Raw genomic sequence first — 72,089 nt, 5'->3', positions numbered from 1 at the left:
GTAAGTAAATATATATTGATGTGCGTTAGGCCCGGATGGTGCGCTAAAGGACACAAGATTTATACTGGTTTGGGCTGAATGTCCCTATGTCCAGTTTGTTGCTGCTCGTGTTATTAGCACCAAAAAATGGTTTGTAGTAGGGGGTACAAATGGTCGAGAGAGGGACTAGTACCAAGTCTCTAATGGAAGGGTCAAAAGGATGCCAAGAGTCTGGTAGCCGCTTGACAGTGTGTGATGTGTGTTGTGTTGTCCATCAAAAGTCGGTCCCTTTGTTGGAGGAAGCACCTCCCCTTTTATAGATGAAGGGGATGGTTTTACAAGTGAGAGGGAAAGGATACATATGCTACTGAGCCTTATTGTTCATGTCTACCCAGCCTTGTTGTCCATTCTGGAAGATATCAGATAATGGTAGGCGCCTACAATACTGTCGATGCCACTATAGAATGTTAGGAAGGCTTCAGAGTACTGCTCTGCATAGGGTATGGACTCTGGTATAGTGGTTTTGACTTATGAGCCTTGCCTAGCCTTGCTCCACAAGCCTTCTGGTTCTTATGAATCCTCATCAGAGGGATGTGAGGTCGAAGTCTGAAGTAGCGCTATAGGCAAGGCCTTTCGATCAGAGAGGGCATCCGGAGGCCGAAGTGAGTGCTCTGATCTGGTGGGCCCGAGGGATCAGGGAGCGGGCGCCACTCCCTTGAGACTACAGTGCAGAGATAGTACATCCGTCATTGGTGGAGGGCGTGAGCCCTTTCCTGGACTGTAGTGGTTGTCGTATGTCTACGTTGGGTTCCATGTCCGAGGACTAAAGATGGCACCTACAACTCTGTAGGGTGAAGAGCACATGCCCGCAACACTATTTAGGCTCTGCCATGCCTAGAGGGGTCTAAAGCACCCATCCTGTCGTTCCATAGTAGTACTTTTCCTACCGGGGTGTAGGGTATGGTCCTCGAAGCCATGGTTGACCCAAATGTCTTGTCCTACCCTATACCTATCATCATGAGGGAGCGAGGAGAGGTTGTCAGGTGAGACGAAACCAGCCATCGGACATCGGGCGAGGTGAGGTCCGTCCTCGGATGTTGGGCAAGGCTAAGTCTAGCCCTTAGCCCTTAGGCAAGGCAGAGCTAGCCCAAGGGTGTCGGGCAAGGCGGCCTTAGCCCTCGGGTGAGGCGGAGCTGGCCCAAGGGTGTCGAGCGAGGTGGCCTTAGCCCTCGGGTGAGGTGGAACTGGCCCAAGGGCGTCGGGCGAGGCGGAACCAAACTCCCATCATACAGGCAAGAAGCACAGTAGCGCCCTTGTCCTTCCGAGAGTTTTTAATGTTTGATGGTTATTGGTTCCACCTTCTGGGGTACCCCGGTATTTGGTCCTCGATAGTAGCCCCCATGCCCCTAGGTGATTCGGACAGAATCGCCCGGGGGGTGTTTCCAATTTCGTCGGAGTTAATTTGCCAAAAGGTGCGCACGAGCGCACCCAATGGGTGTAGCCCCAAGCCCCTAAGTGATTTGAGTAGAGTTGCCCGGGGGGTGTTTTCGATTTCGTTAGAGTTAATTTGCCAGAGGGTGCGCAGTGAGCGCACCCTATGGGTGTAGCCCCCGAGCCCCCGGGTGATTTGAGTAGAGTCACCCGAGGGGTAGTATCGGACCCTTCACGGTAAGGCTGAAAGACTTGGTTTTTCATTCAACTGGATATTTTTAAGGGAATCATGGTATTCCTGTTCATAGGAATTTTATTCAGCGCTGGCCCAGCTAGGACCCAACTATGGATCGAGGCCCTAGTGATGCTTGCAGTCCTTGAGTCCTGGTAGTTTGTGGGCCTATCCCTCGTTGGGATGGCCTTTTGGCTCTGGAACCCTAGGTGGGCCAGAGGGAAAAGCTCTCTAACCCATGTCCCTTCAATGGAGAGAGAGTCCTGGTCCGCCTAGGGAAGGTGAACCATCTGGCACGATTTTTTCGGGAAAGGATAGGGATCGTGTGTGTGTATCACGCGAGGTGACGTGGTGGTGCACGTGGTAGGCTCGAAGATCGAGGCGGATGGTTGCCCTTCTCGCTTCCATCGCCCATATAAAACCATGGGGTTCTCCCCTAGGAATCTGCATTTTTGCCTCCTCACCTTCGCATCCTCAGCCTCCACCACCAATTGCCTACACCACTTGCACCCATACTGCTTCCGCCATCAAACTCACTGCTGCCTCTTCTCCATGCTGCTCCTACCATCACAATGGACCTAGGGTGCAAATCTAATAGCTCTCCTCAGCACTTAGAGGGCCTCATCTACTGAGGCCTCCTTCGCCCATTGACCGCCACTGAGGAGTGGCGGCTGCCCAGTGAAGAGGAGGAACCGGTGCCTCCCAAAGGGTACGTCGTTTCTTTCACCCACTTCCACGAGTGAGGATTCACCACGCCCACCCATTAGTTCCTTCGAGGACTGATGGACTACTACCAAGTGGAGCTTCAACACCTTACCCACAACGGGATCCAGCACATTGCGGCATTTGTCGCCCTGTGCGAGGGGTTCTTGGGGATCAATCCCCACTTTGACCTATGGTGGTATCTCTTTGCCAGTCAATCTGGTGAAGAGGCTGGGTAGGAAGCAAGATCTGCATGCACCAGTAGGGGTGTGCCAGTATCCACCTCCACAACACCCGGGCGGGGGCATATTCGCTAATGCGTCTGACCACCTCCAACAAGGGGTGGCATTCGTACTGGTTTTATGTCAAGAATGACGCCACCGCTCCCTTGCCGGCATTCACTGGGCGTTACAGTCTTGGAGGCCTCGGAGTCAGTGGGGGTGGGGTGTTTAGGCCAAGAATAAGAAGCATCTCAATGGCCTTCTCGCTGCCCTCCGAACTATGAAGGAGAGGGGCATGAAGGGGTCAGGGATTATTGGTTCCTACCATGCGAGGAGGGTTGTGCCGCTGATGGCGCATGCGCTTCCCCTATATCAGATGGTGCCTGAAGCATCAGTTCGAAGGGACTGACGCTCACCGACGAAAGCGCTCCCTCCTTCTGAGGTGGCACAGCAGCATTAAGGAGGCGATGGAGCCCACGAAGGACTCCATTAGCGCCGTCCTTGACTTTGTGTACCCGGTGCTGGGGCATCCCCTAATGTGGCCGGAGCTAGGGTTTGTTGATTTCATAAGTTTTCTTTTCCCTTGCTCCTCTTTTCGCTTGAAATTTCCAATCCCCTGATGCTAACCATGGGATAGCAGGATTAGCCAGGAGGACTGCTCTTCAAGGATAGCTCAGCTCCACTACCGAAGGACCCAACTCGAGTGGTAGCAAACCATGCCCTAGCCGGTTGGGACAAGAAGATGAGGGAGCTCATGAAGAAGAAGGTGATATAGAAGTAGCAAGCTCATGATTAAGGAGAGGAGACTAGTAGTGACGATGACGACAATGATGAGGTGGTAGCCAGTGTGGATTGGGGTAACCTGGTGAACGAGGACTCGCTATCCATGCAGGGACCCCTTCCATTCCATGTGGAAGGAAGTGAGTCCATGGGGACAGTGGAGCCGGGCCTGCCTCTAGGTCCGGCAGGGAGCCGAAGGATCTGCCGTCACCCATGGGGTGCCGGTAGAGGATCGGTGGACGAGAGGGGACGGATCTGAGGACATCTCTGAAGGTACTAGCAGAGGGGGGCGGTTCCAACACCATGCCCCATGAGCTAATGGAGGGGGGCGACTCTAGCACCACGCCCCATGAGCCGATGGAGGGGAGCGGCTCTGGTGTCGCACCCCTAGAGACAAGAGAGACGAGCCTCCCTGCCTCGGAGCAAGGGGGTAGGCTTGAAACGGTCCTGCCCTCATGAGTTGGAGTAGGGCTCCAGGGTTTGTCCCCGAAACGTACCCACCGCTCGAAGGTGTCAGAGTATGTCATCGATTCCCCTCATTTTTCCCCTTATCTTTCCGCTCTGACCTTACGTCTTTTTTCCTTTTCGCAGATTCTTGCAATGGGGCCACCCTTTGGGGCTAGCACCCAAGAAGAGCCTTGCCCTTCAGGAGGGATGGATGGTGCTACCTGACATCGCCCCTATTTCGGGCAGGAGTAGGGCTGACGCTAGGGCCTCGTTGGTTGGTCCAGCGGCGTCCGCGGTGGTGCCTATGCCCTTAGTGGTTGTCAAGCAGGCAGTCGCGACCGCGATGAGCTAGGAGCAGTCGGACGTAGCCACGGTGGCATCTGAGGGGGTGGCACATTCCGTGCCCTTGGTGGCCCAAGTGACGGCACCTGATGTGGGCCGGGTGGAGTTGGATGTAGCCACAGTGGCGTTCGATGGAGCAGCGTAGTTCGCACCACCGGTGGCCTAGACAGAGGGGGCTGTGACCACGACAAGCCCGGTGGTCTAGGTCGTGGCACCTAGGGCTGGCCAGATGGAGGAGGACATGACTGGAAGGTCTCCAGGCATCATGGCAGTGGTGGGAAGGACCAGAAGGGAGCCGCCTTTGGCCTTGTTGTTGTGGGGGCAACCGCTCTCCCATGAGGGGGGAGCCACCGCTCTAGTGGATGGCTGCCGAGGACCCAACATCGGCTTTGTTCTTGCTTGACGATGCTGCTGAGAGCCTAGGAGCGGGAAAATCTAGACATCGGGTTCTCGGCTGTGTTGAATGCCTTGAATGAGGCCAGTGGTGCCTTGCACAAAATCCTCGTTCCTTCTAGCCGAGTATCCACTTAATCTTCTCGCTCGTTCTCTTCTTTCTTTACACATTTCTGTGTTTTCAGTGTTTTCATAGCTGGGACAAGTCCTGGTTCCTTCGTGAGCAAAAGGTGGAATGGGACCGCCTTATCGAGGAGGCCATGCTACGAGGAGATGTGGGTGCGCAACTCGCTGTCGCCCAGCAGCAGGGAGGCCAAGGCAGCATCGGGACATGGAGGAGGCTCATGGAATGTTTGAGGACCTATCGATAAGGGTGAAGCTAGGACGAGGAGGATGCCGCCAGGCTTCGAAAGGAGCAGGACGAGCTGCTACAGAAGGACACCACGACCAATGAGTGGGCCGGTGAGCTCCTAGTAGATCTAGAGATGGAGCAAGACCGCAAGCTGAAGGCTAAGGAGAGGTTCACTGGTGTTGCAGCAGAGGGTGGACCGGGACACCAAGACGATCACCTGGTTGTGCGAGGAGCGGGACGAGCTACGCCAGACCAAGGAAAGACTTCACTTGGAGCATAGTGCAGCCCATGAGGATCGTAACCGAGCCATCTGGGAGTGCGACAAGGCACGTGGGGTGGCGACTCCCTCTAGGCGGATCTTGGAGACGTGGTGAACCAAAGGTTGGACATTGAGAATGTTGTTGCCAGGCTAGAGAAGGAGCTTACCGAAGTGTGAGGGATCCTCCAGGTCGAGAGCAATGAGCATGACCTTCTGCAAGCCGCTGTCGGAGTGGTCACTGATGCCCTGAGGGTGGCGTAGCCAGAAGGATCCAGCTTGCTTGCAGATCATGCTGCAGGAATCATGGCGCGGGTAGGCCAACTTGAGGAGGACGCCTTTCATGCCATGATCACCCAAGCCTTTGCTATCGCCCATTCCCATTATGATCAGGAGATCAACCTAGAGGTAATGAGCCATGGCTTCACAGCCTATCTATGATGACGATGAGCTAGACGAGATGGAAAAGGAGTGGCTCCCCTTGCGCGGAACCTGGTGGACAAGCTGAAACAAGAGGTTCTCCCTTCGCTGAAAGTAGTTAGCTTGATAAACACTTATTTGTAATATGTGAACAAGTGTCAGTACTTTTGTGTCCTAGGAAACTAGTTTTGTAATTTTTCATTTCATTTGTTTGATTTTACCTTCTTCCCTCTAGTAATGTTCTTTTGAAAAAAGAAAGGAGGTACCCATACCTTTATCAACCCTCGAGTGACATCTGACCCCTTGCTGGTTGCTGGGGTCAGATGTGACTAGAGACCAGAGCGAGGGAGGTGAACCTACATTTTGTATTTAATCCATCCTATTTGCTTTGCGATAGGGTCAGCGAAGGCCTCAGGTGGCAGTTCCAGTTACTCCTTGGCCTGCCTTCCAATAGATTCCCCCTCAATGGGGTTTCTATAGGCTCAGCTAGAGGCTGGATTGAACAAGAAAGTTGAGATGACCCTATTCGCCTTAATGCGGGTCAGGCAAAGGCCATTGAGGCTCATCTGTGTTTTCTCCCCTGGCTCTTGTTTGACACTGAGGCGGCCCTAGGCCCTTCGCTGGTCAGCCTTCGAACCTCGGTCTCTCGGTCTTGGATTGAGCGGCTCGAACCCCAAGCCCTTTAGGGTCTGCTAGGGGTCGGCCATGTTTTCGCGTGCTACCCCATCCTCGGTTTCCGCTGACCGGAGGGGCTGAGTTGACGACACTTGTCTTGATGGCTCGAGTGTCACGCTCAATGAGCTCGCTAACGGGTATGTTCAGTGTGGAATCCGGATCCATCATTTGCTGATAGGGTCGGTAGAGCCCTCATGTGGCATTCCACTAGTTCTTAACCTACCTCCTGGTAGATGCCCGAGCCGTTCGCTAGGCTTAGGTGGCCCGTTGGCCTCTCCCCGATGGAGATTTTGTGGGTCTGGCTCGAGGTTAGAATCGAACGAGAAAGGTCAGAATGTCCTTGTCCATTTCTGAACGGGGTCAGGCGAGGCCGCTGGGGCTCATTTTGGTTTTCCTCCCCTGGCTCTGTTTGACACGAGGCGGCCTCGAGCCCTTCGTGGGCTGGCCTTCGAACCCCGGTCAGGCATCGCTCATATAGAATGAGGCGGCTACCGCTTCGTGACGCAACATGAAGCATTGGGATGCAAGAATTTACATATGCAACCTTTGGATGTATGGATTTAGCATTTAATTTAATCGAAATGAAAGCGGAGGTCGGTAACATTACCTTAGTGGTATGAGCCATGGGAAGCTCCTACCAGACATGTCCATGCCAGGTTCGGGTCCGACGTTTTCGACGAGGCCGGCATAACCTGCATAAGTATCGCTACTTTTGTTTTTGTCTCTTGGCGGCGATTCGAGCCGCTCGATTGATTTTTAAGCGATCTGTCAGCTTCCCCCTGAAGGGGGGCTCTATAGGTGGACCCCTCCAAACTCCTTGCAGGAAGGCTGGAGCTAAGGCTAGTAATGTGAGGAACTATGAATGTGATTATGCTGGTGAACAAAAAACACAGTAGCCGTCGGGGCGTAGGGTCTATTGGTTCGTCCAGTTGTATTCATCGTTTTATTCCCACACGCCATGCTTCCGGTTTTTTAAACATAAGGAGGGGTCAAGCTAAGAGGGTGTTTAAACAAATAGGCACCCTCGGTAGCCCCCCGAGTGATGTTCGCACCCCTGCCATTGCTGGGGTTGGAGGCTCGATAAAGAATTCAACACTTAAAGTAAGTAAACAGGGGTGCTTATCTTTCAATCGATCATTCGTTCGTTGTTTTGCCTGGGCCGCCCGATCAACCCAGGAGGTCCGCTAGGCTCCCCCTAGAGGGAGGTTCCATCGTTGGGTCGTTCCATGGTCCTTCCTGGGGAAGCGGAGAGTCGCCTGCAGGTGAGCGTGCCCCAGTTCTCACGTCTGGGGTGCATTAGTGGCGGGCCATGCCCAAGTGACATTCTAGCTTACCAGGCAGCGTCCCGTCGACCAGAGCGCGCCTTGTCATTTCTAGCACGTCCCCCTCAGATTTCTATCAGCATTGATTTCATATTTATATTGAATAGGGGAAGGCAGAGAGTTTTTTGTCCGAACCTTTTGCCTTTCCTTAGCTGCTAAGCCCCCTCTTTAAATAGGGGGCAAGAGTTCTCACCCCACCTCCCCGCCAGCCTCTGAGTCGCCACCTCTTCTCCTTTCTTTTCACCGAATGCATCGGCCCCTAAGTAAGAGAGGGTAATGCTAGGGAGAGAAGAACTCACAGATCCGCTCGTGAATTTGGAGCGCGATGTCGAGCTAGAGGTCATCCAACATAGATGAGATGGTGGGGTTCGCCTATGCTAAGGAGGGGTCGCCACTGCCGAAGGAGGAAAGGCGTCGGAGGGTGCTGAGCGTTGTCGATTTTGCCATTGTTGGTTGCGACCTTCCTTCAGCGGGAGGCGCTTCCTGCCCTGATGCCGTTGTTAGGGTGCGGCCAATGATGATGGTGTAGTCCCCGAGCATCCCAGTAGAGGTGCCATTGTTGGGGTTACGGTTGATGACGATGGCATAGTCCATGGGCACCCCGGTAGAGGGACACCGTAGTCGCCTGTGTGGCGCTTGTCATTGCAGATGACGGCGCCTTTGAGGATCCCATGAAGCGATAGGACATCGCCGATGGGGAGCAGTACGCAGCGGACGTAGTAGATGAACTAGGCTGTGTACATGCCCGGACATTGCCAATGGAGAGCATGGTGCAGCGGCCATAGTAGATGAACTGGGCCATGTACGTGCCCGGACGTTGCCGATGGAGAGCTTGGCGCGGCGATTGCAGTAGTACTTGTAGTAAAGCTAAGCAGAGACTGTAATTGAATAAGTTTGGGGGAGCCCCCGAGTTAGTAGTCCTTTGAATTTTAGGAGTACATTAGTCCTTTGCGTGATAAGATCACTTTGTGAGTGGTGAATTTGTGCAAAAATGAACAAATTTTCCATCTTTTGTTATGGCAAATAGTTTTTCAGTTTCCTCTTTTTGTGAAGAGGTTTTGATGCCTTCCCATGGCCCAAGTTGCAAAAAACTAGGGATGTGGGTGAATTAGTTCTGATTATGCTGGAGAGCAAAGAGGTTGTAGCCGCTGGGGCGTGGGTCTCCCATAGTCCTACCAGTTGTACTTAGAACTTGTTCTCGAAATCTTAGTTTTTAGGACTTGTTATGAGAACCAAAAAACTTAGATAAAGTTTGCAAAGATAATCACAGGAAGTGTTTACAAAATGTACTTGTATTATTCATATCAGCCCCCAATTGAGGTTTGGCCCCTCGCGATTTGCAGGGGTTGGATGTCACTAAAGATCAGGGATTTGTAAAGACAAAAACTGATAAGAAAAAACATACATTTATTTAAGGGTAAAAACAATGTAGTTGCTCAATGTTCTAGACATTGGTGAAGACCTCGCTGTTGATGGTTTTCAACTTGTAGTCGCCTGGGCGGAATACTTCCATGATGACGTACGACCCCTCCTAGGATGGGGAGAGCTTATGGTGGTCCTTGTTGCTCTGCACAAGGCAGAGGACGAGGTCCCTGATGTTGAAGGCTTGGTCCCACACCCATCGGCTGTGGTACCATCGCAACACCTGCTAGTACTTAGCCGAATGGAGGAGGGCGATGTCACGGGCTTTGTCTAGCTGGTCCATGGCATCTTGGTGGGATGCCTTGGCCCCCTGTTCGTCGTATGCTCTAATTCTTGGTGCTCCATAGTCAAGGTCTGTTGGGAGAACGGCCTCAGAACCATAGACCATGAAGAAGGGTGTGTAGCCAATGGCCTAGCTAGGAGTTGTCCTTAGGCTCCAGAGCACCACCGGGAGCTCAACGAGCCAGCGCGCGCTGAGCTTGTTCAACTGGTTGAAGATCCTAGGCTTAAGGCCTTATAGGAGCATGCCATTTGTGTGCTCAACCTGCTTGTTCATCCGAGGGGTGCGCGATGGCTGCCAATCGATCCGGATGTGATGTTTATCACATAATCGAATGAATTTCCTACTGGTGAACTACGTGCCATTGTATGTGATGATGGAGTTCGGTACTCCAAAGCGATGGATGATGTTGAGGAAGAACATCACAGCTTGCTCAGATTTGATTGTGGAGATCGGTCGAGCTTCGATCCATTTTGTAAACTTGTCTATGGTGACAAGTAGGTGGGTGAAGCCCCCAGGTGCCTTTTTGAGTGACCCAACTAGGTCGAGCCCCCAGACCACGTAGGGCCACGTGATGGGGATCATCTGGAGCGCCTGGGCCGGGAGGTGAATCTACCGAGTGTAGTACTAACACCCTTCGTAGGTGCGTACAATTTGCTCAGCGTTGGCTACTGCGGTGGGCCAGTAGAAGCCCTATCAAAATGCGTTTCCAACCAAGGTCCTCGATGCAGCATGGTGACTATAGACCCCACCGTGGATGTCGCTCAGCAGAAGTCCTCCCTGTTCGCTGGGGATGTAGAGCTACAGGGTCCCGATGTGGCTTTGTTTGTAGAGTTTGCCTTCTACAAGAACGAAGGACTTAGCATAATGTGCGAGCCGTCGGGCTTTAGTCTTGTCCACCGGTAGTGTGTCGTGGAGGACGTAGTCGAGGTAAAGCGTTCTCCAGTCGTTGAGAGGGTCGGGCTTTGCTGCTGGATCTTCTTCAAGCTTGATGACCTCAGGGTTGGGCAGAGGAGTTGGTGGGTTGGCCCCCAGGGCCAGATCAGATGGGCCATCGTTGGCCCATTCTGACCCCTCGTAGCGCACCAAGGGCTTATGTTGATCGCTGGTGAAGACACCCGTTGGTATTGGCTCTCGGCTGGATGCTGCTTTCACGAGCGCATCGGCTGCTTCATTGAGGTGCCTTGGGATGTGATTGAGTTTGAGGCCATTGAATCTATCCTCTAGCCATCAGACTTCTTGGTAGTATGCCGCCATCTTGGTGTTGTGGTAGCTCGACTTCCTTCATGACCTGATCGATGATCAGCTAGGAGTCACCCCTAATGTCAAGGCGTTGGATGCCTAGCTCGATGGCGATTCGTAGGCCATTGATGAGCACTTCATATTCGGTGATATTGTTTGATGAGCAGAAATGGAGCCAAACCATGTACCTCATGTGGACCCCAAGGGGTGATACGAAGACTAGTCCCGTGTCGGTGCCCTTTTTCATCAGCGATCTGTCGAAGTACATCATCTAGTACTCATGATCGACGATTGCTGGTGGCATCTAGACCTCGGTTTACTCCGTGATGAAGTCAGCCAGCACCTAGGATTTGATCACTGTTTGGGGGCCTAAGTAATGTCTTGATCCATCAGCTTGAGTGCCCACTTTGCGGTTCTTCCTATGGCGTCCTGGCTATGGATGACCTCGCTGAGGGGGAATGACGTCATGATTGTCATAGGGTGTGACTCAAAGTAGTGGCATAGCTTCCTCTTGGTGATAAGGACGGTGTAGAGGAGTTTCTAGATTTGGGAGTAGCGGGTTTTGGAGTCGGATAGTACCTCACTATTGAAATATACAGGGCGCTACACCTTGAAGGCGTGCCCCTCTTCTTCCCGCTCTACCACTAAGGCGACGCTGACCACTTGCATGGTGGCCGCTATGTACAATAGGAGGGATTCTCTGTTGCTCGGAGGAATCAAGACCGGGGGTTTTGTCATAAGCAGCTTGACCATGTCAAGTGCCTCCTGGGCCTCGACTATCCACTCAAAGCGGTCAGCTTTCTTTAGAAGTCGGTAAAGGGGGAGTCCTCGTTCGTCGAGGCACAAAATGAATCGACTGAGGGCGGCGAGGCACCCTATAATCCGCTGAACCCCCTTTATGTTCTGGATCGGGCCCATCCTTATGATGGCTGAGATTTTCTCTGGGTTGGCTTTGATGCCATGCTCAGAGACAATGAAGCCGAGCAGCATGCCCCTTAGGACCTCAAAAACACACTTTTCGAGGTTGAGTTTGATGCTATTTGCCTAGAGTCTCACAATGGTTTGTTCAAGATTGGCGACAAGGTGGTCAGCCCATTTGGACTTAACTACTATGTCATCAACGTAGGCCTCAACGGTCTGCCCGATGAGGTCCCTAAAGCAGTTGAGCATACAGCGCTAGTAAGTTGCCCTAGCATTCTTCAGACCAAAAGGCATTGAAATGTAGCAGAACGATCCAAAGGGGGTGATAAAAGACATCGCAAGCTAGTTGGATTCTTTCATTATGATCTAGTGGTAGCCAGAGTATGCGTCAAGGAAGCAGAGAGTTTCACACCCTGAGGTAGAATCAACTATTTGGTCTATGTGTGGCAAAGAAAACAGATCCTTTGGGCACGCCTTGTTGAGGCCCATGTAGTCGACACACATCCTCCATTTCCTGCTCTTCTTTTGCATAAGAACAGGATTTGCTAACCACTCTGGGTGGTGTACTTCCCTGATGAACCCAGTGGCCAATAGTTTTGCTATCTCTTCACCGATGGCCCTGCGCTTTTCTTCGTCGAAGCGGCACAGGCGTTGCTTTACCGGCTTGGAGCTTGGGTGGATTTTCAAGGTGTGCTCGGCGACCTCCCTCCGGATGCCTGGCATATCTGAGGGTTTCCATGCAAAGATGTCTTTGTTATCACGGAGGAAGTCGACAAGCGCGCTTTCCTATTTGGAGGAGAGCGTGGTTCCAATGCGGACCTTTTTGCCCTCAGAGCTGCTGGGGTCCACGAGGATCTCCTTGGACCCTTCCGCCAATTTGAACGACCCGGTTGATTTAATGGCGTCGGGCATTTTTTCGGCAACCTCCTCCCTGAGGGTGGTGAGTTCCTTAGAGGCGATGACTACAGTGGTGTGGCTGTAGCTTTTGACTTCGCACTCATAAGCGCACTGGAAGGAGGTGCCAATGGTGATGACCCCGCGGGGACCCAGCATCTTCAGCTTGAGGTATGTATAGTTGGGGATGGCCATGAACTTCGCGTAACATAGTCGTCCTAAGATGGCGTGGAAGGTTCCGAGGAACCCTACGATGTTGAAGGTGAGGGTCTTAGTCCTGTAATTGGACGGATCCCTGAAAGTGACAGGTAGATCAATCTATCCTAGTGGTATGGCCTGTCTACCGGGCACGACGCCATGGAAAGGCGCTCGGGCGGGACAGAGGTTTGTTCGGTTGATGCCCATCTCGTCAAGCATCTTTGCATACATGATGTTGAGGCCACTGCCTCCGTCCTTCAGTACTTTTGTGAGTCGCTTTGGGCCGATGATCGGATCGACAACAAGCGGGTACCTTCCTGGGTGTGGGACGACATCTAGATGGTTGGTCCGGTTGAAGGTTATGGCAGATTCTAACCACCAGAGGAAGGCAGGCGTGGCCGGTCCAGTCATATAGACCTCGCGGCGTGTGACCTTTTGGCGACACTTAGAGTCATAGTCCGCTGATCCTCCGAAGATCATGAGGGCGCTATTCGGCGTTGGGAAGGCGTCATCCTTCTCCTTGGCGTCGTTTGTGGTGGGGGCAGGTTCCTTCCCCTGCTCCCCTTTGTTGAGGCCTCTGGACAAGTATTTGCGCATGAGGCCACAATCCTTGTATAGATGCTTCACCGGGAAAGCATGGTTTGGGCATGGCCCCTCGAGCATTTTCTCAAAGTGGTTCGAAGTGCCCTCTGCGGGCTTCTAGCCACCCTTGCGGTTGGCAGCGGCCACGAGTGAGTTGTCGTGCCATTGCTTCTTATTCTTTCTTTTGGCGGGACAGTTGGAGGCACCTTCGTCGGTGCCCTCATACCGCCTTGCCTTGCCATCGGGACGATCGAAGATGGCTCCGACCGCCTCCTCACCTGAGGCGTGGCTGGTGGCGATATCTAGGAGTTCCTTGGTGGTCTGTGGACCCTTGCGCCCTAGCTTATGAACCAAAGACTTGTAGGTTGTCCCAGATAGGAAGGCTCCTATTACGTCGGTGTCAGCGACGTTAGGGAGCTCGTTGCACTACCGGGAGAAGCACCGAATGTACCCATAGAGGGTCTCATTAGCCTTCTAGCTATAGTTCTTGAGGTCCCATGGGTTTCTAGGGCATTTGTATGTGCCCTGGAAGTTCCCCACGAAGATCACCATCAGATCCGCCCAACTTTGAATGGCGTTGGACGGTAGGTGCTCCAACCATGCCTGTGCCAAATTGGCCAAGAATAGCAGGAGATTGCGAATAATGAAATCGTCATCACTCGCACCATCGCTTGATAGGCAAGCTGATAGTCTTTGAGCCAAAGCCTGTGGTTTGTTTCCCTAGAATATTTAGGGATATTGGTAGGCGGTCGGTACCTTGGTGGGAAAGTAGCATTGAGGATGTGTTAGCCGAAGGCCTGAGGGCCTAGCAGGCCAGGGCTCAGGCTCCAGTCCTTGCTGCTGTCATAGCATCTGCCGCATTGAGGATGATAGCCATGGTGGGCTCCTTCCCTTGTGTCACCATGGGTGCACCTACGGGCGTTGATGGTGCTGCACACATTGCGGTTGTGGCCGAGACGTTGATGCATTGGGACAGCGGTGTGCTACCTACCGCCTGGCGGTGTCTGGTGAATGGACGCGTCCTTAGTGGGGGCGCATCGAGGGTGTGCGCTGGCTGGCATCGAGCTTGCGTCGCCGAGATAATGAGCTTTCCGCCTGCTGCACCGCCGCACGCTCGAGCAACGTGCGAATTTCTCGGTGGTCCCGGTGATCCTTGGACATCACGGCCTCTAGAAGGCCGTGCAACAAGGCCATCGTAGTGGCGATGTTTTGGCTCGCTCGAGTGAAGTGAGGGAGGGTCTCATCATCGGTGAGGATCCTCTGATGTATAGTGCGGTCCATGGCATGCGCGCGCCCACCGTCTTCGCGGCGTTCAATCTCGTGATTGATGTCCGCGTACTCCCAGACGAGCCCTTGTCTGGCCTCATCAATCTCCAGCTTCTGGGCTCTTAGCTACTCCATCCTCAAGTGAGATGGGGACGCTGCATCCCCCCTGGTCCTATCGTCAGTGTTGCCTGTTGGGGTAGCCTCCTCCCTAGAGTTGCTTTCGATGTGCCCCTTGGGGGTTTGCGCCATGAAGCATTCCCAGGAAGGGTGATGACTCCCCCTGCTGGAGTTAGAGCTAGAGGACGATCCTGGCTCCTCCATGAGGAGCTTGTGGAGAGTCTCCATATCATGTTCAATTTCTCCCATGAACTCACTGTCCGTGGGCGGCTAAACCATGGGTAGTGCTGGAAGGTGGCCAGCGGTCACCGTAGCATTGCAGAGACCGAAAGGAAACGCTGTCGGGGCGCTCCGCACGTGGAGTTCTAGAGGGTCATGCAGCGCGGGCCTCCTTGGAAGACTAGGGTCCAAGGGAGATTCCAGGCTAGCCTTCAAGCCTCCGGTGGCTGAAGTTGATGGAAGGGAGAGATTGGACGGCCGTGTGGGCCAGCGCCAGCTCTCCTCCCAGTGTGACAATAAAATCTAAGTCACCAAAATGCACGTGTGTGCCCAGGACCTAGCTAATTGCGTGGTTGGCCATCCGAGGCCTGATTTGGAACACACAAAGTCCCCTACCTAGCACGCCAACTGTCAGTGTTTTGAATAAGCACCGGCAAGTAAATTTATATTGATGCGTGTTAGGCCCGGATGGTGCACTAAAGGGCACAGGATTTATACTGGTTTGGGCTGAATGTCCCTACGTCTAGTTTGTTGCTGCTCGTGTTATTAGCACCAAAAAATGGTTCATAGTAGTGGGTATAAACGGTCAAGAGAGGGACTAGTCCCAAGTCTCTGATAGAAGGGTCAAAAGGATGCCAAGAGCCTGGTAGCCGATTGACAGTGTGTGATGTGTGTTGTGTTGTCCGTCAAAAGTTGGTTCCTTTGTTGGAGGAAGCACATCCCCTTTTATAGATGAAGGGGACGGTTTTACAAGTGAGAGGGAAAGGATACATATGCTACTGAGCCTTGTTGTTCATGTCTACCCAGCCTTGTTGTCCATTCTGGCGGATATCAGATAATGGTAGGCGCCTATAATACTATTGATGCACTGTAGAATGTTAGGATGGCTTCAGAGTACTGCTCTGCATAGGGTATGGACTCTGGTATAGTGGTTTTGACTTATGAGCCTTGCCCAGCCTTGCTCCGCATGCCTTCTAGTTCTTATGAATCCCCATCGGAGGGACGTGAGGTCGGAGTCTGAAGTAGCGCTGTGGGCAAGGCCTTCCAATTGGAGAGGGTGTCCAGAGGCCGAAGTGAGTGCTCCGATCTGGTGGGCCTGAGGGATCGGGGAGCAGGCGCCACTCCCTTGAGACTATAGTGTGGCAACAGTACATCCGTCATTGGTGGAGGGCGCAAGCCCTTTCCTAGACCATAGTGGTTGTCGTATGTCTATGTCGGGTTCCATGTTTGAGGACTGAAGGCGGCGCCTACAACTCTATAGGGCGAAGATCATGCGCCCGCAACACTATTTAGGCTCTGCCATGCCTGGAGGGGTCTAAAGCACCCATCTCATCGTTCCCTGGCAGTACTTTTCCTATCAAGGTGTAGGGTATGGTCCTCGAAGCCGTGGTTGACCCGAACGTCTTGTCCTACCTTGTACCTATCATCATGAGAAAGTGGGGAGAGGTTGTTAGGTGAGATGAAACCAGCCACTAGACATCGGGCGAGGCGAGGTCCATCCTCGGACATTGGGTGAGGCGGAGCTAGTCGAAGGGTGTCGGGCAAGGCGGCCTTAACCCTCGGGCGAGGTGGAGCTAGCCCAAGGGCATCAGACGAGGTGGCCTTAGCCCTCAGGCGAGGTGGAGCTGGCCCAAGGGCGTCGGGTGAGGCGGCCTTAGCCCTCGGGTGAGGCGGAACTGGCCCAAGGGTGTTGGGTGAGGCGAAACCAAACTCCTGTCATATGGGCAAGAAGCACAGTGGTGCCCTTGTCCGTCTGGGAGTTTTTAACGTTCGATGGTTATTGGTTCCACCTTCTGGGGTACCCCGGTATTAGGTCCCCGACACATGGCTTTGAAACAAAAGTAACAAGTCACTTGTTTTTCCTTGTTTCAATACATGTGATGCTTGATTTTGGTGTGACCAAAGTGTGGTGTGGCTAGTTATCCTCTTAAGCAACTTAGTTATACTTAGAATGCCATTAGGAACAATGTTCATGTTGATCATTTGTAGCACCCGGTTTTAAAGACAAAACCAGATACACACTATATGTGAGCCTAGGAAGTCAAATCTCACATATAGCCACAAATAAAGGTAATATCAAGAGACAATACTTATTACATAATGTATTAGTAAAAGAAAAGTACCCTTAGAGTATAGACAGCGGAAAGTCGACTCCGATCTTCAGGCGAAGACTCTGAATCCATAGGGACGACTGACTGGTTGACCACAAGCCTAACTCCTCCAAACCAGCAATCTGGTACCCATCCGGGATTTTTATCCAATGTGTAGAAAAGTAAAACAAGCGTAAGTACATGTCGTACTTAACAATTATATCATGGGGTTCATGAGGCTCAAAAGGGCTGACACTGGTTTACTGCGATTAGCTTTAATAGATCATCTGTTTAAGCAGTTGGGTGGCAAAGAATTTATCATTCCCATAAACACATGATCAGATAAACATGAATAATGTATAGCATAAACAATCAATTATTAGCATTTTCATTATCCATTAGTGATCATCTCTATTCCATAAGGGTCCAAGGCCGCTCGTGTCCATGAGCACGTCTGTTATAACAGTTTTACACTCTATAGAGGTTGTACACGTTCACTATGAGTTGTGATTTACCCTTTCGCCCGAGGTAGCTAATCTCTTGACCCACTTCCAAGGAAGGTCGGCAGGGTTCACTATGAAGCCTTTTAAAGGATTCGTCTAACAAATTAGGGCCGCTAGGCGTATGTGGCCCCTCTCTAGGAGTGGCACGCGTGGGCATCATAGCACGGTACACACTTCCCAGCAGCAAAGGAAACATACCCTACGCCTTAAAGGTAACCACTAACAAGCTAGAAAAGATCCTCATACTGAGCTAAAGCTAGAGCCATATGGCCCTCACAGCTGTACTGTAAGTCCCGGATGATCGCTTACAGATAAGTCCTTAGGGAGAGGAATCTGAAGCATATAAACACTCCAGCCCCCTGTTTCCATGTTACTAAAAAGTCATGTTTTAATGTTTATTGCATATACCATTAGTCAAGTTACAAAATCATGGTTTTGATTAAGCACTAGCAAAAACTACCCAATGCAATGTCCCAAAGGTTTCAAGGTACAAGATATCAAATATCTAGGATATCCTTATTGGCATCAAGGTAGACACATGCAATATGAATTAATTGTTTTAAATGTGAATAGGTAACAAGGATGTCCCATGCTATACTTGCCTTACACACCGATCCTTTGGTAAGCTTTAATCTTCACATCCTTCTTCTTCTGGATCACCATGTGTATCTCACCGATTGGACAATCGTAGAACACCACATAAACATCCATACACATACATGCATAGCATACAATTGCATCTATATTAGAACAGTACACCAATCATAGAAAAATAAGTAAAAGAGATTGAAACACGATTCTACGTATCGCTACGAACACACAGTCACGAGAGGCACGCTAATCCTATATTCTCTTGTGATCCTCCTAGATGTCACTTTTACTTTCAAGAAGATGGTACTTCCATGCATCGCAATGGATAACTCTAGATAACAGGTTAGTTCAACTCACGCTTATAAGGACACATTCTACACCTTCACAAGATGCATTATTGTAGATACAAAGCTCTCGTCCTGATCTAACAAAGCTAATACTTAGGTTTTACTTTGACCTCTTGGACTCCTTCAAACACTTGGTTGAAGTCTCTTGATCCAAACTAACTTAAAAGCTTCTCCAGTAGCTCTACCAAAATCTTGATGATCTTGGACAAACCTTTCTTGAACTTCTAACCAAACCTCATTGAAATTCTGAGTTCCTCTTGAACCTTTGAGTACCACCACGCTTCCGCTACGCAAACTCAAACGTTTGATACTTATCTTACCAATTCTTCAACTTGGCTACCCCCCTTAAGATAAGGTAAGGTAGGGGATATCAAAGTATAGCTTGCATCGTCTTGTGATTGAAGTCTACTATTGTCCAAAAATTCCTCATGACTTTTGATCGTCCAAAATCAGAGATATGAACCGATAAAGACAGGTTGCTCCGAAGACAGGAACAGAAGAAAACCGTAACCCAACTATTTATTTCATTAATCCTTATACCTTAGGCCTATAAACTAAATGAAATTGTGGGAACACCCAACAAGATCATTGCAATCATTACAAAGATGCAAAACAAGCATAACATAATGACAAATCAATAAAACACTTAAAGATGCACAACTCAATCATCGACTCAACTTGCGATGCTATCATTTTTATTACATAAGGGGCACAACTCCTATCCTTAACTAAGGATCTTGGATAGTCTAGCATAATTTCTTCATTCACCACTCTCACCAATTACTTCTTTTAGGTTGGTTATCACTGACATTTTCTGGTGATAGACCAGTAGTGATCTAACTCTGGCTACTTCCATGGTGTACTTGTTGATTCTTCTGTGGGCAAGATTTAACCTAATGTCCTTCCTGCTGGCAATGATAACACTTTCTCTTAGTTGGATCCTTAGTGATGTCATACACCATAGAATTGTTGCTTAGAGTATTGTTAGCTTGCTGACTCTGTAAATTCATCTTTGTTTGACTAGACCGCTTTTAGCTCGCTTGATCTTTCGAGGTTGAAACTCTGTGTAGGTGATTGTCCACCCATCTATGCATACCTCATGTGGAAAGACTAGAGTAACCTTAGCTTGAGAAACTTCTAATTCTTTAGAGTCTGAGTTTAACTGACTAGGGATTGGAGCTGGATGTGACAATGTAATTGAACTTGAATGTTGATTGCTTTCCGATTATGACTCTAGTGAGACCTCCTTTCCCTTCTTATCCACATTGTCCTCAGGTACATGCTGAATACCTTCATACTCAATTCTTTCTCCTGACGATGTGGTTAGAAGCACCAAACACTGGGCATACTTGATCACTCCTTTACATGCTGACATCCATCCCATTCCAAGAATGACATCAATGTCCACTAACTCTAATATAATAGGGTTTGCTTCAAATTTTACTCCTTTGATGTTAAGACTAACTCCTAGGCATTTGTGGTTTGCCTTCATTTCTCCTCTTGGGGACTTAACTATCATTTGTTTCCTCATTGGAAGCATAGTTATCTTATGTTCCTTTATGTATGCACTAGAGATAAATGAATGTGAAGCTCTACGGTCAAATAGCACTATGGTGGAAGTTGAGTTTACTAGAATGAAACCATACACAACCTCCTTAGCTCCATGAGTGGTTGTCATATCCACATTATTCAATCTTCCTTGGATGTAGTTTCTCTTTGCTTTACTTTGTTGCTCCTGTTTCTTCTAGACCTTCTATTCTTGCTTTTGCTGTGGGTGATCTTGGCATTCATGTGCCATTCTTCCAATATCTTCATTGGACTTCATATTCTTCCAAGCTTCTACTACTTGTCTCTTCACTGGTCCCTTTGGTATGTTGGTTTGACCTTGTGGCAAGCACTGTTAAAAACTCCTAGGTTGAGTCATACCTTCTAGTGCTTGTTGTTGCATAGCTATAAGCTTCTCCTTGTTGAATGCAGTCAAGGACAATGTAGCTTGGTCCTTCTAACCTTTGATACTGGTGGTCTCTTCATTATGATCCATCTATATAGACAAAGATAGAGGACTGAGAATAGAGACAAAGTTTTCATAACAGACAGAGGCTGAAGTGAGCATAAATTTTAGCAAATAACAAGGTTGGAGAGAAAACAAGAACTAAGCAAAGATGAAAGCATTCTAATACGTCCAGTTCTATCTAGGCTTGCATCCTATAGTCAGCATTGCTCTGATACCACTTTGTAGCACCTGGTTTTAAAGACAAAACCAGATACACACTATATGTGAGCCTAGGAAGTCAAATCTCACATATAGCCACAAATAAAGGTAATATCAAGAGACAATACTTTTTACATAATGTATTAGTAAAAGAAAAGTACCCTTAGAGTATAGACAGCGGAAAGTCGACTTCGATCTTCAGGCAAAGACTCTGAATCCATAGGGACGACTGACTGGTTGACCACAAGCCTAACTCCTCCAAACCAGCAATCTGGTACCCATCCGGGATTTTTATCCAATGTATAGAAAAGTAAAACAAGCGTAAGTACATGTCGTACTTAACAATTATATCATGGGGTTCATGAGGCTCAAAAGGGCTGACACTGGTTTACTGCGATTAGCTTTAATAGATCATCTGTTTAAGCAGTTAGGTGGCAAAGAATTTATCATTCCCATAAACACATGATCAGATAAACATGAATAATGTATAGCATAAACAATCAATTATTAGCATTGTCATTATCCATTAGTGATCATCTCTATTCCATAAGGGTCCAAGGCCGCTCGTGTCCATGAGCACATCTGTTATAACAGTTTTACACTCTATAGAGGTTGTACACATTCACTGTGAGTTGTGATTTACCCTTTCGCCCGAGGTAGCTAATCTCTTGACCCACTTCCAAGGAAGGTCGGCAGGGTTCACTATGAAGCCTTTTAAAGGATTCATCTAACGAATTAGGGCCGCTAGGCGTATGTGGCCCCTCTCTAGGAGTGGCACGCGTGGGCATCACATCACGGTACACACTTCCCAGTAGCAAAGGAAACATACCCTATGCCTTAAAGGTAACCACTAACAAGCTAGAAAAGATCCTCATACTGAGCTAAAGCCAGAGCCATATGGCCCTCACAGCTATACTATAAGTCCTGGATGATCGCTTACATATAAGTCCTTAGGGAGAGGAATCTGAAGCATATAAACACTCCAGCCCCCTATTTCCATGTTACTAAAAAGTCATGTTTTAATGTTTATTGCATATACCATTAGTCAAGTTACAAAATCATGGTTTTGATTAAGCACTAGCAAAAACTACCCAATGCAATGTCCCAAAGGTTTCAAGGTACAAGATATCAAATATCTAGGATATCCTTATTGGCATCAAGGTAGACACATGCAATATGAATTAAGTGTTTTAAATGTGAATAGGTAACAAGGATGTCCCATGCTATACTTGCCTTACACATCGATCCTTTGGTAAGCTTTAATCTTCACGTCCTTCTTCTTCTTCTGGATCACCACGTGTATCTCACCGATTGGACAATCATAGAACACCACACAAACATCCATACACATACATGCATAGCATACAATTGCATCTATATTAGAACAATACACCAATCATAGAAAAATAAGTAAAAGAGATTGAAACATGATTCTACGTATCACTACGAACATACAGTCACAAGAGGCACGCTAATCGAAGCTACAGTTGAAAAGTTACAACTACCGAGAGATTTGCTTAATACGTGGAAAAGAAAACTATAGGCTTTGTTTAGGTTAACCATATGAATTCATATATAAAAGATATTTTATAAATAATATAGATTAAATTAAATCAATTTTAGATTTAAATTATAAAACAAAAGTAAAATAAATCATATTTTATGTATAAAACCTAGTTGCATAATCATTAATCAAGATATGATTTAAACCATGATTTTCATGAAATAGTAATATAGTAAACATCATTACCAATGCGTAGATTTCATCGTCATGAAACAAACACAACTTGAATGGACTATTTTAGAGTTAAAATAAATAAGTTATGATTTAAACAAGTTTTCCTATAGTTAAATAATAGACTAAATCTACCAATGAATTTTAACTGTTGAAAACATGCCTAACAGTAGTATAAATATGTAGAAAACGTAAATACGGTCCTAACGTAATTTGAACGGGTCAAATTGGACTTAAAACGCAAAAGTTACGCATGAAATAAGGTCCAATGGCATTCCTGTAATTAATTGAACTCAAATTTGAATTTAAACAATTAAAATCTAAATTTAAATGGTTATTGGACTGGGTGCACTAATTCTGGAAACTACAAGGTCTAAAGTGAATAAAAATAGGACTGAAAAACAATTATTTTGAACTGATCTAGACTGCGGGTTAATTCACCGAAAATAGGGGGGCTATTATGCAAAACTTGCATGGCTTGACTGGATGTTGACCCGGCTGCTGACTAGGCTGACGCGTGGTAGCCAGGGATTGGTGCGGTGCACCACATGGCGGTGGACGCGGTACACTGGCGCTGTGGACCACGTCCACGAGTCCGTGGTGGATCGGTTACACACCGGACCGGTGTGTTCTAATCCTAGCCATTCACGCAAGATCTAACGGTGAGCGATGCACAGGAGAATTTCCACCGGCTACGCAGTCCTATCGGCGAGGGTGCCATGGTCGGCGGCGAACCAAGCTTGGCGGCAGGCATCGGAGGGGTCATTCTAGACCTCCCTGAAGCAAAACAAACCTACTGGGATGATCTACAGGCGCGCGCGAACATGTTAGGGGCACTACTGAGGCGAGGGAACTCGGTGGGGTACCGAGCCCATGGCGGTGCCATGACTGGTGGCTCAAGAGCTCGGTGCTATGGCATTCTAGTGCGCTAAACAACTAATGGATGGCACGGGAAGGCGGAGGAGCTCACCATGAAGTCGGAGGGAGTGGTCTCGGCATCTGGAAAGTCTTCGACGGCATGGGTCGACGGCGGCGACGATGGCTGGAGAGAGAGGGAGGGCACGGTGAGGGCGAATCTAATCCAATCTTGACCAAAATCAAGAGGTGGAGGTACTTATGGCTGCGGGAGGTCATGGTGAATCTTGGAGTGGCATCGGCGTCGAGTTCCGAGGCATGGGAGGGGTGGATTGCCGGTGGCGGGGGGGGGGTGCTTGGACATGAGCAGAGGAAAGGGGAGAAGGGATGATGCAGCTTGGAGCTTTATAGGCGTTAGGCGTTGCGTGAATGGAAGGAAAGCGGGGCACTTGGACGGGATTGGTTGCCTTCCTTGCATGCGCGGAGGACCGGCGGCTTGCCAACATTGTAGCGCCATCACTGGGACGGAGGAAGGAAAGAAAATGCGCCGGGGAAGAAAGGAAAGTGAAGTGGGCGCGGCTGATGGATGGGGCCAAGTCGCAACGAGAGGGAGCGGACGGCTTGTGCGGGCGGCATAGGCACGCGGTGAAGGGCCGAAGCAGGCCGCGGGGGAGCTAGGCCGCACGGTGATGCGAAGCAAAGGCAAGCGCGAGCAACGGGCCACCGAGTAGAGCAGGCCGAGCGGGCCAGACGGGAAGGCCATGCGTGGAAGATGGGAAAGAGGGGGAGTGTGGCTGGGCCGCTGGGCAGGCCAAGGCTAGGAAAAGCGGCTAGGAAGAAGAGGGCCAGGCCTGTTCTGGAGTTGGGCTAAAAATGAGAAAAGGAACATTTTTCAAATACAAATCCTTTTTCTACTTTGAGTTTCCAATTCCAAGCCAATTTCAAAACAAATTCAAGTATGTTTTTGATATACTTTTTGTCTCAAATATAAATGAGAAATTTTGGTAAGTTTCCAAAAAATAAATTTACAACTTTTGAAATACTTTTATTCTCTAATTTTCTTTTCTTTCTTTTCTTTTATTTCAAAGCCATTTTTAAATTTCATTTCAAAAGCATTCCAATTTACTTTGGAGCTTTGGATCAACACCATCCATCACCATGAAAAAGATGCAACATCACGTATGCTCACACATGTTACTACCTTTTGATGTATTTTAATTTAATGAAAAAATTTATTTCCTATATTTCATGTGCACAAAATTCATAAATAAATCATTTTAACCCTATTTCAAAAGAGGCAATTTTTAGGGTGTTACATCATTTTGCCTAATTAAGTTTCCAAGTGATAGTTTGACTTGTGTTGACCCTAGAGCTCCTTTGTTTGACTATTTAAAAATTACAGTTTAGAGTGTTTGCATGTCTAAGCAACCTAAAGCAAAGTTGTAGCAAATTTTATAAGGAACAAAAGTTATTTTATGACCATCTCATGAAAATGTGTAGAACATGCTCAAAAAGGGTCCACAAGTCAGTTTTAAGGTCTAAATGGAGACTCTGGAAATTTTCTAAGTCACAAAGCAAGTTTTAGTTTCATGTGTTGATGTTTGGAGCCTTGTATCTCCCAAACCAAGCCGAACCAGCTCGAGCTCCAATTGTAAAAGTTGTAGCCCACATGTAGATCTCCAACTTTGTCAACTACACCATGAGCTAGATCATCACGGTTTGAAAGTTTTGGATTAGGGAACTGGCGCTGTCAGTCAGCACCATTTAACAACTGAATCGAAAACTTCAGACCTGCTACAGTGCCGATCGGCCACAGGCCTTTGCCGCCGCGTGGCCACCACGCACCGTGGCTAGCCTGGCACTGCTGGCCACTATCCACCACATGAAGCCGTGTCCTTCTGCCCTCCCAACTCGCTCTCATTCACTCTCCTTCTCTTCCCGCAGCGTCCGCCGCGACAGCCACCGCCTCCGCCATTGACGCCGAGCCACCGCCATCGCCTAGCGCCCTCACCACCACAAAAACGCTGCCTCTAGCTAACCCACAACTCCAACGTAGCCTCCTCTAGCTCGGCCACCTCGCCATTGAGCCAGAGAACCAAGGTAGTGGCCACATTTCCATTTCCGCCGCCATCCGGACCTCACCGGAGTTGCGCTCTCCATGGCCAGCACTGCACCACTTCTCTTTTCCTTCCCTAGCTCTCATCTAGCCTTCTCCATCATGTGCTGATGCTTAGGTGAAGATGTCACCGTCAATGCTGGTCTAGCCGGGCCGGAACGCAGACGCGCGCCGCCATGCGCCATGGTCGAGCTGCCAAGCTCCATGGCCGGAATACTTAGGGACCAGTAGGGTTTAGGGTTAAGGTGTCAATCGGTGCGGGAGGTCATGGCGAACACGGAGGTACCCTCCTCGTCGCCGGTGACGCCGCCGTCGGCGAGCTCCGCCGATTCTGCGTCGAGCAAGCTGCCTCCCCTGTTTTCGTGTCGCTGACGCGCGGGCCCAGCTGACAGGTGGACCCCGCCTGCCAGTGACTGAGTGTTAAAAGGATAGTTCAAATAATTCAGATTTGAATGCTGTTTTGTAAAATTTGTATCTCTAGTTTTGTAAATCCAAATTGGGTGGTTCCAATTTTGTTAGGATCATGGTGAAGTTTAGTATTTAGGAAAAATATAACATGAACACTGTAGTGGAATTTTTGGAAGAATTAAATTGAAACTTGAAATGTGTTTTTAAATGAATGCAAACTTGTTTAACTTATATCTTGAGTTTCTGTGCTCCAAAAATTATGAAATTTTGTTGGTGAGCTATTCCTGATGAGTAGAAGCTCTGGTAAAAATTTGAGAGCAGTGCATGTATAGTTTTTGAGTTATAGATTTTCCTTTTATCATTGAATGATCCTTGTGTGAATTTTAGTAATTTATCTATGAATCCAATGACCATGAAATCCAATTTTTATAGATTAAATGGTGCAGTTTTCATATATGTTTATCATTCCTCTTAAATAATTAAATAAATTAAGAAAGGCATTAAAATAAATGAATTGGAGGTGAACACTTTACTTTCTGGTGTTCTTGTGATATATGTGATAAGTGAGTAAAGTTGGTTTTGTCCAATTATATGTTTACAATATAAGTTAATAAATATTTCCTTGCATTATGTCTTTTTGGACAGTTCTGGGAACTTTGCAAAGTTCACCATGATAATTTGGTTTGCTGGGAAAGTGGTGAATACAAAAGTTGTAGATAAATTATTTATCAAGCTCCTATCAAAATTTGGTGGCATTTGGCCCAGTAGAGTAGGAGCTACAGTCATTCAAATTTGGATCATAGTTTTGCTTGCTCTCTGTCTTGTTTAGACCTGATTATGTGGTTCTGTAAATTCGACCTGGTAAAGGTTGGAATCATGCCTTGAGGTCTGAAAATGAATTGTAGGCAATTTCATAAGCTTTCCAAATTGTCTTGTTGCGTGTCATTTCGATTTGTAGATCTCTGGTTATGATCAGTTTACTGTACCACTGTATAAGTTCCTGTTTTGCTGAAATACGAATATTTGTGTGTATGCTTTGTTGCCATGTTCTTGATGATTGATTAGGTGCTAGCCTAACTTGAGAACATGCTTAGGTGCTGGTGCTAGGTCCTTAACTGAAGATGAGCAATTGTACATTAGGTTGTATGAACTTGGTAAGTTAAAGTGATTTGAATAGAGCTTAAGTCAGAAAATATGGACTGCCGTAAGCATGTGCATTCCCCGAGCATTCCTAACTTCATTCATGTGCATCCATGATATTTATCTTGCGCATACATGCAATAGGTGTGCCAGAGGGGGTGACACTTCTAGAGTTTGAGGGAGCGAGCCAGGAGGAGGAGCCCGAGGTTTAGGCAATCGATGAAGCAGCCGCCGAGGAGGAGTTGCTCGAGTGCCCTGACCACCATCCATCCTCTTTCCTGAAAGGCAAGCCTTGGAGCATTCTAAGTCTTCCATGTTTTTACAAATATCTTGAGTATCTTTTATTGTTGATGATGCATTAAGGAAAGGAATTGGTTGGAACCGATTGTTGCATTATATATCTATCCTTGTCTAGATATCGCACTTAAATCCTATTTAAGTTTAGGAATGGGTTAAATGCTTAGCCATGCTTAGTGCGGTAGAAGTCAGGTGATTTCCTGTCACCTGCGAGCTTTAAGATGAGGTGGATCACGGTTGGCTATATTTGCTATCATGGAAAAGAACCATGCTAATAATGAATTAAGACCGGGCGGAGTTTTGTGTAGGTTTGGACATAGTGACTCTGTCTGTGTCGTTTAAGGACCGATACGCTGTATGTCCTTATATCTTGTTGAACGCAGCCTAACATTTAGCTGGCCGGATAACTTGTTTCGACCGCGAAGCGTAGTAGCTCGATTCAGGCTAGGGACGCGAGCAGTTGGTCGCAATCTGGATGGCAGTAAGGATGTGCGGAGAGCCATTAGCGTAAGCCCAAGGGCGGGTTAAGTCACCGAGTGGTTCTCTGATTTTGCGGCACTGATCGGACTCGTGACTCCTGAATTGTACCAAAGGTGACTTGTTTGTGACCCTAATGGGTGAAGCATGGTTTGTGTTAGGAATACCCCTCCAACTGGATAGGAATCGATTTGAATCGCCGTCTCTCCCGAATAGTGAGAACTTGACTGAGCAGTGGCAACGTAGATTCAATTAATTTAATGATATGGTTAAATGGATGATGATGATAATGTTGCCACAATTTATACCTACTATGGTTATTAATGTTTGCATCTTAATCAAATGATTGCTTAGTATAGGTGCTAATATAGATGACAGGTTAATGGCTAAAAGTCACTACTAGCTCAGGTTAAGAGTTGATCATTATTACTTATGCTTTTCCGCTAAAAGAAAGTGTCAGCCAGATCCACTAAATTAAGCTATGCATGATCCTTGGTGTCATTTGTTTTGGTTTCCGATGGGTAAGTCTAGCTGAGTACATTCTCGTACTCAGGGTTTATTCTCTATTGTTGCAGATGACCTTCTTTATCAGGGCTTTTGTAAGTATTGTCTCCACCCAATGGGTGACGAAGACTAGATCACGGGCATGATCTCTATTTATCTTATCCGAATGCTTTTGTGGGATGTGATCAGCAAACTGGTACTTGTATTTGAACTCATGTGTGTGAGTTAAACTATTTGCTTCCGCTACTTACAAGACTTGTTTTGTAATAACAATGACTCTGAGGTGTTGTAATTTATTACAAACCATCTGTGAAATGTTGTAACATGTGATGTGTTATGTTGAATTACTATGATCTTGGTTGTATGCACGTTGGTTTGAAATCCTTCGTGATTTCAGTTGACTACTAGGTTTATATGGGCTCAAGTGCGAGAATTTGATCATTTCGGCGATTATTTTTGTACTTGTGCTCTTATAAATTGGTCGGTTCTGTGACAACATCAATGGACTATGTATGGATGGTGTTGGGAAAAAATATGTTGGACTCTACAAAAAGGAAAAGATTAGGGTCCAAGTTATTTTTAAGTTAGGAATGTTTTCTTTTATTCCAAGAATTGTAATGAGTCATATTAGAGTAGGATTCATGTTTAGGTTCCATGTATAAATATTGGACTCCAGTTATTGTACAAGGAACAATCAATCAATACAATTACTTTTCCGGCTTCACGCCAACCCTTAGGAGTATGAGTACTGTAGAAACTCAGCGAGTTCTTCAACAAGCAGGGCTGCATCGACCGATCGACCTCCGGCTTGTCTATGAGTACCATCATGACTTGTATTATGCTTGTAAAGCTGCATCAGCTGAGTGATCTTTTATGAGCCATAATATAAGCTAGTTATTGATTTGTATCGTAGTCTGTAAGGCTGCATCAGCTGATTGATCTCTTACGAACCATAATATAGATCAAAGTTATCAATCTTGTGTTAAATAACTTGTTGTTTAATACAATATCACCGGTTATCAAATCTACTAAGATTAATAAGGTTTTCCCTGCTATTTTTGGTTGATTCATTAGATATCGATCTTGTTATAATTAATGTTTTATTAATTATAACAAATCACCTGATTGAGATAGAGATAGAATCAATATCACATCATCTTAATTGGTCATCTTCTAGTTTGGTCATACTTTGGATCTTATAATTGACGACTTAACTCCGCTAGATCGACTGTTTTATCTCTATTCCAATCAAACATAGTATGCATCCAAAGACATGTTCCAATCTTGAATAAACTCACTAGTTAATGAGATCTAATCTAATGACACTACCATAGCTGTATCGATCCGATCGAACCCCACTAGTAAGACTTCAGATTAGAGATTATAGATTGGTGGTTTTGTTCATGATCGAGACATGTACTCTGTTTGTTTGCTATGCATGCATCGGCTATTTTAGCTGATTTGCCTACGCTTTCACACATATATCATGTTTTTATGAACCTGTTGATATATAGATGGTTTTATAGATTCTTTGGCTTTAGTTTGTTATTATTATTATAGTTGTATCAACCCAATTGAACCTCACTTTTGATGATAACAAATTAGATTCAGAGCATTTTTAGATTCATTTATACTAGATAGTCAATTTGTTCGCATGTTATATCTTTTCTTATTAAACTTATTAGCGCAATGCTTTACACTGGTTATATTCATCTAGCTAATGACGTTTCTTTATATTACTTATATTTGGGTGTATTGTACTTGTTCTATCTAGATTAATCAATCATAATAAAATCACTATGACCCATGAGTATCGGTTATTTTGAATTCATACCATCATCATTGATATTAGCCGATAATCTTCAATTCGATGATCTTTGTTTTATTGATATGTTGGATATCGACCATTTAGTTGATAGCCCATCGAATTAGCTATTTAGCCACATATTTGGAACTATCTAGAGCAACACCGACATGTTCCACCTTAAACTACTGATAAGACTTTCTCTCCTAGTCAATTGTAGGTCAAATTAATTGGCACGCCGTTTGATTTTTAGAATCTACTAGTCCTGTGTTGAAGCCAAGCAGATCTCCAATCTCATTCCATTCAGATCGTCTGGCTTGCTGTGTGTTGATCGCATAGCCACATTTTTGCACCAACACTGGCTCAGGGTCAACAAGTTCAAGTATAAGGCTCTCAGGCTCAGACTTAAGGGCAGCCAAGACAAGGAGTCACTGGCATGGATGTTGATGATTTTGTTAATAGAATAATTGCTATGATGTAGAGCTAGTTTGTCCTAAAGCCTAAAGGATAGGTTAGCTCTTACCAGCGCCCATACCTGGCCTGGTATGATATCGTCCAACTCCCTCCACGCTACAGAGTCCCAGATTTCTCCAAATTTACCTGGATAGATGAGATGAGAACCATGGAACATATCAGCCACTATCTCATTCAGCTTGGAGATGCATCTATCAAGGAAGCACATAAAGTTAGATTCTTACCCTTGTCCCTGTCTGGACTGGCCTTCAGTTGGTTTTCATCACTTGAACCCAACTCGATCGCTGGATGGGTCAATCTAGAGAACAAATTCCACTCATACTTCTATAGTGGGATAGGAGAGAAGAAGATCATAGATCTAACAAGCATAAGGAGAGGAACATCAGTCTCTAAGTTCATTCAAATATTCAGAGAAGTAAGGAACCGTTGCTACTCATTAAATCTGTTTGATGGCCAATTGACTGAATTGGCCCTTCAAGGGATGTCTCCATTAATAAGAGAAAAGTTTGATGGCCAAGAATTTGAGAGTTTGACCCACCTAGTTCAGAGGGTGTCTGCTTTTGAGAGTCAGCATCAGTCCCTATGCAAATAGAAGTATTTAAAGGGTACTACTACTATGTCTGATCCATATGATGTAGACTCTGATGAAGACAATCCAGAAGTTGCAACCGCCGAGTGGACATGGGGCAAGGCTCTTGTATCTTGTCCATGGGTGAGAGAGACAGAAAATGCCATTGACTTTGATGTCAAGGAGGCCAATAAGATCTTTGATTTGCTCCTAGAGAACAAGCAATTGAAGTTACCTACAAATCATGTGATCCCTTTGGCTGAGGAACTTAAAGGGAAGAAATACTATAAGTTTCACAATGCCACAAATCATAACACTAATGAGTGCAGAATCTCCCGCTTACATATTTAGAAGGCCATCAAACAAGGAAAGATCAAGTTTGAGCCAGCCAAGAAACCAATAATGGGCATAGATAAGCATCCTTTCCTAGGGGTACATATGGTAGAGTTTCAGTTGGCCAAAGGAAAGACGAAGGTCTTGACATCGGTTAAGGCCAAAGAAGATGGGTCAGTTGACCCCAAGGTTCAGATATCGGCTAATGAGTATAAAGAAGCTAAGCAGCAACGCGATCAACAAAAGAGCCAATACGAACAAGGTGAGACATCCAGAGCTGGTGCTATGCGTCCTCGTGTGAGTTCCAGAATATTTTTGAACAAGTGGCAATGCTAGAAGCAGAAGGACTACCAGCGCCGGCTTGAAGAAGAAGAATATGAGCATCGGTGCAAAGAAGAGAGGTATGAAAGAAAACAAGCGAAGTTACACTAGAACTGTCCTTTCTTTAGACATTGCTGGAATGAAGATTTAAAATTGCCCACAAGACGTAACTACCCAGAGTGCAGTAATCAATATTTAGAGTTTAGGCAATCTCAAGCCAACCGTCGGTTCATTCATGAACATTTGGGATATCAATCTAACGACATGGTTCAGCGCATAAAAAGTAAAGGAGTTCATGATCAGCTAGGTAAGCGTGCATATGATCAGAATTGGGATGGTTGTGATGAAGAGAAAGAGTATGTTTGGCAAAAAGACCAAATGGTGTCTAGGAGGTCTAACAAGGATCCAAAAAAGAAGAGTCCAATGATTGTGGAATAAAGAATTGTAAGCTCAAAAGTATAGCAGACCTCGGACATGGCGCGTCAAGCAAACAGCCGATAAGGGTAAGCCATCGGCTAATATTAATATAGTTTTCATCCTACCTGCAGAATTCAGTGCTCCCTCCAAGTATGGGCAAGGAGAGTCCGATGAAGAGGGGTATGATGATGATGAAGAATTCAGAGAAGCAGTGGCTCAGCTAACCCTCCAGTCCCAACAAGCTATATTTGAGAAACCATCTCAGCATCGGCACTTGAAAGCTTTATACATGAAAGGATTTGTCGATGGAAAGCCAATGACCAAGATGTTAGTTGATGGAGGCGCTGTGGTCAATTTGATGCCTTATACCACATTCCGCAAACTTGGAAAAGGTCCTAGAGATTTGCTTGAGACTGATATCATGCTAAAAGACTTTGGAGGTAACGCATCTAAGACACGGGGGGGGGGGGCACTTAATGTCGAGTTGACGATTGGGAGTAAAACTCTATCTACTACTTTCTTTGTCATCGATGGTAAAGGAACATATAGTCTGCACCTTGGTCGTGATTGGATCCATGCTAATTGTTGTATCCCTTTGACAATACACCAATGCCTTATCCAATGGCAGGGAGATAATGTTGAAGTTGTTCAAGCTGACACCTCTATAAGTGTGGCAGCTGCTAATCTAGCCTATTGGGAATTTGAAGACTCTGAGTGTTTCTCTAGTAGGATCTGGGAAGGAGGCATTATCAAAGTCAACGATGAACGCCAACAGTCGATCCAAGCAATCGGCTCTGAGAGTTTATTTTGATGACTCCTCTAGTTGATCATTACGGAACGACTGAACACTGCCCTTATGGATTAATTTGTTAGAGTATAGCAGTTCTATTTCAAAGAGTCAGAATTGGATTTGAATGCATAACATTTTGAAAGAGTTTGATAGCCGGTGAATTTTGGGGTTTCATAAGTGATTTATTACTTAAATCATTGTTGGCTATTTTTGAAAGCAATTGTTCATTGTGGGACTTTAACCCTGGTGATTAAGATTATTACTCGAGTGTGATCGAATTCAGATCATCACTAGGATTGACAGCTGGTACTAGCAAAGTATTGCCTCTAGAACAAAAAATTAACAATCCTAATTTAGCCTAAGAAGGCAAAAGCCAGTGCGGCACGCATCGTCTATAGTGCAAAAATATAAAAGATATATAAATCACACAAAGGTCAGTTCAAGGGAGCATCCACACAAAACAGAGAAAAACACAAGGAAGATTGATTGAAGATTTTATTCATAATGATAATCCTAGGTACAAACTAAGGGCCGAAGAAAACGTTGTCCATGATTCCTTCGGCCAAGGAAGTATTCTCCACAGCATCAGCATGCTCGGCAAAATCCTCCACCAACTCATGGTGATTGTCACCACTTGCAAAGCTAGGCTAAAGCCACCAGAGCTCATGTCCGAAGTTCACCTGAGTGATGGTCAGGGCGACCGTAGTCCCATGGTGGACATCGTGGAGAGCGATCTCCTAGCACGCATAGGGATGTCCTAGAGGTGACTCACCACCAAATCACCCTGGGTGTTCAGAGCCTCGGTGGCATTGTTCGCCGCTAGTTGGAGGGCCTCAATTCCTCTATCAGAGCTGTGATAGGGAAAGAAAAGAATCATCAAGAAAAGCATGATGGGGCAGAATGGTAAAGAGACAGGGGTTTCTTCTAAGGATCCTACCTACGACCTTGGCATCGAAGTCTGCTAGTCGCGCGTGTATAGTGCTACTCTCCCCCTCCACGACGGTAAGAGTGGTTTAAGAGGCAGCCAAGGCGGCCTCTAGGGGCTCAATTTCTTGGGTCGCCTCCTAATGATGACCTAGCACCTCGACCCACTCATGAAGATAACGCTGTGCATCATCTCCATTATACGGGTCTAAAGAATCAATGGAGGAAGCCACAGATGCCACTGGCTGAGCCTCAAACCTCACCAGAAGGTTTTAGACATTAGCCCGAGTGATGTTCTTATGAAACAAAAATTACCAAGTTCAGATGGTTATCGAAAGATCTGGAATGCAATGTCGACATACCCTAGGATGCAGAAGCGCTGGCACGGGGGAAGATCCTTTTCTAGTACATCACCAGCAGGGCGCTTACCGTCCGCTATTACTCTTTACTAGAGTTGGGTTTTATGATCTAAGGATGAAGAAGGATGAGTTATGTAGTGGCAAAAGCGAAGGCGAGCATAGATGTGATCTCTCGGCTATCCCCTAGAATTATATATTTATAGCCAAAGTTGACATGGGTAGAGCCACATCGGAATAAAGTGCAGTTAATAGAAAGCGAAAGGCCATTCTAAGAATCGAGAAGGCCACACGTGGCCAATTGGAAAGCAGCGGTTGTGGAGATCATGGACGCGAGGAATTTCCATTTTACTAGGATTTTTTGCATTTTTGTTTGGTTCCAGGCTGTAGATTTAAGATTTATTTGCCATAGTTTTGTGTCGCAACCCAAACCTGAAGATTGCCTCTAAGGGTTATCCAGTTGGAGACGGTTTGAAGAAGCCAGTTTTTGGAATCCTAGAAGAAGCATTGAAAGTTGATTGCTAAACAATAGAGAATTTATACAAGATAGAGAGTTGCATTGGCTAAATATTTACAATGGAGATATCACAGATCAGGAATGCTAAGGATTGAAAAGTTATGAGTTCAGAACCACTCAAGTTGCACTTGACACATTCAAACGAATGGCACCTTTTTTTTGCCACTGCATTGTCACTCAGGTTCTTGACCGCAGGTTTAGAGGGTATTTGCTCGATGCAGTTTTGTGTTTGCATTTGGCACTAGGCGATCAGACCCTAGAAAGTTAGTAGATTTGGTTAGATCGACTGTTCTAAATCAATTAAAAGACCAAAGTCCAAGTTATCTGGTGGGTTCTTCGATGGATAATTCAAAAGCTATTAATAAAGGAACCAATAGCAGTGAAAGAAAAATTCATTCAGAGCCGATGCAGGAAGCCTCTTGGCTAGCCCTGACCTTTGTTATAGTTTGTGGCTTTGGCAAGCGTTTTTTTGCAGTGCTCTCTCTCTGTGTTCTCAACTTGATCTAATTGCAGGACTTCTAAAACTAATAATCGCCTGATTAGAAGTTAGAAGCAATAAATGAAAGATTGCTCGCAATTGGCTCAGAATTGGAAGATCAAGGCATCAAGCAATTAGAGCCCTTTATGTAGTGCATGTAAGTCAGATTTCCTTGCATATATATACATGATGTACGTGGGCACAAAAAGGATGAATCAGATCTTGGAAGTGCATGTGGTCATGCCATATCATATGTTTGATTGGGAACACAGAGATCATAAGGCCAATGAAGTCAAGCTAATATATGCATACTGGGAGAAAGTCCAAGCAAAGGCATTCATCGGTTCAAAGCGGAGGTACGCATATTCTTTATTTCCTGCTTTTCCTATCACTTGTGAACAATCTATCATAGGAAAAGCATGCTATCTAAGTAGTTGATGAATGAGATATGGTTTGATGAAAGAAACCTTGCTTCTTTTTGCAAAGTACTTGGGAAATTTTCTTACAAAAATTCAAAATCAATAGCTTGTCTCCTCAATGATGTTGAAATTCCTACCAGAGCCATATATTAGTCTCATTAAAACCTTTCACATAAAGCTGCTTGCTCTTTGTTGAGTTTTGTCAAGTCTTGTTGACCCTTGTTGAGAGATTTGTCATGCTCCCAAGATCAAAATCATGTACACGCCGCATATATGTGCTGCTTCTATACTGGATGTACGCAAAAACATGTTTTTCATCCACCTCAAAATGTTCTGCTTCTACATTGGGAGAAGACAAAAATATGTTTGCTAGGTTTTATCAGAATAAATGCTCCAAGTTCTTGATAATATTTCTCTCAAAAGTTGTTGTAAAAAGAGACATGGGTTATGCAAAATATAAAAGATGGACACAAAAGAGGTCCAAAGTAAAAAGGACAAAAAGAAAAAGAAATGAGAATAAAGATAACCCATGTTCTTGCAAAAAATATTCCACAAGAGAGAAATATATTTCAGAGAGCATAGTAGAATTAGGTTGGCCACTAAATATTCCACACACATGCACATCTTGATCTAAGAGTACGACACTTCTCTCTTTGGATCTAGGGTTTGACTTTACGATATGCAAGGTAAGTATGCTACATACTTTGTCCCTACCCAAACTCCACATAAGCTTTTTAGAGGTAGGGTAAATAGAGGCGAAACAATGTCTTGGTAAGGAACTATGCATATTGAGTGATCTAAGAGAATCATTCAGGGAGCAAAGCTATATTTTAATTTCAAAATCTTTCAAAAAACCCAAGTTTTCTGAGCAGGAGAAGTGAGGATGATTGGATTCTAATCCATTCCATTCTTCAACCACCCAAGATGGCGTGATAGATACTTCAAAGTTCACATGTATATATGAAGCTTGAAATAAGGTAATATTGCTACCAGTGAATTCTTTAGCTCCTTACTAGTGATTTGAATAGTCGATTATAGTTATAAACTTGGGGGGCCAGCTCTTAATCAGCTAAAGCAGATGAACTGTAACACCCTAGGTGTTTTAGCTTCCACATTTGCACTTGCATTTCATGAACATGAGCATCACTCATTCATTCATAAGCTTATATCACATGAAACATGATTTCAAAACATTGCAACATGTTGCATATTTCATGTGTGTTGTTTCTTTTATGAAATGATTAGTGTGCAACAATTAAGTGCAACATGTGCAACTCACTTTAGTGAAACATGGTTACTTAGTACCATGCAACAAGATCATGAAACATGTGAAACATGACTATGAAACAATTATAACATTTCATGTGTTTTCATTGTTTCAGTACATACGATGCTTGATTCTTATGTGACCAAGGTGTGGTGTGGCTAATAATCCTCTTGAACAACTTAGTGACACCAAGAATGTCATTTGGAACATTGTTCATATTGATCATGTTGCCTAAATATGATTTCAAATAGGGGTTTGACTTGTTTTGACCCCTAAACCCTTGTGTTTGACTGTTTAAAAAGTATAGCTTAGAATGTTTGCATGTCTGAGCAAACTAAAGCAAAGTTGTAGCAAATTTTATAAGGAACAAACTTTGTTTAGAAGCCAAGTCATGAAAATGTGCACAACATGCTCAAAAATGGCCCACAAGTCAGAATTGAAAGCTGATTCAACACTTGGAAATATTCCTAAGTGTTAGTTGCAGTTTCAGTTTCATGAACTTGATTTTGGCTTGATATAACTTGTGATCCGTCATGAATTAGCTGATGATGTCTAAAGCATTGTTGTAGCCCTATTATAGCTCTACAACTTTCATGTACATTGCTTCCACTAATTCTTCATGGTTTAGGAAATGTGTAGCGTTGAAAAGTGCCTATCAGTTGGTTGATTGATCACTGAATCAGAGTTTCAGGCGAGCTCCAGTGCTGACCGTTTTCAGAAAATGACCGACGCATGGCGCCACCCGTTGCCGGCCGTCTAACCACGCTGCCATGCACCATGGACGTCCTGGCACGGCCGGCCACGACATGAACCCTCCCGCGCGCCTGCCCGACCAGTTCGTCAGCTCAATTTCCATTTCCATCGCCTCCACCACGAGCAGCAACAAAGCTCAGCTGCCCCGCCAATGCCGACTAAGCCTTGCTGTCGCCTAGCTTGCTCGCTGCCGCAAAAACGCGAACTACATCTTCACCACAGCTCCGCTGTGTCCTCCTCTACCTCCTCCACCTCTTAGCCGAGCCGATTGGGTCTTGGTAAGGGCGCATTGGCCGTTTCCACCACCGCCCGTCATGACGGGGTCTCATCGGAGTTGGAGCTCTATGTGGCCTGCTACCACCAAGGCTTTCCCATCCTCTTTTCTTTGCTTGGGTAGCATAGTAGTGACCTCCTGAAGCTCGTACAGAGCTCGGTTGAGGCAGCCATGGCTCGCTGTTGTCGGTGCCTCGTGCCGGAGCTTTGCCGTGCTGCCATCACCGGCGACGAGCCACCTCCGCTAGGTCTTAGGTCTTGTCACTTGCACCAATTAGTTCCTCTCATCACATAGGTGGCCTTGGTGTCACCGGAGTCCTCACCGTCGGTGAGCAAGACCACCGCCGCGCCATCGAACGCTGCCTCCCCTGTTCTGTATCGCTAACAAGTGGGTCTGGCTAACAGGCAGGTCCCACGCGTCAGTGACTGTTTGTTTAAAAGCTAGTTCAAATTTCCAGTTTTGAATGCTCTTTTGTGAATTTTGTATCTCCAACTGTGTAGATCCAAATGGTGTGAGTCAAATTTTGTTAGACTCACAGTGAGGTCTAGTATTTATGAAAAATATGACATGAGCACATGATGTAGAAATTTTGGATGAATTAAATAGGAACTTGAAATGTGTTTTTGAATGCATGCAAATTTGTTTAAATCATATCTTGAGTTTCTGTGATCCAAAAATTTGAACTTTTGTGGGTAAGCTAGTCTTGCTTAGTAGAAGCTCTGGTTAAAATTTGGGAGTCATTGCATGTATGGTTTTTGAGTTTTAGATTTTCCTTTTATCATTGATTGATATTTGGGTGAATTTTTGTAAATTATCTAGGAATCCTATGACCATGAAACTTTGTGGGTAGTATCCTAGTACCTTAAGGATGCTAGGAAAAATATGAAATCTGTTGCTTGACATTTTTCACTAAGGTTTCCTAATTATGCCATTTTAAGCCATTATGCCTTATCATTTGTGTGGAGGCTGTTATACTTACTCAAATGGTGTGAAATTTTTATGGTAGTCTACTTAGAGCATGTAGTATCTACTGTAATTTTTGTAAATTTAATGGTGTAGTTTTCATATATGTTTACCATTTCCTATAATTAATTAAATAAATTAAGAAAGGTATTTAAAGAAATGTTTTGGTGATGAACACCCTACTTTCTGGTGTTCTTGTGATATGTGTAATAAGTGAGTAGAGTTAGTTTTGTCCAATTATGTGTTTACATCATAAGTTAATAATTATCCGTTTGCATTATGTCTCTCTGGACAGATCTGGGGACTTTATAAAGTACCCCATGATATTTTGGTTTGCTGTGAATGTGATGAATACAAAAGTTGTAGATAATTTATGTATCTAGCTCCTGTAAAAATTGGATGGCATTTGGCCCAGTAGTTTAGGAACTACAGCTGTTTAAAGTTAGGTTCCAGTTTTGCTTACTCTCTGTCTTGTGAGGACAGAGTTCTGTTGACTAAAGAATTCAACCTGGTAAAGGTTAGAATCATACTTTGAGGTCTGAAAATGAATTGTAGAAAATTTCATAAGCTTTCCAAATTGTCCTGTTGCATGTCATTTGGATTTATAAATCTCCAGATATGGCTAGTTTACTATACCGCTACATAGTCTTCATTTTGCTGAAATACAAATGCTGGAGTGTATGCTTGTTGCAATGTTCTCGTTGATTGTTTAGGGGTTAGCCTAACTTGAGAATATGCTTAGGTGCAGGTGCTAGGTCATTAACTGAAGAAGAGCAATTATACATTAGGTTGTATAAGCTTGGTAAGTAAAGTGATTTGAATAGGGCTTAAGTTGGAATATACAAACTACAGCGAACCTGTGCATTCCCCGAGCATCCCTGACATTCATTCATGTGCATCCATGATATTTATCTTGCACATTCATGGAATAGGTGTGCCGAAGGGAGTGACGTTGCTGGAGTTTGAGGGAGCCAACCAGGAGGAGGAGCCCGAGGTGCAGGAAGCCAACGAAGCAGCCACTGCAGAGGAGTTGCCCGAGTGCCCTGACCACCAGCCTTCCTCTTTTCTGAAAGGCAAGCCTCGGAGCATATTAAGCCTCCCATGTTTATACAAATACATTGAGTATCTTTTATTCGTTGATGATGCATTAAGTATAGGAATTGGTTGGAACCAATTGCTGCATTATATATCCCTCGTCCAGATATCGCACTGGAATCCTATTAAGTTCAGGAACGGGTTAAATGCTTAGCCATGCTTAGTGCGGTAGAAGTCAGGTGATTTCCTGTCACCTGCGAGCTTTAGGATGAGGTGGATCATGGTTAGCTATATTTGCTATCGTGGAAAAGAACCATATGAATAATGAATTAAGACCGAGCGGAGTCTTGTGTAGGTTTGAACATAGTGACTCCGTCTGCGTCATTTAAGGACTGATACACTGTACGTCCTCATGTCATGTTGAACGCAGCCTAACACTTAGCTGGTCGGATAAGTCGTTCCGACCATGAAGCCGAGTAGCTCAACTCAGGCCAGGATCCATGGGGGTTGGATGCATTTTGGAGGTAGTAAGGATGTGTGGAGAACCATTGGCATAAGTCCAAGGGGAGTTAGGTGCTTAAAATCCTACACTTCTTGGCAAAGTGGTTCTCTGAGAATGCAGGGCGGCCTGGACCCGCGTCTTTTCTTTTATTTTCTCCTGAGTTGTACCAAAGGTGACTTGTTTGCGACCCTGACGGGGGGAGCAGGGTTTGTGTTAGGAATAACCCTCCAGCTAGATAGGAATCAATTTGAATCACCGTCTCTCCTGGATAGTGAGAACTTGACTGAGCAGCGGCAACATAGATTCAATTAATTTAACGATATGGTTAAATGGATGATGATGATGAGGTTGCCATAATGAATACCTGATATGGTTATTAATGTTTGCACCTAAATAAAATGATTGCTTAGTACAGGTGCTAATATAGTTGACAGGTTAATGGCTAAAAGTCACTGCTAGTTCAGGTTAAGAGTTGATCATTATTACTTATGCTTTTCTGCAAAAAGAAACTGTCAGCCAGATCCACTACATTAAGCTATGCATAATCCTTGATGTCATTTTTTTGGTTTTTGACAGGTAAGTCTAGCTGAGTACATTCTCATACTCAGGGTTTATTCCCTCTTGTTGCAGATGACCTCCTATATCAGGGATTTTGTAAGTATTGTCTCCACCCGGCGGGTGACAAAGACTAGATCATGGGCATGATCTCTGTTCTCTTATCTAAATGCTTTTGCGGGTTGTGATCAGCGAACTAGTATTTGTATTTGAACTCGGGTGTGTAAGTTAAACTATTTCCTTCCGCATGTTTTACAAGACTTGTTTTGTAATAACGATGACTCTGTGATGATGTAATCTATTTGCAAATGTCTGCGAAATGTTGTAACGTACGATATGTTATGTTGAATTACTGTGATCTTGGTTGTATGCAAGTTGGTTTGAAATCCTTCGAGATTTCAGTTGACTACCAGGTTTATATGGGCTCAAGTTTGAGAATTTGATCGTGTCGGCAATTGATTTTATAGTTGTGCTCTTATAAATTGGTTGGTTCTGTGACAGCTGGCATCAGAGCTAGATTCAACAATAAACATGTCTTACGGCTATTTAAAACAAAAGCTTTTGTTGTGAAAATGGTTTTCCAACTTATAGTTATATATAAGTGTTCAAAAATCAAAATTTTTATGGTATACTGGTGATCACATCCCTTATAGCCCACTTAAGGACTTCTAGGTGGCTTATATATAATTACTAACATGGGGGAATTGATTGTTTCTATTTCGTTGTCCATGCGGTGTGATATTGCATGGATGCCATTTGTTTGAATGGTAATGTATGGATCAATTACCTCTACGCCAAGGTAAGTGTGAGTTGTGAGAGCATGACCGTCCAACCATCAGTCTAGGGGAGAGCTAGTTGTGGTTACTGGAGTATTTACATATTGCATACATGTATATATGAAGGTACTTAATTGTGGGTATATTTGTCGGGTAGTTTGGATACCGAAGTATATATATTTGGGGATGTATATATGGAGAGTATCTTAGTACTACTAGTGTAATTAGCATTATATCTTGTTGGGTTGGGCTGCAATGAAGTTTTCTGTAGGTACGCTAACAACGCACCGTGTAGATCAACTAGTTACCGCTAATTGAGAGAACGTATGTATGCCACCGTATATTCCGCTAAAGCTTAAATTTTCCTAGGTTTGTGAGGACGTACAGAACGGGCATGCATCATATTCACTCATGTCATTCATATTGCATTACTCCCTCCCTTATAATTGCTTATCCCAAGTGTGAAGTGCAATCTCTCAGCAAAATAATCCTCTCACATGAATTGCATCCCTTTTTGATATAGATGGCCGCGCCTGTGTTTCCTACTGGTAGCAGCACCTTTTTGGACTAGTTCTGTACTCCCACCTTGCTCTAGAGGGTGCTCAGTTCAGTTGGGTACCCGGAGGCACCCAGCTACACGTGGAGGTAGGCGGTACCATTGGAAGATGTACCATGGTACGTCGTGACCTTTGTAGTGCCGCAAAACCCCACAAGACCGTTGTGGCATGGGTGGAGCATTGAGACTAATGGACGAAGCCCGTGGGAAGCCACTCAGGTTGCTGCCCTTTGATGTGCTGATGGATATAGCACAGAGCTTTGGGGATGAGTTAGTGGGTGGACCTGCTTCATCCATTCCCCGAGTGTCTCCTACTAAGGCTGAGTGGACTTAGGACGTTGGTCAGGCCTTGGTTTAAGGCCATGGCGAACATGTGCAGAGCGACAATGCTAGAATGAGTGCTATGATGGCAGTCTTGAAGCTTTGTCGAGTCAGGCAAAACACCCTTTCAAGTGCGCTAGATGAAGCTGGCAAGGCAATGGAAGCCCAGCACAAGTTCAGGTTGTGTGCCCGCAAGTATTGCCATAGGGCGGATGCATGTGGGAGAGCTCAGCATGAAGTTGAGGAGATTCGTGGTATTGCAAATTATTGTCTGCAATAGTGGGGTCAAACCGCATGTGAGAGAGACGAGCTTCATAACCAGCTAATGAACCTCACTATTGAGAGAGTTGAGGCTGCACAAGAATTGGATCGTATGACCCGTCACAGGGATGCAACTTTAGAGTTAGCAGAAGAAAGACATCGGGGTTGGATTTTGGCTAACCACAATGCCTTTCAAAGGGAGCAAGCACTCCAAGAACAGCTTGAAGAGCTTTAGGTTGAGCACCATCAACTGCACAACCATCTGTTTCCTATTCCTCGCCCCATACCAAGGTATCCAAATGTGGGTGGACCTCAAGTGATTGAGGCCAATGATGAAGAAGAGGACGTGCAGATGGTTGACAATGCAGATGAGCCAGTAGAAGAAGAAGAAGAAGAAGAAGAGGAAGACCCAGAAGAAGTCCAAGGTGTCTCCAATGTGGACAACGATCACTTTGACGAGTAGTTCGTTAGCAAGTCTCACTAGTTAAGCTTTTGCAGTCATTGATGTAATGAACTTAAGTACGAAGACTGATGTTGGATGTACCTTTTTAAATTTGAACTCGGCATGTAATGCACTTTAATTTGCTCCCTTCGGGATGCGTATCGTAATGGTTAAGTTTAAAATTTGTCATGTTGGAATGCACTACGTATGGCACTAGTAATCTACTTGATGATGTGGTGATTGGAGAATGAATTATTGCCTCTGTTTATTGTATGAAGTTTGCATTCTCGTCAGTAAATTCAGTTTGGCACAATTACATTGGTCCTCTCCAATGTGGTAACATCATCAATAATTACTGGTTGCGCATTGTGTAGATGCCTCGTACTCATTCCACCGGTGCGGGTGATGATGATGATCTTCCACTGCCACCACCACCCACACCAACGGAATTAATAGCAATGCTTGCGGAAGGACAGCGCACTATGGCCGAGGCCCTCCATATAATTGCGAATCAGGATGGCTATGGTCCACGCCAAGGACCAGAACCAAATCAATACAGTGATTTCAAGGATTTCCTTGACATGAAACCCCCGATCTTCAAGGAGGCTAAGGAGCCCCTACAAGCTAATGAGTGGTTGAATACTCTCGAGCAGAAGTTCTGTCTGCTCTGCTTGACTGAGGTGCTAAAGACTAAGTACGCATCTCACCAACTACATGGGCTAGCTGGCATTTGGTGGAGTCATTATCGGTCCACTATGCCTGCTAATGCTCAAATCACTTGGGATCAGTTCAAGTCTACTTTCAGGGGAAATTACATTCCTCCTGGTCTCATGGCAATCAAACATACAGAGTTCATGAAGCTAACTTAGGGGAACAAGAGCTTGAATGAATACCTATAGGCTTTCAACAACCTTGCAAGGTATGCTACCGAGTTTGTGGACACCGATGCTAAGAAGATTGCTAGCTTCAAGCGGGGGCTTAGCCCCAAATTGATGAAGACCATGGGAAATTGCAAGTGTGCTCTTTTTAATGAGTTTGTGAGTGATGCTTTATCGCAAGAGAACAACAATGGTGTGTATGCTACTTTGAAAAGTCGTAAGCGGGCCTATGAGGTGGGCACCTCACAATCCAAGGCTCCAGTCGCACCAAGGGCTCCATTCTGTCCTCCAGCGTTAGCCGCTAAGTTCTATCCACCGCTGAAGAAGAATCCCGCCAAGACTGGGTTTTGCAAGGCGTTTACGGTTGCTCTTCCCAAGGGCACTACCAGTCAAGGCAGTTCCAATGTGCCGCCAAGCAACATGCCATGTTGGAATTGCAACAAGACCGATCACTAGGCAAGGAAGTGTCCTTACCCTAAGAAGAACAACTACCAAGGTGGCCGTCAGGTGCAGGTGAACCACACTAATATTACTGAGATTCCTTTAGGAGAGGTAGTGACTGCTAGTAAGTTTCTGATTGATCAACACCCTGTAGTTGTACTATTTGATTCGGGTGCTTTGCATTCCTTTATTAGTCCAGCATTTGCATCCAAGTTTATGCAGAAAACATATACTGTTGAGGGTGAGGGTTATTGTATTAGGGCTGCTAGTGGTACTATCCTAACCAAGCTAGTAGTTGGGGACGTGCAATTTGAGATAGAGGGGTGAAGTTATCGGGTTGATCTGGTAGTTTTACCGGGGCTAGGTATAGATGTGATATTAGGAATGAACTAGATGAGCCGTCATGGAGTGCTTATTGATACATCGACTAGGGTAGTCATGCTCAGAGATCCTGGTAATCAGGAGGGTTTCCTAGTACAGCTACCTAGGGACATTAATCTTTCTTGCACGACTAATGCAGTGCAAGCCAAGTCTCTGGTATATATCCCTGTCGTGTGTGACTTTCCAGATGTTTTTCCTAATGATTTGCCTAGATTGCCCCTGGATCAAGAAGTGGAGTTCAAGATAGAGTTGCTTCTTGGTACAGTGCCCATCTCTAGAAGGCCATATAGAATGCCTCCCAATGAACTAGCCAAACTTAAGACCTAGTTGAATGAACTTCTAAAGAAAGGCCTTATCCATCCTAGTTCATCTCCATGGGGGTGCCCAGCTATCTTTGTAAAGAAGAAGGATCAATCTCTATGCATGTGTGTAGATTATAGACCCTTGAATATAGCTACAATCAAGAATAAGTACCCTCTGCCACGCATAGATATCTTATTTGATCAATTGTCTAAAGAAGAAGTCTTGTCCAAGATTGATTTGAGATCTGGTTATCATCAAATCAAGATTCGGCCTAAGGATGTCCCAAAAACGCATTCTCTACAAGATATGGTCTGTATGAGTACCTTGTTATGTCTTTTGGATTGACCAACACCCCCGCACATTTTATGTATCTGATGAATTCAGTGTTTATGCCCGAGTTGGAAAAAATTATGGTGGTATTTATAGATGATATCTTGGTCTATTCTGAGAACGAAGAAGATCACGTTGAACATTTGCGAGTTGTTCTCACTAGATTGTGGAACACCAGCTGTATGCAAAGTTCAGCAAATGTGAATTCTGGCTTCATGAGGTACCTTTTCTTGGACACGTGTTGTCCGATGGTGGAATTATGGTTGATCCCACCAAGGTGCAAGAAGTGTTGAACTAGAAGGCTCAAATCTCGGTGCACGAGGTTCGGAGTTTTCTAGGGTTGGCTGGCTATTATCGTCGCTTCATCCTAGATTTCTCTAAAATAGCCAAGCCTATGACTCAGTTGCTGCAAAAAGACATGAAGTTTGTCTAGACTTATAAGTGTGATGCAGCTTTCCACACCCTACGAACTCTTCTAACTTCGGCTCCGGTTTTGGCACAACCGGATATCGAGAAACCTTTTGATGTGTTCTATGATGCATCAGGTATTGGGTTAGGAGGTGTTCTTATGCAAGAGGGAAGAGTCATTGCTTATACCTCTCGCCAACTTCAGAAGAATGAAGTGAATTATCCAACGCATGACTTGGAACTTGCTGCAGTTGTTCATGCTTTGAAGGCCTAGAGACATTATTTACTTCGCAATGTGTGCAACATCTACACTGATCATAAAAGTCTCAAGTACATCTTCACTCAACCAGAGTTGAATATGCGTCAGAGAAGATGGCTTGAGTTGATCAAGGATTATAACCTCCAAGTGCACTATCACCCTGGCAAGGCAAACGTCGCAGCCGATGCCTTACACTACTACACAAACTTTACTGGAGGCGGGCGTTTTCGGTTTCCTGCGGTGGGAAAAGCCATCCGCTGCGGCCTAGAGGCCACGGTAAATCGTGGCTTAACCACGGCGGGCAGCTTTGCCCGCCGCAATTAACCGATTTACCACTGCGGGCGGTGTAACGTGCCCGCTACGGTAAATATACTTTTACCACGATGGGCACGTTACACCGCCCGCCACGGTAAATTATTTTACCGCGGTGGACACCTTTTGTGGCCTACCGTGGTTATGTTGATTAGCCATGGCGGGCTTTATTATTTGCCTGCCTCAGTAAATTATTTCCTAAATTAAAAAAATACAACGGGCATATAAATTCAAATAAAATACAGCAGGCATATAAATTCAAATTCAAATCACATCCAAATTTCACAGATTAAACTTAAAAAGTATACAGGCATTACACATGAGATAATATACATATATATACATTCACTTAGTCGTTCTTGTCATCGTTAATTCATTACATTTACATATTAAAGTCGTTATACATGCGCTAAGGTGTAATCCTGCGGACGCATCATCGTGGGCCATTTCCTCAGCCTCTCGTACTCTGGTAGAATCGCTAGCGGGTTGTTCTCATTGAAGAACATGCCCCCTTCAAGCACACATTTGTCTAAGACAAACTTACATATGTCCGCCTTTGTCTACTTGAAGCTGTGTTGGGTGCTCTGCATGTCTCTCGACCAGTTCAATCTATTCTTGAGCACCCTCCAACTGCTGCTGTACTGCTTGCACACCCTCAGGAACTCATAGGCATAGAAGCCACAGGTTCATGATCCTACCGGTTGTTTGGCACACTGCATGATTGATACACAAGCATATGAACAGAAAGCACAATTAAACCTTTCAAATACTTACTGGAAAGTTGCGTCTGATTTTGATGCGATTCTTATGCTTAGCCTTAAATTTCTCTGTTCTTCCATCATAGCATTCAGGATCCTTCACATACTCCTTATAAGCACTATACGAAATGTACTAGTATTAGGCAGGGCATTAGAATGCATATGAGAAGATAGTTCAGTCACTTACACTCTGAGGCAATCTTCAAAGGCCTTGTACCCTTTTAAGTTTGGCACTGTCAACGAATCAAATACGCAGGCCCTGCCATCCTGAGGGTAGATGATAAATGCAACCCAGTGACCCTCGAGGCCTTGGCTACGCCATTGAAACAAAATACAGGTTACAATGAGAAATAATAATACTAGCTAGCTACCCACTTATATCTACAGGCATGTCTTTGACTTACCCAAAGTGGTAGGCAGCTAGGATACACCCATTTCCCCTGATCTTCTTCATTGCTCCTAGTATGTATCTTGAAATGTTCAACTTCTCATTGTCCATCAGTTTCTTCCTATGCGCCTCTCTCTGTCGCTTGGTCAAGTCTTTCATGGTTGGATGATTGTCATCTAGGTGGTAACCAATGATGATTCTTTGAGCAATATGCATTGGAGATAGATAGATAACATCAAGTTTTAGTTCCTTGGATATATAGGCCATCAACCTGCAAGGGCAAGCCATCGTGGCATATATAAGTAGTCTTGACCGATTCAAAGGTAGGTGATATGTGAAACTCGCAATTCATCACTTACATAGAGAACAAGGTGACTTGGGCAATGTCAAGGTCTTGTTCCCATAGTAGTCTGTACATGTCATGGAAGTCCATGGGGAGTTCTACATCGTTGTCGGGCAAGTGGAAGTACTCTGCCACAACCTTGACTAGAAAACCATGCAGGCCAGCTTTTGTTGCTTCCATGTACCAGAGATGAAACCTCCTTGTCTCCCACCTTTCCTCGTCGATGAGTTGGGCCTTGGTTATCATGAACTTCCCATGCTCGTAATGGCCGGGGCAGTCATCCAATTCAGGAAATAGATGGAAAGGTGATCTTGGCCTGGGATAAAATGTTAGTACCATATTATGGCAAAGAAAAGTTATTAGCAAATTATGCTCGCCGCTACCATACCTTTCAAACTCAAGTGAGTATGCGAGCTGCCCTTGGTCGCCTTTAGTCTTCGCCGGTGGTGGAGGACAGTGGCTTGTGCTCGCAATGGTAGCAGGTGGTGTCTTTGCCCCTAGTTCCTCTGTGCCTCCTGGTCCTTTGCTCGTGCCCTTAGACAGACTACCAGGAGGTGTAGGTGGACTTGTTGGAGGAGGAGAACAAGGGTGAGGGCTTGTGCCTCCCAGTCCTTTGCTCATGCCCTTAGATGGACTGCCGAGAGGTGGAGGTGGACTTGTTGTTGGAGGAGGAGAACGAGGGTGAGGGCTTGTGCCTTGGGGTGAGTTCCTTCCCTTGTCATCCCCGTCATTGCCTTTGTCATCGCCGTCATCATGATCTGGATCATCGAGGGGACAAGATCCAACAATGGATGGTTGTGATGTTGGTGTCACCGTCAGCATAGAAGTCAGCGTCGAGAGAATGATCCCTATGTCGTCCTTGTTCTATAGGACTTCGGAACCCAAGGTAGCTCCAAGGATCATTACCCCTTCTACAGTTGGATATTCCATTTCAAATTCTTCATATTTGGTCGCATACCATGTAAGTATCATGGCAACATAGTTGGTAGGGATCTGGTCTTGGTTGAAATCTTTGATATCTTCTTTGGGGTGCATGTAACCCTCACCCACGGTCAACTTTTTTTGCCCTACCAAACGGGATCGTGAGGTGGACATGCATGGGTTCCTAGATGTCATCGACAGGGTGCGTTGGGTGATCCTCGATCATCGGTAGTGGCTGCCCTTGTGTCTGCCCTTGTGGAACTTGAGGCACAGCCATGCCAGCCTAGCAAAGCATCTGTGACCTCAGCAACACCATATCTAGGTCATTGCTCGTGAAGGCTTCTTTTATGGACCGCTGATCATTTCGGGCATGCCTTGATCATAGCCCTTTTGAAAGATGCCCTCCTTGTACCTCTACCTTGACTGGTATGTGGCAGCATCAGATTGCCATGACTCCACTGAGTTCCAGCTCATCTTCGACGACATGCCATGGACGTGGCCACGGTGCTTAGGGGTTCCTAGCGCCAGGGTTAGCAAGTCTTGGCCCCTGTGAACCTCGAAGCTGTCCTTGGATTTAGCGGCCTCGATGACAGCCCTCTCCACCTCCTTGAACTTGGGCTCATTGAACTTGCTCGTGCCCTCCTTGAGCTTCTTCGACTTGCGGGCATAGATGAAGTCCTTAGCCCTCAAGTCTACACCATCGTATGGATCGGGAAGCCCGGCGGCAGCTCTACCCCTTTCTTCCTCCCACCACTTGGGCCTCTTACCAGCAAACCCAGTCATGCCCAAGTGGTGGGGGTGCAGGTTCTTCTTCGCGAGTGCGCTAAACTTGGCACTCTTTGCCTTTGCTTCTTCTGTTGTTCTTTGTTTGCAGAACTCTTCCCAGTGATGTTCCTTCACCATAGTGTATTTGACATAGGGTGACTTGCCTAGCTTTAGGTACTACCTGGTCAGCATGGACTTGAAGTTTCTAAAGGCTCTTCCTGCCACGTGCATGACCCACTCCCTACACTTGTCAAGATCGGCGTCCTCGGGATAATGGAAGCTCCTTGTCACCTCACCCTAGATATGTGTCTTGTAGTCGATCGGGACATTGTTCCACTCCTCCCAAGTGATCTCCACCTTGTCCTTGACTATACATGCCACCTGGTTGCTGAACTTGGCAAGGACCATGGATGGCGACAACGGGTTTCCCTTTGGTCCCACCTCATGGATCACATGGACTTCGCCATGGATTTCCCTCCGGTGCCTCCCGTGTTCCCCCCTTCTCAGCTTTGTCCTCTGACCCCTAGACTTGCCTAAAGTGGTTGGAGATGGAGCGGGGGGGTTCTTTGTCCCTGACTTGTTCCTCCTTGAAATTCAATTCTCGAGGCACCACCGGCATCTATTCAGGGTTTGGAGACCATGCACTTTCAACTTCGTCGTCCCTCAGTTGGTAGGTCAGATCATCTTCATCCTCTATATGATGTTTCTTTGTTGGCCTCAGGGTCATGGAAACTTGGCTCTCGAGGCTAGTTGATGATGATGCACTAGGGGTAGGGTCGCACCATTCGCTTATCGGTTCCTCCGCCATTGGAAAGCTACAATGAATACATATTTCAGTTGTATAGACATAGTTATAGAGTAGTAAAGTAGATTAGTACTAGAGTAGTAAAGTAGAGTAGTACTAGAGTCATAAAGTAGTAGTAGTTGGCTCAGATTTGCCCCATTGTCATCACATCGCTTTTAAACTGGTTCCTTGTATCTGGTATACAAGCCATCCTAGTTTAGCGAGGGCACTCGATCATCATCGCCGCTGCCTCAGCATAAAAGGGTTCACATCATTGCATATGCCACTGCCTCAGCTTAGAAGTGTGAAAAGAATCATCATTGCAAATACCAAACAAAAGCCATCAAGATAGTTTCAAAATTCGGCTCCAAGGGGCTAAGTCCTTCGGCCATCAAGATAGAGTAGAAGACTAGAGGAGGTGAGAGTAGAGTAGTGTAGAGTAAGAGGAGTAGAGTAAGAGCTGTATAGCTCAAAAGTTTGTTTGGCAACATAGGCAGCAATAAACCCCCATCACAGCTCAATCAAATTTAGTCAGTAAGAGTAAGAGTAGTAGCAGAACTACTCAATTTAGTCAGCAAGAGCATAGTAGAGGAGTAGGCAGTAGAGGAGGAGGGAGTAGAGGAGTAGGCAGTAGAGGAGGAGGGAGTAGTAGTAGGCAGTAGTAGTATTATACTAGTAGTAGTATACTACTAGAAAGTAGTAGGCAGTAGTAGTAGTATACTACTAGAAAGTAGTATACTAGTAGTAGTATACTAGTAGTAGTATACAACAGTAGTATAGTAGTAGTATAGGAGTAGTATAGGAGGACAGTAGTAGTAGCAGTAGTAGTAGTATACTACTAGAAATTGCAGCAGAGTGACCAATTCATCTCAAAATTCTCACAAATTTAGCATGTGATCAGTTTAAAGGCAAGGTGCATCATAGGCAGTGGCATATGCTCAAAATTTTGTCACAAATTTCTTTGGCATCATAGGCAGCATGTAATTACAAATTTTATTCTTGTAGACAATGCTGTTGAGATTCGATGCTGTTGGAGACAACCCTGTATAAATAGGTCACAAATTCCAGCTAAATATGGAAATAGCTCAACCCTGTTGGAGATAAGCCTATAAAGGGGATTGTTAAATAGACAGCCAGGTTTCACGGCTAAATATGCGTGATATTGAAAATTCCTATCCATGAATTATGTGACTACATATTCAAAGTTGCTTGGCATAATGAGCATATAATTTATAATTAAGCTTGGAAACAGCTCTAAGAGCTCTATGAAACAGACCCTAACTGAAAACTACCTTAAACACTAAGTTAACAGCAGAATTAGAAGACTCCTCATCATACCTGAAGGAAAGACAGTTTTGCATTTTCACAGTAGACAGAACAACGTAGTGGAACCTAGAGAAAGCTAGGATAGCCCAAATGTGAATCTCTAATTACATTTCAATGGGGAAAATATAGCAGTTACTACAAGAATAAAATTTGAGCTTTGGAGACAGAGGGGCCCAAATGAATAAAATTTCTACAGCATTGTAATTACAGAACCAAGGTACTATGTAGTTCTTACCTCGGCCTGGGCGAGCAGGTTCCAAGTGAGGAGGTAGTGGCTAGAGCTTGTCTGTGCTCCGATGATGGTGCCCGGTGTGTGGACGGTGACTGGGGAGGAGGACGGGGCCTGACATGTGGACAGTGACCGCGGAGGAGCTCGGTGGCCGGTGCTAGGGTTTCAGGGATGGGGCCCAGCGCAGAGGAGCTCGGTGGGCACTGGAGCAAGGGTTCCGAGGAGAGGAGGACGGGGGCGGGGCACAGGCACGGGGGGAGGAGGACAGGGGCAGGGGGCGTGTGCGGTGGCCGTGGAGGAGTTCGGTGGCCGGCATTAGGGTTCCGAGGACGGGGCCCAGCATGGAGGAGCTCAGCGGCCGGAGCAAGGGTTCCGTGGAGAGGAGGATGGGGGTGGGTCACGGGCATGGGGGAGGAGGACGGGGGCGGGGGTCACATATATAGCCACTAATTAACCACGACAGGCAATATAAGCCGCCCGCTGTGGTAAATGTTTACTGTAGTGAGCACCTTACACTGCCCGCCACGATTAATCTATTAACCGCGGCGGGCGTTGTTATGTGCCCGCCATGGTTAATATATTAACTACGGTGGGCTCTATTACGTGCCCACCATGGTTAATATTTTTGCATTTCCTCTTTCAATCTAACACTGATATTTATTATCAATCTAAAACTTATTTTTCCATTTTGCATTTGCTGTGTAGTAGTAGTAGTAGAGTAGTGCTGTGTAATAGTAGAGTACATGTGAGTAGTAGAGAGTAGTATTAGTACAATAGATAGTAGCAGTAGGTTGAGTAGTACTAGTAGAGTAGTATGGTTCCATGATATTAATAATAAGTTACAAAACTTGTCTTCAATAGATCAAGCTATATTATTACATATATGTCTCTAGGATACATAATCATTTTGGTGTAGGTGCTTTCACTGTCCTCTTCTCACCGTCGGGGTGGGCCCATGGCATCATCCTAGACTTGTTGAATCGATCCTCGACGGCCTTGATCTTCTTTGGATGATCGGTAAAAAGCTGAAGCTCTGCGTAGTTGTTGTATTGTTCGGGGCTCTGCACCCCATCAGCTCCCACAATCCGCTACTTTTCAGACACAACCACATGCCTTTTTGGGTCCTCTACATATATATAGTAGGACACTTGCGCAACATTGGTTGCTAGTACCCACGGGTCATCTTTGTAGCCAATACTTTTGAGGTCCACGGTGGTTAGCCCATAACTGTCCACTACAACCGCATTCGGTTTGACCCACTGGCAACGGAAGATGGTTATGTGTAGGCTTTGGCCGTAGTCAAGTTCCCATATTTCTTCAACTTGCCCATAGTATTGCCTCCTCTGGCTCGTGGACTCTTCTTCACCCTCGTATCGAACACCGCAGTTCTGTGCCAAGCTCTTCTTGTCCTTGTCTTTCATGTGGAACCTGTAGCCCTAGACATCATACCCTTGCCACGTGGTGATTTGGCTAGATGGGCCTAACACAAGCCTCTTAAAGGTCTCCATATCTTTATCAGGGCATCCTTCAAGGGGTATGTGTTGCTCTTTGAGCCACTCTATGAAATTGCTCTTGTGATGGTTCTGGACCCATGCCTCCGTGCGCTGTCTGTCATTAGCAGCATGGATCTCTTCCAGGTGCTTTTCAATGTATTTCTCCATGCTCACTAACTGATGAAGGATGCTGTAATGAGCTTCTTGCACCGTTCGGTTTGCCACATCGGTGCGTACTTTTTGGCCTGTGCACCCCATCCCTGAGGTTTTGCCTTCGTGGTGATGGACAGGCAGCCCAATCACCCTCCCATCCCTTATGTACCTCATACACCAGTTCATGGCCTCCTCCATTGTGTATGCCTCAATCATAGAGCCCTCTGGGTAAGCATGGTATATGGACGTATCTATTGAGGGTGGACATGAACTGCTCATATGTCCACATCTAGTGTAGGTACACGGGGCCCAGTTGATGGATCTGATCGACCATATGCATCATTAGGCGTGGCATAATATTAAAGTAAGATGGTGGAAAGCACATCTCAAGCTAGCAAAGGGTCTCCACGATGAACTCCTTCAGGGCAGGCAGCTTAGCCTTATCAATGACCTTCTAGGTGATGCGGTTAAAGAAGTATGACATCCATGTGATGACCATCTTCATATACTCTGGACAGATAGCCCTAATCTCAATTGGTAGGAACATCATCAGCATGACATGGCAGTCATGTGAGTTGTAGCCGGTCATTATGAGGTCTTTCATGGAGACTAGGCTCTTGATGTTGGAAGAGAAACTAGTTGGCACCTTGATACCCCTAAGCAACTTAAGAAAAGTCATCCTCTCGTCTTGCGTTAGGTTGCAGGCCGCACCCGGGATATCGACTTTATTGTTCTGAGGCGGTCCTGGGTGAAGGTCCGGCCTGATGCCCAGATTGACAAGATCCGTTCGTGACTTGATACCATCCTTTGTCTTGCCCTTGATGTCCAGCAGGACACCGATCGTGCTTTTGAAGACATTTTTATCCAGGTGCATGCAGTCGATGGCATGCAGTGTATTTAGTGTTTTCCAATACGATAGGTACTTGAAGAAAATTGACTTCTTGAAAGGAATGGCGGCGGGGACTTCCTCCGTCTAGTCCCGCTTTCGCTTCCTTGTCTACTTGGGCCCCTCATCAGGCGGCTTCTTCTTCTTTCCAAACTCCACCTGATCCATGTCCTTGACCATCTCATACACCTTTGTCCCCCAACTAGTCTGCATCGGTTGCCTGATTGTCAAAGTATTTGTTCATAATACTTCTTCTATACCTATGATTTTTGGTGAGGAACCATCTATGCCTCATGTACACCATCTTATTGGATCCCTTAAGGTAAGTGTAGCAGGTCCCGTCGATGCAAATTACGCAGCCGATCTTCCCTTTGATCTGCCCCAACAGTGAGAAGAGACTAGGGTAATCGGTGATGGTGACAAAGATGATTGTTTTTAGTGTGAACTTCTCCTTGCGGGATGCATCCACCATCTGGACCCCAACATCAAATAGTATCTTCATTTCCTCCATGAACGGCTCTAGGAACACATCTATATTGTTGTTGAGCTACTTCGGTCCAGAGATAAGCATGGTCAGCATAAGGTACCTATGCTTCTGACATAGATGGGGAGGTAGGTTGTACATGGTGAGCACAATGGGCCAAGTGCTGTGTAGGCTGCTAAGCTCACCGAACGGGTTCATCCTGTTGGTACTCAGCGTGAACCTAACATGCCTGGGCTCCTTGCCAAACTCCGGGTAGGCCTCGTCAAAATCCTTCCACTACTTGCCATCAGATGGGTGCCGTAGCTTGCCATCGTCTTTCAGGCGGTCAGCTGATGCATGCCAGGACATGAGCTTGGCATCGTCTGGGTTCCCAAATATTGCACGTAGGCGATCGGTCACGGGCAGGTACCACACCAACAGTGCTAGACTTTTCCTATGCGTGTAACCCTCTTCTTCATCGTCCTGCTGAGCCAAGATCTGTTTGGCTACACTGCTCTTCTTTGCCCCCTTCTTGTTCTTCTTCCGATCACCCTACAAGCCTCCCTCATCTTCTGCATCCACATGACAACCAGCATTTTTCTTGTACCGACTAAAGCCACAGTGCAAACAACTCATCAAATTCTCATACTCATTGCCCCGATACAGGATGAAGTGGTTAGGGCATGCATCAAACTTTCTAAGCTTCATCGCCACTGGCCGGATTAGCTTCTTGGCTCGATAAGTATTAGCGGGCACCTTGTTAGCCGTTAGGTACGTGGTGGCAAGGTAGCTTAACAACTCATTGAAGCTAGTGTCAGACCAACCATGACGAGCCTTCAACATCAATGTATGGAGGTTAAAATGGAGCACCATGCACTGCTTCGGACAATCGCCGCCGTCCTTATAGAGAGGATCAACTACCGCCTGCTTCAACTCTCTGAAATTCTCCAACCACTTTGGGCAACCCAACACAACATCGTCTTCATCAAAGTGTTTGACTAGATCTTCAACAAGCTACACATCCTCGGGTTGGCTCACAGTATCCTGACCATCCCCACCATCAACGGCTTCGTCGGCCATGTCTTGCATTAGATCATCCACCATGATATAATCATGACAACTGTTGTCACTATCGGCTGGCATAGCTGCTGCTGAAGATGATGAGGAGCCGGGTGCTCCTAAAGGATCTTTATTCACCGGTGGTGCTGTCGTCGTCGGCATCGAAGAGCTCACTCCAGATGCACCACCACTCGCACCAACTCTTTCACCGTGAAATGTCCAAACTGTGTAGCCCTCGATGAAACCATACATGATCAAATGAGTTTGCACCTCGCTGTCTCGGTGGGCTTTCAGGTTCTTGCAATGAGAACATGGACATATGGTTGTCATCCACTTTAGTCTCTCATGGTGAGCTTTACCAGCAGCAATAAACTTCCTTAATTCAAAGAGGTACCACGGATCATTCACTCTATCGATCCGGTACATCCATTCTAACCTATCCATCGTACCTGCGAACATTATATGTCACAATCAACATTAAATAAAGAAGAATTAGGAGAAATTGATGATTTTTATGTCCAAAATCATGAAAAGAGAGGAAATGACGATGTGAAAGATGAAGCATGCATCTATGATGAATCTAAAGTTAAAGAAATACATGACATCATTTTTCCATTAAAATTGATCTAGATCTAGATCTAGATCTAGAGAGAACTCTAGGTGATGGAAATAGAGAGATAGGATGGAAGGAGAGAGGGAGAGCCTTTATGAACCTCTTATGATGTCCTCCTCCCTCAAATCCAAGCCCTTCAACTCAAATCAAAAGTTTCCTCAAATTTTAGGGCAAAGCCTCCCCCCATGAGTTTGAGAGAGGAAGACCTATGGAGAAGATGAAGGGGTGGTGCTGTGTATTTGTACAGGCTTTACCACGGTGGGCAAGATAAAGCGCTCGCCTCAGTAAATCAACTCTTTACCGCGGCGGTCAATTTAAAGAGCCCACCACGGTAAATCGTATTAACCGCGGTGGGCGATTCATACCGCCCGCCGTAGTAAATAACGATTTCCTACGGCGGGCAAGTAAGGTGGCCCACCGTGGTAAACCATTTTCCTGCAGCGGGTGCCTCGGTGGCTGGCCTCGCTGGCCAGCCATCAGTTAACCGTGGTGGGCAAAAGAGGTGCCCGCCACGAAGCCCATTTTGGCCATGCCGCGCAAATTGATTCCTATAGTAGTGTTAAGCAGGAAATCTCATTGCCACTCTTTGATTGAAAGTGACATCCATTTGTCAAAGCTCCTTCATCCTGCAGTCCTTCACAACATCACTGTCAGTTGTACTCTACAGAGTCGAATTATCAAGCTACAGAAGACAGATATAGGTGTGTTCCACATCAAGCGCAAGATGAAAGAGTAAGAAACCAAGCATTTTCGAGTAGATGAGGATGGCGTGTTATGGTTCAAGGATAGGTTGGTAGTTCCAAAGGATAGAGAGCTTAGAAATCAAATCATATCCAAAGCCCATTCTTCTAAATTATCTATTCATCCTAGTAGTAGCAAAATGTATCATGATTTGAAGCCTCGCTTTTGGTGGACCAAAATGAAGAAAGAGATAGCCGCTTATGTGGCTAGGTGTGACACTTGTTGTCGAGTCAAGGCTATGCACATGAAAGCTAGATTACTTCATCCACTCTCTATTCCAAGTTGGAAATGGGAGGAGATAAGTATGGATTTTATTGTTGGACTCCCTACTACTCAGAGGAATTTTAACTCCATTTGGGTGATTGTGGACCGACTGACCAAGTCTGCACACTTCATTCATGTCCGCATAGATTTCCGTCCAACTGACTATGCAGAGTTGTACTTTAATCAGATAGTCCGACTTCATGGGATCCCTCGTACTATTATCTCGGATAGAGGACCATAGTTCACTGCTCGCTTTTGGGAGCACTTACATGGATTATTAGGAACTAAGCTAGTAAGAAGTTCTACCTATCATCCACAAACCAATGGGCAAACTGAACGAGTGAATCAAATCTTAGAAGATATATTGAGAGCATCTGTCATCTCGGCTAAGGGCTCATGGGAAAAATGGTTGCCCCTAGCTGAATTCTCGTATAATAACAGTTATCAAGAGAGTATCAAGATGGCACTGTTTGAAGCTTTGTATGGCCGTAAGTGTAGAACCCTATTGAACTGGGTAGAAGCCGATGAAAGGAGATATTATGGAATTGATTTTGTTCCAGAAGCCAAAGAACAAGTCCATACTATCCAAACCCACATGGCCGCAGCTCAAGCGAGGTAGAAAAGTTATGCTGATCAACGTAGAAAACTGATTGAGTTTGAAGTTGGAGACTTCGTTTATCTAAAAGTCTCACCCATGAAGAGTGTCCAATGCTTTGGTGTGAAGCGAAAGCTTACGCCAAGATATGTTGGTCTATTTGAAATCATTGGACAAAGTGGTAAGGTGGCGTACAAGATTCAATTACCTCCTAAGATGAGTGCTATCTTCAATGTCTTTCATGTATCCCAATTAAAGAAATGTCTTCGCGTCCCTAAAGAGAGAGTTCCATCAGGGGATATCGAGTTAAAGTCAGATTTGACCTTTGAAGAAAAGCCGGTCCGAGTGATTGACACTCGTGAGCGAGTGACTCAGAGTCGGGTGGTCAAGTTTTACAAAGTCATGTGGAGTAATCAGGGTAGTGAACGCGATGCAACGTGGGAAAGAGAAGATTATTTGAGGGATGGTTATAAGGAATTCTATCAACAATGGTACGCTTTTCAAATCTTGGGACAAGATTTTTATAAGGGGGGAGGGCTATAACACCCTAGGTGTTTTAGCTTCCACATTTGCACTTGCATTTCATGAACATGAGCATCACTCATTCATTCATAAGCTTATATCACATGAAACATGATTTCGAAACATTGCAACATGTTGCATATTTCATGTGTGTTGTTTCTTTTATGAAATGATTAGTGTGCAACACTTAAGTGCAACATGTGCAACTCACTTTAGTGAAACATGGTTAGTTAGTACCATGCAACAAGATCATGAAACATGTGAAACATGACTAGGAAACAATTGTAACATTTCATGTGTTTTTCATTGTTTCAGTACATACAATGCTTGATTCTTGTGTGACCAAGGTGTGGTGTGGCTAATAATCCTCTTGAACAACTTAGTGACACCTAGAATGTCATTTGGAACATTGTTCATATTGATCATGTTGCCTAAATATGATTTCAAATAGGGGTTTGACTTGTTTTGACCCCTAAACCCTTGTGTTTGACTGTTTAAAAAGTGTAGCTTAGAATGTTTGCATGTCTGAGCAACCTAAAGCAAAGTTGTAGAAAATTTTATAAGGAACAAACTTTGTTTAGAAGTCAAGTCATGAAAATATGCACAACATGCTAAAAAATGGCCCACAAGTCAGAATTGAAAGCTGATTCAACACTTGGAAATATTCCTAAGTGTTAGTTGCAGTTTCAGTTTCATGAACTCGATTTTGGCTTGATATAACTTGTGATCTGTCGTGAATTAGCTGATGATGTCTAAAGCATTGTTGTAGCCCTATTATAGCTCTACAACTTTCATGTACATTGCTTCCACTAATTCTTCACGGTTTATGAAATATGTAGCATTGAAAAGTGCCTGTCAGTCGGTTGATTGATCACTGAATCGAAGTTTCAGGCGAGCTACAGTGCTGACTGTTTTCAGAAAATGACCGATGCATGGCGCCACCCGTCGCCGGCCGTCTGACCGCGCTGCCATGCGCTGTGGACGTCCTAGCATGGCCGGCCACGACATGAACCCTCCCGCGCGCCTGCCCCACCAGTTCGTCAGCTCAATTTCCATTTCCATCGCCTCCACCGCGAGCAGCAACAGAGCTCAGCCGCCCCGCCATTACCGACCAAGCCTCGCCATCATCTAGCTTGCTCGCCGTCGCAGAAACACGAACTACATCTTCACCATAGCTCCGCTGTGTCCTCCTCTACCTCCTCCACCTCTTAGCCAAGCCGATTAGGTCTTGGTAAGGGCGCATTGGCCGTTTCCACCACCGCCTGCCATGATGGGGTCTCACCGGAGTTGGAGCTCTACGCGGCTAGCTACCACCGAGGCTTTCTCGTCCTCTTTTCTTTGCTTGGGTAGCATAGTAGTGACCTCCTAAAGCTCATACCGAGCTCGATTGAGGCAGCCATGGCTCGCCGTCGCCGACGCCTCACAGCGGAGCTTTGCTATGCCGCCATCACCGGCGACGAGCCACCTCCGCTAGGTCTTAGGTCTTGTCACTTGCACCAATCAGTTCCTCTCATCACGTAGAGCACGTAGGTGGCCTTGGCGTCGCTGGAGTCCTCGCCATCAGCGAGCAAGACCACCGCCACGCCATCGAACGCCGCCTCCCCTGTTCTGTATTGCCGACAAGTGGGTCCGACTGACAGTTAGGTCCCACACGTCAGTGACTATTTGTTTAAAAGCTAGTTCAAATTTCCAGTTTTGAATGCTGTTTTGTGAATTTTGTATCTCCAACTGTGTAGATCCAAATGGTGTGATTTAAATTTTGTTAGACTCACAGTGAGGTCTAGTATTTAAGAAAAATATGACATGAGCACATGATGTAGAAATTTTGGATGAATTAAATAGGAACTTGAAATGTGTTTTTGAATGCATGCAAACTTGTTTAAATCATATCTTGAGTTTCTGTGATCCAAAAATTATGAACTTTTGTGGGTAAGCTAGTCTTGCTTAGTAGAAGCTCTGGTTAAAATTTGGGAGTCTTTGCATGTATGGTTTTTGAGTTATAGATTTTCCTTTTATCATTGATTGATACTTGGGTGAATTTTTGTAAATTATCTAGGAATCCTATGACCATGAAATATTGTGGGTAGTATCCTAGTACCTTAAGGATGCTAGAAAAAATATGAAATCTGTTGCTTGACACTTTTCACTAAGGTTTCCTAATTATGCCATTTTAAGCCATTATGCCTTATCATTTGTGTGGAGGCTGTTATACTTACTCAAATGGTGTAAAATTTTTATGGTAGTCTACTTAGAACATGTAGTATCTACTGTAATTTTTGTAGATTTAATGGTGTAGTTTTCATATATGTTTACCATTTTCTCTAATTAAATAAATAAGTTAAGAAAGGTATTTAAAGAAATGTTTTGGTGATGAACACCCTACTTTCTGGTGTTCTTGTGATATGTGTAATAAGTGAGTAGAGTTAGTTTTATCCAATTATGTGTTTACATCATAAGTTAATAATTATTCGTTTGCATTATGTCTCTCTGGATAGATCTGGGGACTTTATAAAGTTCCCCATGGTATTTTGGTTTGCTGTGAATCTGATAAATACAAAAGTTGTAGATAATTTATGTATCTAGCTCCTATAAAAATTTGATGGCATTTGGCCTAGTAGTTTAGGAACTATAGGTGTTTAAAGTTAGGTTCCAGTTTTGCTTACTCTCTGTCTTGTGAGGATAGAGTTCTGTTGACTAAAGAATTCAACCTGGTAAAGGTTGGAATCATACTTTGAGGTCTGAAAATGAATTGTAGAAAATTTCATAAGCTTTCCAAATTGTCTTGTTGCTTGTCATTTGGATTTATAAATCTCCAGTTATGGCTAGTTTACTGTACCACTACATAGTCTTTATTTTGCTGAAATACAAATGCTGGAGTGTATGCTTGTTGCAATATTCTCGTTGATTGTTTAGGGGTAAGCCTAACTTGAGAATATGCTTAGGTGCAGGTGCTAGGTCATTAACTGAAGATGAACAATTATACATTAGGTTGTATAAGCTTGGTAAGTAAAGTGATTTGAATAGGGCTTAAGTTGGAATATGCAGACTACAGCGAACATGTGCATTCCCCGAGCATCCCTGATATTCGTTCATGTGCATCCATGATATTTATCTTGCGCATTCATGCAATAGGTGTGCCGGAGGGAGTGACGTTGCTGGAGTTCGAGGGAGCCAACTAGGAGGAGGAGCCCAAGGTGCAGGAAGCCAACGAAGCAGCTGCCGTGGAGGTGTTGCCCGAGTGCCCTGACCACCAGCCTTCCTCTTTCCTGAAAGGCAAGCCCCAGAGCATATTAAGCCTCCCATGTTTTTACAAATACATTGAGTATCTTTTATTCGTTGATGATGCATTAAGTATAGGAATTGGTTGGAACCAATTGCTGCATTATATATCCCTCTGTGTCCAGATATCGCACTGGAATCCTATTAAGTTCAGGAATGGGTTAAATGCTTAGCCATGCTTAGTGTGGTAGAAGTCAGGTGATTTCCTATCACCTGCGAGCTTTAGGATGAGGTGGATCACGGTTGGCTATATTTGCTATCGTGGAAAAGAACCATGTGAATAATGAATTAAGACTGGGCGGAGTCTTGTGTAGTTTGAATGTAGTGACTTCGTCTGCGTCATTTAAGGACCAATACGCTGTATGTCCTCATGTCATGTTGAATGCAGCCTAACACTTAGCTGGCCAGGATCTGTGGGGGTTGGATGCATTTTGGAGGTAGTAAGGATGTGCGGAGAACCATTGGCATAAGTCCAAGGGGAGTTAGGTGCTTAAAATCCTGCACTTCCTGGCAAAGTGGTTCTCTGAGAATGCAGGGCGGCCTAGACCCGCGTCTTTTCTTTTATTTTCTCCTGAGTTGTACCAAAGGTGACTTGTTTGCGACCCTAATGGGGGGAGCAGGGTTTGTGTTAGGAATAACCCTCCAGCTAGATAGGAATCGATTCGAATCGCCGTCTCTCTCGGATAGTGAGAACTTGACTGAGCAGCGGCAACATAGATTCAATTAATTTAACAATATGGTTAAATGGATGATGATGATGAGGTTGCCATAATGAATAGCTGATATAGTTATTAATGTTTGCACCTAAATAAAATGATTGCTTAGTACATGTGCTAATATAGTTGACAGGTTAATGGCTAAAAGTCACTACTAGTTCAGGTTAAGAGTTGATCATTATTACTTATGCTTTTCCGCAAAAAGAAAGTGTCAGCCAGATCCACTACATTAAGCTATGCATAATCCTTGATGTCATTTTTTTTGGTTTTCAATGGGTAAGTCTAGCTGAGTATATTCTCGTACTCAGGGTTTATTCCCTCTTGTTGCAGATGACCTCCTATATTAGGGATTCTATAAGTATTGTCTCCACCCGGCGGGTGATGAAGACTAGATCATGGGCATGATCTCTGTTCTCTTATCTAAATGCTTTTGCAGGTTATGATCAGCGAACTAGTATTTGTATTTAAACTTGGGTGTGTAAGTTAAACTATTTGCTTCCACATGTTTTACAAGACTTGTTTTGTAATAACGATGACTCTGTGATGATGTAATCTATTTGCGAACGTCTACGAAATGTTGTAACGTATGATATGTTATATTGAATTACTATGATCTTGGTTGTATGCAAGTTGGTTTGAAATCCTTCGAGATTTTAGTTGACTACCGGGTTTATATGGGCTCAAGTTCAAGAATTTGATCGTTTCGGAGATTGATTTTGTACTTGTGCTCTTATAAATTGGTCGGTTCTGTGACATGAACAGTTAACCCAAGTAAGTCATCAAAGCCAAGTATTGCAATCAGATGTCGTTGACTCAGGAAAGGAGATTATTGGATCAAAATAGTTCGAAGCATGAAAACTCATACTTTGAACTAGGGGGGCTGTGTTTACACCAAAATTTGGTAAGCTTATCCTAGAAAGGAAGAGATCGATAGATGATGTTAAAAGCAAGAAAGTTTCCTAATTAAGGGATATTTATGAGCCGGCTAGAAAATATTATTTAATAAATTTGACAGAGACATGATGTCCAGGTGCATATCAGGATGAAAGAAACAAGGACACATATCAAACAAGGAAGCTTCATCAACAAGGATTCTACATAAGGGAAATTAGAGTCCATGTATCTTGATATTTCTTTTTGTTATCTAGTCATGTTCATTTAGGACTCTTATCAGCCCAGGGTATAAATATAAACCCTCGGCTATTGTAACACACACACACACATCAATCAAAATCAGTCTTTACTTTTTCGGCTTTAAGCCAACTCTTAGGAGTAGGAGTAATGTAGATCTCGGCAAGTTCTTTAACAAGTAGGGCTACATCGATTCGATCGACCTCCGGCTTGTCTGTAAGTACCGTCATGGCTTATACTTTTGTTTGTAAGGCTGCATCGGTCCGACCAACCGCTTACATGCTTTAGTATAAGTTAGTTATCGATCCTTATCTAGTTCAAGTACGACTGCATCAGTTAAGTTTGACCTCCACTGCTCAAATTAGATTAAGGTCAAGTTACCAACTCTACCTAAGGGTGGCATCCTTTGGGCAGATTCATTAAGTTACCGATCTTGCTGATGTTCTTGTTGTCATTAGTTTTAGCAATATCAACCCATCCGATCAAGATCGATCTAGATCAGCCTTACATCCTTTTAGTCCATCGTTTATTTTGTCACATCATGATGGTTCTTACTTTAAATGACATATTATGTTTTATCAGCCATTCTGCTTCGATCTTGATCATGCATAGTACGAGGTCAAGGCATGTCTAATTTTGAGTAAGTTTACTAGCTAGTTGAATCTGGTCTATAACTCGCTATTATGGCTGTAACAATCCGGTCGATCCCCACTGTTAGCACTTTAAAATCAAAGTATGCTAGCTGGTAGATTTGCTTCTGACCAAGCATGACCTTGGCTGTTTGCTATGCCTGCATCAGCTAAATAACTTATTGCCCATACTTTAACGCTTATAGTGTGACTTCATGATTCTATTAAATGTGAATAGATCTATTTATTTTAGAGGTTTGATCTGTTATCTTTATCATGGCTGCCATCGATCCGATCGAACCCCACTATTAAAGATAATAGGTTAGATTTGATGAGTTTATAAATATGTTCATATTAAATAGTCGATTGTTCACATGCTATAATCTTTTTTCTACCTGAATCGACTATTTTAGCCGATTCGCCTATGCTTTCACACATATAGCATGTTTTTCATGAACCTATCAATATATAGATGGTTTTGTGGATTCTTTGGCTTTAGTTTGTTATCATTATCATATATGTATCAATCTAATCGAACCTCATTGTTGATGGTAACGGATTAGATTTAGAGCATTTGTAGATTCATTTATACTAGACAGTCGATTTGTTCGCATGTTATATCCTTTCTCGTTAAACTTATTGGCTCAATGCTTTACATTGGTTATATCCATCTGTTGATGATGTTTCTTTATATTACTTATATTTGGGTGTATAATGCTTGTTCTGCCTAGATTAATCAATCATAATAAGTCGCTATGTCTCATGAGTATCGGTTATTTTGAATTCGTACCATCATTATTGATATTAGCCGATAATCTTCAATTCAACGATCCCTGCTTTACTGATATGCTGGATATCGACTATTTAGTCGATAGCCCCATTGAATAGGCTATCTAGCCACATATCGGAACTGTTTGGTGCAACACCGCATGTTCCACCTTAAATTACTAATTATTTTCTACTTGTTAATTGTTGGGTCAAATTGACTGGCATGCCTTTGGTCCCAAAACCGATTGATCCAGTGTTTGAAGCCAAGCGGATCTTTGGGCTTACTCCAAGCAAATCTTTCTGGCTTGCTGTGTGTTGATCACATCACCACATTTTTGTGTCAACACGGTCCATCGCCACATTCCTCTCATGGAGATAACGATGGGCATCGTCTCCATTATAGGAGTTGGAGGAGTCATCAGAAGATCCTACCGGTGCTGCTAATCTAGCATCTTAGGCGGCACCAAAAGGCCCTGCCACATGACGATGGGCACCAGCATGGGATATGGCTCTATGGATCAAGAGAAATTAGTTAAGGCAATCATTGAAAACAACAAAGATGAGAACAAGATCTAACTTACCCCTGATGGTAGAGGCATTGGTGCATGGGGAGTTCTTCCTCTAGGACATCACCGGCAGGATGCTTACCATCGGCCATGTTTTGGAAAAGGAGGGACAGTTTAAAACTAGGGAGGAAGAAGTTGCACAGTGACAAGAGCGGAGGTAGGAACAGATGTGATCCCTCAGCTATCCTATAAGAGTGTATTTATAGCTGGAGTGGGATACTGATGGATCTTTTGAGTTGAGAAAAATAAATTTGATTTATGGAAGACAGAAGGCCATCTCAAATGTCGAGGAAGCCATGCATGGTCTAATAAGAAGGCAGCAGTTGCAGAAGCAGCGGATTTGAAAATTTTATTCATTAGAGTTGTTTGTAGTTTCATTCAAATTCAGGATGCAGATGTGAAATATTATCCGCTATAATTTTGCATTTTCATGCATGTCCAGAGATAGGCCCTAGAATTGATCAACCAAAGTTTAGTCAATTAGCTGATGGACCAAACTTGAAGAGATGATTAATCCAAAAAGCCGACCACCGATGCAGCAGTCAGCGATGGTAGAAGAATTTGTGCATAGCAGGGTATAGTGTCTGCCAGACCAAAGAAATGACAAGAGATTGGCTACAGAGCATGAGTTGAGGAACATAAAAGGATGATCACCATCGAGTGGCCAAATGTCATGATCGAGAGAGGCCAATGGAATAGATCTACAAGAAGACCAAATATGTTAGTATGGGATCAGAGCAGAAGGTTGGAAGTACGGTGAATGCGACGATAATTTTAGAATAAAATCATTTTATCCCAAAATTTGGGGACATGTGCTGACACCAAAATTTGGTTCAGGATGAGGAGACCATGAGGTTGAAAGCTTATCAAGGAAAGCCAAAATATTCAGCAAAGATCAGCTAACCAAATTGCCATCAACTAGATAAGATGACGCCATCATTTCAAGGGAATGGGCCACATTGACAAGAATGACAAGGCATGAACCAAGAAGACGCGTCGAACTTCATAGAAAGGAAAGATTGAGGCCCAAGTTGTCACAATTTAGGAAGCTTTATTTTCCTTTCCCAAGTTTGAGATCGGTCTTGTTCGACCAGGACTCTTAGTCGAGCCTTGGGTATAAATATTGAACCCTGGCTATTGTAACAGACATCTCAGCGATCAATAAAAACCAGTACCTTTACCTTTCGGCTTACGCCACCCCCTAGGAGTAGGAGTAGAGCAAATCTCGGTGAGTTCTTCGACAAGCAGGGTTGCCATTGGTTAAGTACGACCACTAGTTTGTCTGTGAGTATCCGTCATGACTTATATTTTGTTTGTAAGGCTACCCTTGGTTGCATCGGTCTGGCTCGTATCTCGTACAAATTTTGATATGGATTAGTTATCAGCTAAATCTATTAAGATTGGTAAGGCTTCCTTGCCGTCTTTTAATAGATTTGCTAGTTCTCGATCTTGTTACAATTAGTTTCCTACTAATTGTAATAAAATCACCCCTTGCCCGATTAAGATTGAAACGGATCGACTTTATATCGTTATTAAGGATGATCACCATTGTAGCACTTCACCCAAAAGTATTTTAGGTATCGTTATTTATATTTTTATAATGGGGAAGGAGGGGGCATTGGGAATATATTGATAATTTATACACTTGATGGAGAAATAAACTTTAACCAAACTTCTACTCATAATAGGGGTAAGTCAAGAGATAAATGTATATGAATGGCAAGTAATAACTAATCTTTGATCACCCAGAGTACTCCTTTCTATGGCATTAGCATGGCTAAGTAGAATATTAGAGGAATAATTCCTAAGTCATTCTTAATTACAAGTCAAAGCATACGTTGATTAGTGCAATTACACTTAGTAATCATGGTTAAGATCAACTTTATAGCTACACATAAGGGATATTACTAAGGAAGATTAAGAACAAAGGTTGTCTTCCTTCGTAACTAGATCCTACTTGTCCTATATTCATGGAGTGGAGTACAAAGGACTCAACGGGAGTGCCACATCCGTGGTCTACCACATGGCCCAAAATATAGGGTATATCCATAGGTAAACAATGTATAAGCACCATGCTTACACAATGTCGAGCACTCACCCTTGGATGCAAAGAATGAGCGCTATACGAACTTATGCATGAACATGACAATAATCTAACTATACTAAGAATATAATCAAAGTAGATGATGAACATGATAACTAGGAACATGATTAATACGAAGAACAATGTCATAACAATTATAGAAAACATATAAAGTAATGAGAGATACAAAAGAGAGGGGTACAAATGCTATACCAAGCCACACTCTTGACATGATCAAGAATCCAAGGGAAGCTTGCCTCCCTGTAGACCTAGCCTAGCTAGCTATGCCCTAGAATATGGTGGAGCTCTGAGGATGATTAGGGTTTCTGTCTTCTCAAATGACCTGATCAGGGTTTGATGCCTTAGGGGTGTGGTAGGGGCTGATATATATAGACCGGAGTGTCAAGCTTGAGCCCTCAGATCAAACCAACTTGAATGAATGACGTAGATGCAATCTAGGAGGTGGTGGAGAACCTAAATAATGAGACAGAGGCTGACGAAAGGGGCCACAGACCGACTGGTCTAAAGGTGGGGCCGACTAGCCCCACCTTGCGGTGTCTTGCCCTCCGCTTCAGTGTGGTGTCCTCTCGAGTCTTCTAGATCCTTCTGGTGTTGTTTTTGCTGTGAATAAGCATGATTAATTCTGACATCTAGGTCTACCTTGATGGTTTTCTGGATAAACCCTACAAAAAATACAGATTCACCAAAACTTATGAAATTTGTTAGTTTAGACCCCTAAACCTATGTTGGTGATTATATTCATGCCCTTATACAAGTTATATTGATGGTTTATAATGTTTGTTAACTACCATCAACAAACTCCCCCAAGCTTAAACTTTGCTCATCCCTGAGTAATGCTAAACTCAGCAAAAAGTATCAGGAGTTGCTTCGATGTTTTCACTACTCAAAAGTACACATGCATTCAAACAAGAATTCTCCTCCAGATTAGAATAAACCAATCCAACTTTTAGACTTATCCATATTACCTTCAACCATGGGTCTTCTTAGCCTTCACTTGGGTCTTGAGCAATTGAAAGATAGAACGATCAAGTCAAGCAGTATGTCTCCAGTTATGTGCTCAACCATTATTCTAGAGTTTTTATAGATTTTCAAAATAAAACTTGGAGCTTCCATTGTATGACACTCTCAAGTCTCTCAATATATGATTTGTGGATCCTCACTAGGCAATAGTGATGTTATGCCTTTCTCTTCCTATGACAAAGGCTTATGTGGAGCTTATAGGAGTGGAAATAGCATGAATGAGCACACTTGCAATACATATATTGTAAAGTCAAACCTAGGATCCAAAGAGAGTCCAGTCATACAATCAAATCAAGATGTGCATGTGTGTGGATATATATGTATGGTGGCTAACCTAATTCTACTTTGCTCCTTGAAAACATATCTCTCTTTTGAAATTTAGAAACAACTTTGCAAGAAAACATGGGCTATCATATTCATCTCTCTTTTCTCTTTTGTTTTTAGACGGGTATTTGAGTACCCATTGTTTTAGATATCTCGGACACTTGTCCATTTTTTTCAACTCTTTCTTTTTTTCTTCTTTTTTATGAATAACTTTTGCATAGCCTAATGCTTCTTTTCTGCAATAAAACTTTTGATAGATAGCAATAAGAACTTGGAGCATTTATTTGGTGAATGGAAAACCTATCAAGCATGTTTTTGTGTTCACTCTCAGTGTTGGAGTAAAACATTTTTGGGTGGATCTAAATGAAATGGTATGTTTTTGCTCCTACCCCCAATGTAGGAGTAGTGCATATGTGGGTGGTGTGTACGTGATCTTGATTTTAAGAGCATGACAAACCTCTCATAAGGGTCAACAAAGCTTGATTAAACTCAATTCAAAATAAGCAACATATAAGTGAAAGTTTTCCTAGTCTAAATAACATATATGGCTCTAGTAGGAATTCAAGCTTTGTCATACAGGAACTCATCATGTAGCATTTTTATGTTTTTCAAAAGATAAATCTCCAAAACTTTAGTATCATTTGGAACAATATAAACAATAGCTCAGACCTTCTCATATCATATCCGTTAATTACCTAAACTTAGATCAAGCATATGCTACCCACGAGTTTCAAGTTTAGAGTAAATTCTTATATCAAACCAATCTTATCCAAAACTCAGGAGAATTCAAGGCTGGAAACTAGGTACTTGAAAGGAATTACAACAAAGCAACTATTCATCATTTCCATTGTAAGAGATTATCCTCAGAGTCCATTTTATTTAGCTCTTAAAAATCAAATTTAAAGAAAACTAAACACACCTTTTAATTTTTTTCATTTTTAAGATCACACCTTACTTATATATATATATATATTACTGGCTAAGATATATTTTTATTTTGTTTTAGTTTGTTATGCATCTTTTTTTAGTAACTATATAGCAAACTTAGAATTAAAAAGGGAAAGCAATACTTATCTTGATACATGGGGGATGCCTTTTCCCCAAGCTAAATGTTGTCATGGTTGAACGTTGAAGTTGAGTGATCCTTCCCAAAGCAGATTTGCCAATGGATGTCTCCCACGTTATGAGATGAAGACAACTAGGTGAACTTGCTCTTGTGTGCATCATCCTGTCAAATGCCAACAAGAACACCAAAACTCATGGAACAGATTAGGATAAAAGGGTTAGCGGTTAGCCGTCCAGAGATTCAGTCATTCTTGGAATTGGAAATATTTATGATTTTGATATGCATAAAAAATATATGTATGCATGGTTTTTTTATTCATTTTTATGTCACCATGGTGAATGCTCTTGCGGGTTTTTACACTTCCAGGAATCATTAACATGGGGCTTAGGATTTTATGATGCAATGATACAATTTTTATTTTATTTTTTCTAAATGCAATGCTGATGCAGAAAAGTAAATATGGATAGCTACCAATTTTACCTCCTGGCGAGGGTTTAAAATTTGAAGTCCTCGGGACAGGACTTTCTCTAGTCTTGTTCATTCCTTGGGTGCATCTATCGGTCTCGATGATGGAGACCTTGATGGTTGCACCTCTTGTGATGGTGACTCTAATGATGTCACTTTTTCCTTCCACACATGCTTGGTTTGTGGACTTCACTTTGGTGGAGCAGGTTCATCTTTCACAATTTCTTTAGGTTTTTCATCTTCTTCCCATCTATTCTTTAGGGATTGATTCTTCTAGCATTGGGATGATTGATGTCTCCTCCTAGAGCGAGACTTCTTTGGCTGTTCATAAGTGGTATAACTATTGAAATAGTAGCATACCTTTTCTCTAGGGATTTGGAAGTGGACTTGTCCAAATCCAACATAGATGATTATGCTTGTGGTGTTGAGGAATGACCTGTGTCATCTTCTTCTTCTCCCATGTCTAGAACCATGAAGTTGGCAGCAGCATATTGATCATGTATTCTTACTATGAAATCTTTGGCTATTCCTTCTAGAAATTGAATTGATTGATCTGCCATCTACAATTGCATATATGTAGGGAACAAAGGTTCATCACCAAATAAATATTCATACATTACCTTGGACATTATATTGACACCCGATCCAATATCGCAGAAGGTCTTATGGAATATTCTTTGTCCAATGGTACACTCGATCATGGGTATGCCTAGATCGTCCTTCTTGGTAAGATATGGTGAAGTGAGGAGGTGGTCGTACTCTGATCGGAGTGTGTTGATCAGGTTTACTGACTCTTTTGGTGACTGCCTGGCTTTGTTCTTCCTTCTTCTCCTATTGTTTTTCTTCTTGCTCACTATTGTCTCTTTGGGCAGGTATGACATCTATGGATGTCTAGGAGATTGCAAGATACGATTCTTGAAAGAAAACTTCTCCTTTTTACCCTTGATCATGAAGCAGATCTTGGCACCATCTATGTAGATGATGGCTTTTGCAGTGCTCAAGAAAGGTCGGCCCAAGATAATGTGTGCCTTTACATCTCCACCTATTTCCAAAACCACAAAGTCTACGGGAACATATGATTGTCCCACTTAAACAATGGCATCTTCAAGAACTCCCTTGGGGTAGTAGAGTGACTGATATGCAAGCTGTAGACGCATATTTGTGTACAACAAAGTATCTTCATTAATTTGATCATAGATTACCTTAAGCATAATGTTGACACTTGCTTCAAAGTCACATACAATTTCTTAGAAAATATGAGGTCCAATGGTGATGGGGATGACAGGTCTCCCCAAATTGCTCTTCTTTTTAGACAAGGAATAATCTATCCAC

At 44.4% G+C, this 72,089-nt stretch overlaps 1 protein-coding gene across 1 annotated transcript; it reads right to left on the bottom strand.

Moving 5' to 3' along the window:
* Window positions 1-25,390: 25,390 nt before the first annotated feature.
* Window positions 25,391-52,307, bottom strand: LOC136460718 (classical arabinogalactan protein 9-like). The gene is made up of 3 exons (XM_066460311.1): window positions 51,907-52,307; window positions 51,638-51,683; window positions 25,391-25,555 (listed from the first exon to the last, which is right to left on the bottom strand). The coding sequence occupies exons 1-3, from the start codon at window positions 52,305-52,307 to the stop codon at window positions 25,391-25,393; spliced, it is 612 nt and encodes a 203-aa protein (XP_066316408.1).
* Between the last annotated feature and the right edge of the window lie 19,782 nt (window positions 52,308-72,089).

The sequence above is a fragment of the Miscanthus floridulus genome, chromosome 6, assembly GCF_019320115.1.
Source record: "Miscanthus floridulus cultivar M001 chromosome 6, ASM1932011v1, whole genome shotgun sequence".
In the NCBI taxonomy this organism is placed as follows: Eukaryota; Viridiplantae; Streptophyta; class Magnoliopsida; order Poales; family Poaceae; genus Miscanthus; species Miscanthus floridulus.
This window is presented reverse-complemented; position numbering and strand designations above follow the sequence as displayed.

Excerpts from the sequence above, each read along its gene's own strand:
- LOC136460718 (XM_066460311.1), bottom strand. The coding sequence starts at position 52,307 with ATGCCCGTGACCCACCCCCATCCTCCTCTCCACGGAACCCTTGCTCCG. Across the intron at positions 51,684-51,906 it reads ACCTGCTCGCCCAGGCCGAG|GTATGATGAGGAGTCTTCTA; the intron begins GTAAGAACTACA and ends TCTTTCCTTCAG. Across the intron at positions 25,556-51,637 it reads CTGTTAACTTAGTGTTTAAG|TCACTGGCAGGCGGGGTCCA; the intron begins GTAGTTTTCAGT and ends TTTAACACTCAG.